The following is a 72,089-nucleotide window of genomic DNA, read 5'->3' as shown; positions in this document are numbered from 1 at the left end:
ATGCAGTCAATGCTCGTCCAAGCATCATTTAGGACTTTGTGATTTACACACGGGTCAGTCTCTGCTGTCGAGGGGCCTATATGATGGAAAGATGTTTTAACACGATTGTGCAAATTATCACCAATATCACAAAGCGAGCCGCACAGACATTCACACAGCCACAACTGCAATCTCAAGTTACCATAGCGACCTGGAAAGAAGAAACATCACTGCGTCCTCTGGAAAACCAGTTCCCGAGTAAAGGAACAAAATTAAGGTATGGAGATTTGATCATAGAAAGCGATATTCCAATGCATCTGGAAAGTATAGGACTGAATGAACTGTTCTCAGAGAAGAGAGAACAAAGAACGAGAGGTCAAGGTGGAAAGATGGATGGTGAAAGAAAAAAATAGGAAACAAGAACAAATTTAATTGGACGCAATAGTTGTTTGAATTCAAAACAGCACTGCCAGAAAGTACTGAAATAGATTCATCCAAGTTTAAGAGATCCAGCATCTCCTCTTCTGTAATATGGAAATTTTTCCAAATATCACCATGTTTTCGAAACATTCTGTATCTTACATGTCCTTCTACACGGAAAACACTGATGCAAAACACTCGTTTCTTATATCCCCATCTCATGTGGTTTCACACATAGGTTGCCTTGCTGATCTTTGAGGGGCCGTATTGTCTCCCTGGTTACCTTTTTGTCCTCAGAGTTGAAAAATGTAGTGCTGGAAAAACACAGCAGGCCAGGCAGCATCCGAGGAGCAGGAGAATCGACGTTTCGGGCATAATCTCTTCTTCAGAATAAAGGCTGGTGTGCCAAGCGGGCTGAGATAAAAGGTGGGGGAGGGAATTTGGGGGAGGGAGGCTGAGAGTACGATAGGTGGCCCGCTACCAATGCCACCCTATTATTCTCACAGATAACTGAGATCTCCTTACAAATTTGCGTCGCAATTTCACGTTGACTATAAGGTGGGATCTAGAATACAATCTCAGTAAAGTGTTCATCCTTGTTCTATTTCGCAGTCCCAACAAAATAATTTCCCTTGATGCATGCATAGGAATTTCCTTCTAAAGTTCAGCCATTACGCTATGCCTTATCAAAAACACTGCTCCTCCTCATCTCTTCCCCCCTTTTTAAGCTTCCTGTCGCATTTGCATCCTGGAAAATGAAGGTGCCAGTCCTATCCATCTCCCAGCTATGTCTCTGTATTTGCTATATTATCCCAGTCCCGTGTCCCCAAACATGTTCTGACTACATCTACCTTCAATGTTGGGCCTCTTGCATTGAAATATGTGATGTTTAATTTTTCAGAAGTAACAAAGAGCATTGATGAAGGCCCAGCAGTGGATATGCTTTACATGCACTGAAGTAAGGCATTTGAAATGTATCCTCATGGTCGACTGGTTAGCAAGGATAAATCTCATGGAATGCAGGGAGAACTAGCCAGTTGGATACGGAACTAGGCTGAAGATAGAAGATGGAGGGTGTTAGTGGAAGGTTGCTTTTCAAACTGGAGGCATGTGAACAGTGGTGTGCCACAAGGAGCGGTGATCTTTCCACTGCTTTTGGTCACTGATATAAATGATTTGGATGTGAGCATAGGAGGTATGCTGAATACATTTGCAGATGACACCAAAACTGGAGCTGTCGTGGTGCACGAAGGAGGTTACCTCAGAGCATCTTAGTCAGATGGGCCAATGGGTTGAGGAGTGTCAGATGGAGTTTAATTTAGATAAATGTGAGGTGCTGCATTTCGGAAAGGCGAATCAGAGCAGGACTTAAACACTTAATGGTCACGTTCTAGGGAGTATTGCTGACCGCAGAGACCGTGGAGTGCAGTTCATAGTTCATTGAAAGTGGAGTCACAGGTAGATAGGATAGTGAACAAGGCATTTGGTATGCTTTCCTTTATTGGTCAGAGCATTGGGAGGTCATGATGTGGCTGCACAGGACGTTAGTTATGCCACTTTTGGAATAATTTATGCTATTCTGGCCTTCGTCCTAGCGGAAGGATATTTGGAAACTTTAAACGATTCAGAAAAGATTTACAAGCGTGTTGCCAGGGTTGGAGGATTTGATCTAAAAGGAAAGGCTGAATAAGCTGATGCTGTTCTCCCTGGTGCATCGGCGGCTGAGAGGGTGACTGTGTAGAGGTTAAAGATTGATGTGATTCATGGTTAGAGTAAATAGACAAGATATTTTCCTTGGGATGGCGGAGTCTGGAGGGGATAGTTTTAGAGTGAGAGGCGAAAAAATCTACAAGAGATCTAAAGGGTAACGTTTTCATGCAGAGAATGGTGGGTGCACATATTCATCTGCCAGGGGCAGTGGTGGAGGCTAATACAATTGTAACTTTTAACAGGTAACTGGATGGGAATATTATTAGGAAATTTTAAGAGGAATATTGGACTAGTGATGGCAAATTAGATTCGATTAGGATATCTAGTCAGCATGGACGAATTGGATCAAAAATTCTGTTTCGATGCTGTCCAAGTCTATGATTAAGTTGGTTCGGATATGATGTGATAGACATTTCGAAAGGAGAAAAGCCCAATAATATATAACTGTCACGATGTGCCACACCATTCAGTTAACTTACCTGACCTCTGGTACTCACCTTCTCTCACTTTGATGTGTAATTGGAAGACACTGTCATCAGTCACACGTCACGTCCTCACACACCCCATCTCACTCCCCTCAGTCACTGTATCACACTCACCTCAGTCACTGCATTCGGGACCGCGTCCCCATTCATTGCATCACACACATCTCAATAACCATATCCCTTCCCCTCAGTTATGGAATCTCAGTCACCTCTGTCATTACACCCAACTTCCAAGCCGCATCATATTCCCATTGGTAGCTTAAGGCACTTTCCTCAGTCAATGCATTCATAATCCACTCCGACACAGCACCCAACCCGGCTTATTCACACCATCTCCCTCTCCTTATTCAGGGAAGAGAGCATACCTCAGGCACATCATTCCACTCCCCTCAATCACTGCATCCTCCATGCTCTAACTCAGTACACTCCAAACCCCTCAATTTCTGCATCAGAGTGGTGGTCTTCTTGTGGTACGAGGTGGTCCCTCGGCCTGAAAAGGTCTCAGCGTGGTTTCTTGCCCTCGAGGTAATTCCAGAGCGATCTCCCAGCCGCCTGAAACTCGAGAGACAGCCCAGTGTGGTCTGTAATCAGCGCCCAGTACGTGCAGAAAGTGCAGAGTGCTGTATTCTCGGTTGGAATTCTGTTGTTCAGAAACTGAAATTCTCCAAAACTGACATTTTTATTTCTCCATTTCTTAGATTAGATTAGATTCCCTACAGTACAGAACCAGGACCTTCAGCACAACAAGTCCACACTGACCCTCTGATTTAATACAATCCATTCCCATCAGACACTTCATTCCACAACTTTTGCTCACTGAGTGATATTATTCTGTGTTTCAACATGGAATTATCTTCAGTCACTGTATCGCATTTCTCCCAGTTGTTACCTTCATTCAACACATCCCACTTCCCAAAGTCACTACATCTCAATTATTTCATTACTTCAATATATTCCCCTCAGTCACTATGTCACATTCTCACTCTTTGTGTCCTGTTTGCCGGTTCACGAAACTCCACTCAGAAAAGTCACAACATCATTTTCCCATTTTTGACAGAACGCAACTCATCACAATCTCTGAATTTCACACGCCTCAATTACTATATCCAACTTCAGTTATTGACTGCATTCCACTCCCCTCAGTGACAGCATGACACTATCCTCAGGAATTGGATCCCACTCTTCGGAATCACTGCAATCCACTCCCCTCAGTGACTATATTTCACTTCCCTCCGTCACCACCTCTTACTTCCTCTGTGTCTGCATCTCACTCCAATAAGTCACTCCATCATGTTCCGCTCAGTCACTCGGTCATTCCCCTCAACTCCCCTCAGTCACCATACCATGCTCACAACAGTCTCCATATTTCACGTCCCTCAGTTTCTGCATCCCATTTCCCTCAGTCACTAAATCTCACCACGCTGAGTTACTGATACCCACGGTTCTCATTCATTGCTTCCCATTTACCTGAGTCACTGTATCCCAAACTGCACAATGGCTAAATCCCATGCCATCTCACTCATTTGAACCAACTAACCTCAGTCAACACATCCCACTCGCCTCAGGCTTCATATCATACTGCACTCAGTTATTACATTCCCACTCTGGTCATTCACTTCAATGCATTCCACATAGTCGCTAACTCTGACAACCCTGTTACCATGTTCTAATCCCCTCAGTTACAGTATCACACTCACCTCAGTGATTACTTCCCACAAGCCTCACTCCACACACCCTGGACGAGTCTTCCACCCCTTTGCCATGGTCTGTACTCTTATCAGTCTCGTTGTTGAGCTCTCCCACTACTGCAATCACTTTCACAGAACGTGTGAGTGAGAGTAAGAGCTGAAAGCGCCGTTCACTTATTTTACTGAACGGTTAATATTATACATCTGCTTTTATCGCCTTCTTCACTTTCAAATTTGAGGGTTACATCTCACAATCGCAAATCTGTTCAGAATGTATGATGCAGAGAATCACACTGTATGTGATTAGTAAACAGCTCTGTGCCTGTATAATAAGCAATGCTGTGAGGACAGCCAACCTTGCCTTATGTAGAAATGAAACAAATAATTAAAAGGAAAGAAATCTTGATTTCTATGATCACAGTTCAGCCACGATGTCATTGAATGCTCAAACGGGCTTGAGGGCCTGAATGTTGCAATGAAAGACTGGAGAGTCTGGTTCATTTCTCCCCCATGCTATCGGCAGGGTTAATAGCAGATTTCACAGACGAATTATGATTCATATGAATGCTGCATTGTGTGTACACTAGAGCAACATGAATCCGATTCGGTACAGTATCAATTACAATACTGATGAAAAGGTTCCAAACTGAATTTGGGGACTTGCTCCATTCACTAATCAGCAGATGGCTTTAGTGGCATATTCAAACTTTTGTTGTCACTCTAATTTGGTAAGAACTGTGGGTATAAAATCAGTCAGTTCAGCTTCTACTGAATCCAGATATTCCCCATTTTTAAAAAAAGGCTGGTTAATCCTTTATATTTCCAATAGGAATGAACTCACCATTGGGAACGACGAAGTCGATTTAACAGAGACCTACCATTCAACTTAGTTTTAAAATTTGCATTTATGTTCTGTGTATACTGCAAAAATGGCATCATACTTTGCAACACGCAAATCGCAGGAATATCCATCAAGTCACGGATGAATGTTACCAGGTGAGCTGTTGCTCCCATTTAATTTATATTTAAATCAACCACATTGAAGTTTGACTATTATGCAAATGACTTACTCAGCAAACCGAGAATCAGCAGCAGTGTCCTCATCTCAATATGTGATATTCTAGAAAGTGAAACAAAAAAAATTATGTTAGAGAAGGGGAGTTCAAGCGAGAATAGGAGGAAATGTATCTTGGTGGGGGCGGGGGGAAGGCGGGGAATTAACTGCCGAGAATTTAATTTTACAGATGTTGACGTCTGTCAGTGTGACACAGAGACACAATAGTTAGCACTGCTGCCTCACAGTGCGCGGGTCGATTCCACTGTTGGACAAATTCCTGTGTGGAGTTTATACATTTTCCCCTTGTCTGCGTGGTTTACTCTGAGTGCTCTGGTTTTCTCCTACAGTTCAAAGATGTGCAAAGTAGGTGAATTACTTATGCGAAATTGCACATACTATATATGGATAAGCAGGTTAGGTGGGTTAGTTATGGGTAATGTGGGCTGAGAGGAATATGGTCGGGGAGAGGGTGTTGGTGAGATGCTCTTTGAACGGTCCCTACGGACTCAATGGGCCTAATGGACTTCTTTTACACTATTGGGGTTCTCAATTTCTATGATCTCGCCCCATCACTTGGACCCTCACAGACAAATTTAACTTTGCCCCTTTCATTCAAGAATTCACCTATGGAGTGTAATCTGCACAATTTCCTCTTTGGGAACCCAGAGGACGGAAGTTAATCTGTCTCCTGCACTGCAATATTTGTAAATGTTGACGCTGGAAACACACGTTTCATAACATTGAAGGCTATGAGCATCAAATGAGAAACTCGGTTGAGTGTAGCCATTAGCTTCTTTTTCTGTTCTGTATGATTGCTTCTGTTCAGGAGTCAATCAAAATGATGTCAGACATTTGCTCATCTTGTTCATCACTCATGACCTCCACTGCTCTGGAGGGAATGACAGTTACCTTGGTGGTTCCATAAGGCAAAAAGGAAGTTATACAATGAAGATGTCATGTATTCATGACAGATTGGTCTATGAAAATATCGCAAGATTTTCCCATGAACTCTTCATGCTGGCTATTAAAACCATTCTCTATTTTTGTTTTCGAAGTCATGTGTAGTTTAAAGATCTCCATGACCACTTCTTTTGTATTATCCCAAGCATACGCAAATTTGCTTCATATGTTACCAGCCACAATGAGCTTATTGTTCAAGACGATGCCAGCCGCAGCTAATACTCCATTACTTTGACTACAATTTTATCTCTTTAGAGGGACAGATCAAAAATCTACCTGGCTCACTCACTCACCCAGACCCGAAGCAATCTCTCTCCATTATTGTAGCTGTGAAATATTGATTGCTGTATCCCACTATCTCTCGTTTGACTTGAAATTTATTATTCACTTTCAATAAGACATCGAAAGACAGAAGGAGCTACGTCTGCTTTTCTCACGGATAACCCAATGGATATTTAACGTTCATGTTCATCTCTCAATTTGGGATCCAGACGGATTAACATCAACTCTGTATTTCATTCTTCAAATGGGCCCAAGCGAATGGACTACAATTGAATTGTTTACACTTGTTTTAAAGTTGAAATGTCTACAGTGACGTATGTAGGACTGCCTACGATATGACACATGTATTGATTATGGTAAACTGTCATTTTAATTGAATAATCCACAGAACCAAATTTAGAAATATTTCCGTCTGCATTTTTTCATGTTTTTGTTGCAAACTGCATTGTTTTGATGGCATTGTTTAACATATCCTAGAATGATTATTCTGTCATGAAGAGTGCTGTGTAATTAACCTTGGCCGACATACTGACCTTTTATCCATGCGCCTGTAAACATCTAGATGACATGAAGTTGAGCATAGATCTTGGCAGGTTTTATGTGAACGCTACAAGGTTAAAGATGCGGTATAGTGAGGCAACATGCGACATTATCGACTTTTGGAAGGGAAGTGGAAGAAAATACTTTATGAAATGGACTGTGATGACAGTTTAAACTAAAATCAGAGATTGCTGTAGCTCTACAGGTCATGTATGCATCAGTGGAGGAATAGCCAGTTTCTGTTTGAGCTCTCGAAACCCTTCCTCATGAAACCAGAAATTTAAAATCTGTTTCTCTCTCCTCAGATCACGCCAGACCTGCTGAGTTCTTAACAACATCTTGTTTCTATTTCAGATTGCCAACACTGGCAGTTGGGCAGGTCTCACTTTCCAGAAAGGAAGCATCTGTTCGTTTTAGTTCATCAGGAGGAATAACAAGATGACAGCATTTTACGATGGGCACTTCGGCGGCGGGGGCGGGGGGAAAGGGGGTGGGGGGATGTGGTGGCGAAGAAAAAAGAAAATCCATGCAAATTGTAGTCACTGCTCGGGATTGCACTGTCAACAGGAACGTTGGAGGTGGCATACAGCGAATCGTTTTCAGAATACTTGGATGAACAGCTGTGCCTTAATATTTAAGGTTATGGGATGAGGACGTGAATTTGACATGACCAGAGCATTTTAACGGTTCAGAGTCAATAGGTTGAAAGTACCTCTTATATGTTAGAAGATTCTGTGATGTAGACAATTGGTGGATTACCATTAGATTCAGCAAACCACGGGTGGATTGAAGGATGGAAAAGAAGAGTCCTTCATGGCGAGGCCAGCCACTGTGGGAAAGGAAGCTCCTCTGCTTGGATCATTCTGCATCACAAATCAGCCGATCTCCCAGTTGAGCTACAAAAGGCCATTTGGTTTGAATATCACATGGAAGTCAATGGTACACCACAGACATTGAGATGTAATATCAACATCACAAAACCCTCCGCCACACAGAATCCAACACGAACAATTCCAATACTTCCACAGAATGTGACACGTATACTGACATCACTTGACATCGCTATGGTGCATCTAAATACTTCTTCGCAATATGTTTCCAAAGTAATGAGAGTTTTGGCTTCCCACTGCAAATTCTGTGGCAAGCTATATGCTCACACATTCTTGAGATCTCCTGCCCTGATCTTACATCTATGTTCTAGGCATTTCAGCGACCCCTCCATCATTTCCTATGGTGATGTCATATCCTGTTTTCTTTCTCAGGCGAATGTTAGATGGGGTCCACGTCAATGTGTGTGTTGATAGAGTTCTGTCGAATGCTTCGAGGTATTCTCGTGCATGTCTCTGGTGGCTTGTCCTTGGGGAAATTCAGATTGGCATTGACAGGAAAACTGCAGAAGGAATCATCCCAACATCCACAAATGAAGCTGCATTAGAACACTATTTCAATAATCCGTCACACACTGCAGCACAGAAGATATACACAGAATAGAGGAAGATCACTGAAACAGTGTATTTAAAAACAATACGTACCCAATGAACACTGTCCGCCAATTACTGAGCAACAAACCCAAAACAAGCAGACAAAACATGTCCAGAAACCCTAGCCACTCTCTCCTACATCAAAGACACCTCAGAAACGACTGACAGACGACTTAAACCACTTGGCATCATGATAGTCCACAAACCCACCAACACACTAAAACAGTTTCTCGTGAAATTGAAAGATCCTCTCTGACCAATAAACAAAACTAATATTATTTACAATGTACCCTCTAAACTGCAACAAACACTGCACTGGACAACAGGCAGAACACTCGTCACCTGGATACATGAACATCATCTCGCCACAAAATTATGTACCCTCTCACTAGTATCCTTACAGAGGCATGGAATTGAGGGTGATTTAGCAGTTTGGATTAGAAATTAGCTTTCTGAAAGAAGACAGCGAGTGGTGTTTGATGAAAAATATTCAGCTTAGTGTCCAATTACAAGCGGTGTGCCGCAAGGATCTGTTTTGGGACCAGTGCTGTTCGTCATTTTTAGAAATGACTTAGACTCAGGCATAGACGGATGGATTAGTAAGTTTGCAGACGACACTAAAGTCGGTGGAGTAGTGGACAGTTTTGTCGTATGTTACAGGTTGCAGGGGGACTCTGGATAAACTGCAGAATTGGGCTGAGAAGTGGAAAACGGATTTTAATGCAGGTAAATGTGAGGTGATGCACTTTGGGAAGAATTACAGGATGGCAGCGTACTGGGTCAATGGAAAGATTCTTGGTACCGTGGATGTGCAGAGGGATCTTGGAGTCCATCTACATAGATCCCTGAAAGTTGCCACCCAGGAGGATAGTGTCATGAAGAAGACATAAGGTGTGTTAGATTTCATTGGGAGAGGGATTGAGTTCCGGATCTGCAATATCATGTTGCAACTATACAAAACGCTGGGGTGGCCACACTTGGAATATTGTGTACAGGTCAGGTCCCCTGAAAATTTTGGCAAGGACGTGGAAACAGTGAAATAGGTGCAGAGTAGGTTTATCATGTTGTTGCCTGTACTGGAGTGAAGGTCTTTTGAGGAAAGGCAGAAAGACTTGAGTCTGTTCTCATTGGAAAGAAAAAGGCTAAGAGGGCATTTGATAGAGACATCCAAGCTGATCTGAGGATCAGATAGGGCAGACCATGAAAGTCTTTCTTCTCTGATAATGATGTCAGCTTGTACGATGTGGCATAACTACAATATGAGGGGTGATAGATTTAAGACAGATGTCAGAGGCAGGTCCTTAAACCACCAGTGAAACGTTCGGAGGTTCAATAGACAATAGAGAATTGGTGTAGGAGTAGGCCATTCAGCCCCTCGAGACTGCACCACCATTCATTATGATCATGGATGATCATCCTCAATCAGAATCCTGTTCCTGCCTTATCTCCATAACCCTTGATTCCACTATCCTTGAGAGCTCTATCCAATTCTTTCTTAAACGAATCCAGAGACTGGGACTCCACTGCCTTCTGAGGTAGAGCATTCCACGCACTCACCACACTCTGGGTGAAGAAGTTTCTCCTCATCTCTGTCCTAAATGGCCTACCCCTTATTTTTAAGCTGTGTCCTCTGGTTCGGGACTCACCCCTCAGTGGAAACATGTTTCTTGCCTCGAGAGTGTCCAATCCTTTAATAATCTTATATGTCTCAATCAGATTCCCCTCTCAGTCTTCTAATCTCAAGGGTATACAAGCCCAGTAGCTCCAATCTTTCAACATAAGATAGTCCCGCCATTCCAGGAATTGACCTCATGAACCTACGCTGCACTCCCTCAATAGCTTGAAAGTCTTTCCTCAAATTTAGAAACCAGAACTGCACACAACTGCTGTACCTGCATGCTTACCTTCATTGACTGGTGTACAAAAACACACAGATCTTGTACTGCCCCTTTACCTAACTTGGCTCCATTTAGGTCGTAATCTGCCTTCCTGGTCTTACCACCAAAGTGGATAACCATACATTTATCCACATTAAACTGCACCTGCCATGCATCCGTCCACTCACCGAGCCTGTCCAGGTCACTGTGTAATCTCTTAACATCTTCCTTACATTTCACCTTGCCACCCAGCTTTTTATCATGAGCAAATTTGCTAATGTTACTATTAATACCATCTTCTATATCATTAATATATATTGTAAAAAGCTGCGGCCACAGCACTGATCCTTGCGGTACCCCACTGGTAACTGCCTGCCATTCTAAAATGGAGCCGTTTAGCACAACTCTTTGTTTCCTATCAGCTAACCAACTTTCAATCCAAGTCAGAACTTTGCCACCAATACCATGCGCCCTTATTATGCTCGCTAACCTCCTATGTGGGACTATATCAAAGGCTTCTGAAAGTCCAGGTAAACTACATCCACTGGATCTCCCTGATCCATCTTCAGAGTTACAACCTCAAAGAATTCCAGAAGATTAGTCAAGCATGATTTCTCCTTTATTAATCCATGCTGACTCTGACCTATCTTGTTTCTGCTTTCCAGATGTGTCGCTGGCATTGTTACCTCGTTAGGTGACGAAACATCCGAAAATGAACCTTCCAGTTCAGCCATCAAACTTTAATCTGGAAACGTTCTTTGCGGTTTACTATGTCCATACCTCTCCTAGTTTTGTTGAATTGCATCTGTTCCACTCTCCTGACTTTCCCCAACTTTACCCAATGCCCGCAGCCACCCGTGTCACATTCTATGCTCCTATGAAAAAAAGCGCAGTCTGTTCAAGCTTTCTTCATCACTGAAAATTTGCAGTCAAATATTTTCCTGGTTTAATCTCCTCTGCACCCACTGCTGGGCAATTATGTTTTTCCTAGAATGTGCGGCTTCCTTAACTACATGCAACTGTCTGGGTGCAGCACAAACAATATGACAACAGCTGTTTAACTTGGAGAATTGTACTGTCTTCAGGGTCTGTCTTGGAGTCAGAGATTTTCCTACTTTCAGTCTCTTCATTAATTTCAGTACCTGCAATGCTTGCAGGTTATCTCTTAATGTTAGGGCCTGTATTCGTCTATGCTGACTGTACTGTTGGGATCTTTTTTCATCGAGAGGGTGGTGGGAACCTGGAACTCACTGTCTCAAAGGCTGGGAGAAGCAGAGATCCTCATAACTTTGAAGAAATAGTCAGGTGTCGACTTCAGACTAAAGGGCCCACAAGACATCGAAATCGGTTAAAATATTAAGTTGCATGGCATGGTACAGTCAGCCAAAGTATTTTAATTTTCTCTGTTGTTAACATCAAATGCTTTTTGGCTCTGCCTGTAATAATTTGTGATCCCTATTAGTTTTACGAATGTTGCTCCAACATTCAACCCTTCCTCAGTCGTTGCATCCTACACCTGCCAGCCACCACATTCCACTACCATCAGTCTTGAAACCCTTCTGCCCTCAGTCTCTAATTTCGATTTCTATCAATCACTACATCCCACTCGCGTCAGTCACAATATCTTTTTCCCATCAGAAGCTAAATTCCATCCCGTCAGTTAATGATTACCATTGTCCTCAGTGACTGCATCCCACTCGCTTTGTTCCAATTCCACTCACTCATTAATCCAACCCCACCTCAGTAATTCCATCCCACTACATTTGGTCACTGTGCCTTATTTGCCTCAGTCACCACATGCCAATCCATTCAGTCAGTGCACCCCACTATCCTCATTCAGTTCAACCCATTCACCTCAGTAACTGCATCCGATTCCCTAAAGTCAGACTATCCCATTCACCTCAGTCACTACTTCTCATTCCACTCAGTCAATGGAGCCTCTTCCACTCAGTTACTGTATCACACACAAGTCAGTGATTTCTTAATCCCACATGTCCCGCCCATGTCCTTCTCCACCCTGTTGTGATATCTACTCTTCCTCTGAACACATTCGGGCTGCCACACCACGGTAACCACTTTCGCAGACAGAGTGTGAATAACAGCGAAAACTGAACACGACTGGTACCGATTTCATTGTCGTGAAAAGGTCACAATATGTTTCTGACATTTAGTACTTTCTTCATTAATGGTTTGTGAAACACTAAATTCTGTTGTTCATGCAAAACCTGTTAATCAAACTGTGGGTGATTTATGAATAATTGTCCCTTCTGTTGCATATTTTGTGTCACACCCAGACTACCATGTGTTGTTCTGGAAACAGTATATTACAGGAGGGATATAACTGTCCTGCATAGTGTGTACAGGACATTGACCAGGATATTCAATGTGACAGAAGGGAGCCAGCTTCAGCATAAACATAAGTGAATGAGGGAAGCTTTCAATCTTGGTTTCTATGATCATCTCACTGAAGTTCAGATCAGGCATGATGGGCTGAGTGTCCTAACTCTTTTGATAGAACATTTATAAAGACTGGAGAATTTTTTACGTTTATCAGTGTGGTAAGCAGCGTTCAGAGAAAAATCTGCAGACCAGTTCAGAATCATCTAGTGACTTTCCTGAGAACAGTCAGAAAGTGTTTCCATTGAAACAATTAACACTGTGCACGTAGGTACATTTTCAACTGAAGTTGAACAGAAACGACAGTGAAACGAGGCCAATTAGGTGAATTAGGCGAGTTGCACCTTTTGATAATCATCATGAACATGCAGAGTGGAATGACCTTCCTCACTGCTGTTGTCACTCTGTAAATTACTGTAATTTGTCAGATGGGAGCCTCCCTCACTTTGACCTGCCTCCACTGATTCCAACAGTTTTAGCTTCCAGAATAAAAAAAAAGTAGCCTGTTTCAGTCCTTTGTCCAGTCCAAAGACAATTAGTTTATCATTTGGGAAAAGGAGACCTGTCTCTCACAGATCAGTCATTCACTTTTTTTTAACACAATCTCGCTTAGTAACGTTTCATTTTATGTATTCTTTAAATTGGAGTTAATCCTTCTGGACAGGTCATACCAGTGTAGTCAACCCCCATATAGTCTCAAATGAAAGTCACTAGCGAGTTTTCTTTTGGTACCTAGTGATTTTTAAAAGTCTCATAAATTTTGAATGTTATGAAAATGACTTCATAGGAAACTGAGAAACCGCAACAGAGGACCGACCTCGTGCACAATATTGGAGAAAGTGAAAAACAGAATTTAGTTTCGAGAAAACAAATTCTAGCGGTAATACAAGTGAAATGTAATGCGCAGAGAGGGCACTTGATTAAAGAGGATTTCAACTTACACTGGTTAAGCTCTGTCTCTCTCACTCACTGGAAACACAACGGACAGATTTACTTCCATCCTTACATTCAAAAACATTCCATGAAAATGTAACGTACATGCACGTTCATAGTGGGAACATTATCTCTCTCCTGCACTGCGACCATTAAAAAAAGTCTTATGTCGGGACTCAAGTCAAACGTTTAAAACACGTCAATTGCGTGGGCATTTCAAGTATTGAAATCTTCTAGTCTATAGGCCCAGTGCAGGAAGTTGGGACGAGTGTTGAGATTACTGTGTGTTTGGTTGTGTTATAACTATGCAGGATTAAATCAGACATCGTTAAGATATATTTGCTCTTCTTTTTTCAACGTCTATCATCTTCTCTGTGTCTACATTCCAGACAACTCCTCCAATGGAGAAAAATGCATTACTCGGTAGCTCCAGAAAGCAAACAAAAATGAATTAAAAACAAAAATGTCAGGTTTGCTGGACAGACGAGTCTGAGAAAAATCTCAGGACTTTAAAACATATGTTTCTGAAAAGGATCAGATTTCATTTCTCGAAATAATTTGTAGATTGAGGATATTCATGATCGTTGCATTTGTATTGTCACAAACATCCAACATTTCATTTGGTATTTAAAGTAACGCAAGCTACTTATTGTTCTAGAATTTGTAGAGCACAAATAATAGGCCATTCTTTCCCCATACAGACTTCCTCTCCACAGACACAGATTGAGATTTCCCTCACTCACTCATTCCAACCTAAATTGCCAGCATGATCTTTACAATTCGTCATCACTGTGGCCACAAAATGCAGCATGGGATCAAACAATTTCTCTCTTTCCGTCCCCACAAGATGGACATGGACCTCCCAACTTCAAATGGTGCGTTGAGAGGCAGAGGGCAATTCAACTCTTTCTGTCAATGACAACTCAATTGACTTTACGTCTATGTTTCTCGTTCACTGTGAAACAGATAGAGTCATATTCGGCTCTTTCTTTGACAGAGACCCAAACCAAACACTATGCATTAATTACAAACGCCATTTTCGACGGGTAAGCCTTTGAGTCCAACAATTATTTTTCCACATGAACAATCCCCAAACACCCAACCATTAAAACATATGCATTCCTGGTACAGGCATTCTCTTCTTCAGCTCCACTTCCAGTCCTGATGTTTTGAAACGCTGTCAACATTCGAAACAAAATGGCCATGAAAGGAGCATTGCATCGGTAGAATAATCACCAAGTCAATCATTGATGGGCTTGCTTCGATCATTAGTTCACACTGGGCTGCTTACCAGAGTCTCCAAAAGTGATGCTGCTGTTGAGATACGGCGGGTTATATGTTCACGTTATTCACCTTCAGGTAGGCAGAATGTCTTGATATTACGAATGGCACATTCAGCACTACCAGCTGTGTTACACATGCAATGACATTGGTTATTTATGCTATTTATATACGCCAAAGATTTACATTAATGTACGTTCCTGAGTTTGCACTGGAAGAATTTACATACCCGAAACAAAGAAGCATCTCATTCGTTTGTTTTTTTAGTCTCGTAACAGTGTTCCATAATGAAGGATGCATGGTAACTGAGATTAGCTGCAGAATAAGCGACAGAAAGAGCCTGAGAAGAGATATGGGCAGGTTTGATTTGCAGGATAGAAATTTGTAACATAGAATATAATGTGACAAGATTTGATATTATCTCAATTTAAATGCAAATTGGACAGAATGGGAATATGGAAATGAAAACAATGTTATTATAAAGCAAAATACACATTCAGCAGATCTTGCATCATCTGTGGAAAGAGAAACAGAGCTAGCATTTCGGGTCCAGAGAGTCTTCTTCACAATTTAAAACCTGAAACGTTAAATCTCCATGGCTGCTGTCAGTCCTATTGCAATTTATCCAGACACTTCAGTTTTTGTTTCAGGTTCTGAAAGTCCACAATCCTTTGTGTCCTTCGCTTCTATTTCTTTTGTATGACAGTCTAAAGATTGTGATACAATGGAAATGCCCAGCTTTGTTGTCTTAAGATTGGTAAAGTCACCAAAGTCAGGCAGGACCACAGGCATGTTCTTCCACTACAGAAAGAAGGCTGTTAGTCAACAAGGGTCGAAAACAGTGCAGCATCGTTATAAAGTGAGAGACAGGACATTTGGAAAAGATTTGAGAGAAATGAATAGTACCAGTCTGGAAATACACAGTCTTGGAGGGATGTTGACACGGGAAATGTCGCAATCTTTAGACAACATTTGGAAAACCAGTTGAAGTAACATAGTATCCAATGTTATGCGTCTGTTCCGGGAGAGTAGGTGTTTTGCACATCATGTATTGTTGACAGGAGAGACTCCACAGTTTGAAGGTTCACTTGCAACTGCAGGAGGCGATGAAAGAGACAATTAGTGGCAGTTTCACTGGGGGGTCAACACATCTCAGCTGGAGGTAAAGGTTGAGAAGACAGTGCCGTCATGGCGATCAATGCCGTTGTGGGAAGAGAAGCCACTCGGTTGGGACACCACTGCAAATCGACAATCATACCAAGTGAACGACCAACCACAATGTTTAATACACAGGTAACACAGAAACCATGCACTTACTGAGTCAGAGAAAACCAGCAGCACAAAAAAGGACCTTTAACTGATAAACTTACGACCAGACAAAAACAAAAGCCGAATAATTCGAAACCCATTTTACAATCTTTAACCCAAAACCTTGTTTACATTCGTAATGCAAAGGCATATCTAAATATTTGTTTCCAATTATATGAGGGATTCAGAATCCCACCTCAATTCTTTAAGACATTTTGCCTCACACATCCTTCACACCTTCTGCCCATTACCTCAAATCTATGTTCCCATCCATGACTTTGATGCCTCCATCAACGTGAAAAATTGTTTTTCCTCTTCACTTCAATGTCTGTGTCCCACCTCCTTAGTCAATACATCACAATCCCCTCAGTCACCATGTCTCCGCCACTTCAATGTCTGTGTCCCACCCCCTTAGTCAATACATCACAATCCCCTCAGTCACCATGTCTCAGCCACTTCAATGTCTGTGTCCCACCCCCTTAGTCAATACATCACAATCGCCTCACTCACCATGTGCCACTCCACACATGTGCCACATCTCACTACGGTCATTCCTTTTATCCTTGCCACTCAGTCACTGCATCCGAACTGCTCTTAGCCAATATATCCCATTCTCCTCAGTCAATCTATCCCATTCTGGGCAGTCACAAGAATGCACTCGCCTCATTCACTACATTCAATTCACATTTATTTACTGTACATCATTTATCTCTCACTAACCTTCCTCCCATTACATCCCCCCCCCCCCCCGCCCCGCCTTCTCCGCTTTGATGTTCCAAATACTCTACCCATTCTCACATTTGGGACTTCCTTGAATGGGGAACATCTGTCAGATACACAGAATAAGCGACACTCAGAACATAACGTGGCCATTCAGTTCTTTCACGTTGATGTAAGGGTTACCTTAGCTGTCTCTCCGTCAACATACTTTCTGACGAGCATTCTTCACTTATGAGGATAAGGATGTGATCAACTCTCGAAATGCTGTTGGTAATGGCTGACTGAGAGAACTCCATTGTAGACGCTTCAGAACACAATTTCTATATTTGTAATATAGTCACTGTTAAGGAGGTGAACACTCTTCACCTTATGCACAGATAAATTGAAGCAGTTTCTAATCTTGGCTTCTATGGTGACAGATCAGAAATTATCTCACTGAATGGTGAAATAGGATTGACGGGTTGCATGACCTACCAATGTTTGTAAATTCTTTGAGAGACTGGAGTGGTCTGATTATTTTGTTTCCTTGGTGGGCAGAGGTGAGAGGACATTAAACAGATGAGTTCGAAATCATGTGGTGATTTAACGTGCAGACAGGGGAAAGCTGTCTCCATGGATGCAATGAGGAAAAATCATACGGTTTCAGCTCATCGATTACAGAAATAATTTTGAAAGTTGACAAACGTCTAATTTAGAGAACGGTTCCTTTTTTATAATCAGCATAGACGATCAAATGGCCTTCCTTCCTGCTGTTTGCACACTGACTCTCTGGAACCTGTCCATGGAAACATTAGACCCTTTTCACTCCACTGATACAAGCTTGCCAACCTGTTATAAAAGATCCTGTTCAAAACTATTTCTGGTCCAAATTCAATTAGCGAGCAATTGAAGCGAACATGAGAGTTCAGTTGTCACAGGCCTGCCATTCCGATTTGTTTCTTTCAGATTTTCGCACTCACATTGCATGCAACCTGTCACAAAAGGCATGTAGCTTTGTGACCCAGTCATGACAGTGACATCAACTGCCATAATGTTTTAATTGGCAGTGCGGTTTGAGAATTTGCTGCCGTACTAAAATAAATATATTGCAATGGAGTATGGCCGAAATACCTGATAAGGAAGTCAGCAGTTGAGTTCTCCTCTCTCCGTCGAATTTTCCAGGGAATGAAACACATTTAAGTTTGGAAAATTGAACTCTTCAGATTATTGGAGAGAAGTTTGACGTGGGGGATATACTTTGATAAATAAGGATTTCATCCTCCAGTAGTTGTGCTCGATCTTTCTCCCTCGCCATGGCACGGTTAACAGTTTAGCTGAACCTCTCTCACTCAGGGTTATTCCCAAAATGTCTTCATGTTTTACTTAATGTGCACACAGTAAAGAGGACGCTACCTCTGTCCTGCTCTACGAATTTTTGAAAAAGAAAGTAAATTGAGGCAGTAAACTTCATGACTTTAAGCCAAGAATTTAGAGGAGCAGTTGAATTGTGGCATTTAAGATTATGGGAATAGTGCAGAAAGTCGGATAGTGTTATGCATTACTTTAATTTTGTTAGTATGCGCTTGATGGACTGTCAGGACGCCCTCTATACCATAGGATGTGCTACTGTATCTGCTCACAGGCCAATAAAAAATTGGTTGCCACCTATTTTCCCGTCCTTTGCCATGATCCTACATCTCTTCAGTACCTACATTTGAGTTTACTACTCCACGAGGAAACACCCCCACAGTACCTCCAACTCGTTCACGCCGACCAGATATCTTAAACAAATCTCATCTCAAATGCGAGCAATTGGCCGCTAGCCCTTTGAACTTTTCCTATTCGCACACCCATCCAGATCCCTTTTACATGTTGTAATTGCCACCACCATTTCATCTGCCATACATGCCCCAACCTTTGCATGAAAGCTTTGTACTTAGTTCCCTTTTATATTTTCCCCCTGTCACCCTAACCCTATGTCCTCTTGTTCTGGACAACCCCATCCAAGGGCAAAGACCTTGTCTATTTATCATATGTCGGCCCCTCGTTAAAGTAAACCTCGATAAAGTCACCCCTCAGCCTCTGTCACTCCAGGGAAAACCGCCTCAGTCTATTCAGCCTCTCCCTGTAGCTCAAATCCTCCAACCCTGCCAACATCCTTGTAAAGATTTTCTGAAATCTTTCAAGTTTCACAACATCCTTCCGATAGAAAGGAGACAAGAATTGCACGCAATATTCCAAAAGTGGCCTAAACCATGTATTGGACAGTAACAACATGATCTCCAATCTCCTATACTCATTGCTGTGACCAATAAAGGAAAGCATACCCAGCACCTTCTTCACAATCTTCTATACCTGTGATTCTATTTTCAAGGAGCTATGAAACTGCACTCCAAGGTCTCTTTGTTCAGCAACACTTCCCAGGCCCTCACCATTAAGTGTACAAGTCCTGATCTGGTTTGTTTTTCAAAAATGCAGCACCTCATAAGTATCTAAATTAAATTCCATCTGCAATTACTTGGCCCATTCGCGCATGTAGGAAGTCTTCGTGTTTCCTGTTTGCTTGTAATAAAGTTCATTTTACTTTTCTCGTGAGTTTCTTGGCACTCAATTTCTATAACATAAATTTTTCCGAATTCTCAGGTCCCCACAATATCTGGAATTCTGCTGAAGCTGCTTCGTTTGACTTAATGCAATTGTTAATTTCTTATGTTAACCATCAACGATTTAACTTCCCTTTCTTTGGTGTTTGTAACACAGAGATATATATGTATGTGTCAGACTTTGCAGTAATTCTATCAACAACAAACATTGTTTTTCGAACACTCAATGTGATATTGCATTTCGTGCCCATTCTCTGCAGTTTCCTTCCCCATACTATCGATCCTAAATCGTGCCTAATCTCATCGTAATTGCATCCATAACTCTTGCCCTGTGGTGTATACCTATCCCTTTTCATCGCGAAAGCAAACACAACTGATTGTGGTCACTATCACCGAATTACTCACTCACCTCCTAATTTAACAACTGGTCTGGTTGATAAAACAGTACGAAATCCAATGTGGCCTTAGCCCTTGTTAGCCTGTCCACGTACTGAGTCAGGAAACCCTCCTGCACACATTGGACCAAAACTGACCCATCCAACGTTCTTGAACTACACTATTTCCAGTCAGTATTTGGAAAGTTAAAGTCCTCCAAAACAACTAACTGATCTCTCTCCCTCCTATCGATAATCATCTTTGCTATTCTTTCCTCTTCATCTCTGGAACTATTCGGAGGCCTATGGAAAACTTCCAACAGAGTGACCTCTCCTTTCCTGTTTCTGACCTCATCCCATACTAACTCAGTAGACAAGTCCTCCAACGTCCTTTTTTGCAACCATAATACTTTCCTTGACTGATAATGCCACACATCGCCCCAACCCACTTTACCATCTTCTCTGTTCTTACTGGACCATATAATTCCTGAAACATGCAACAACCATTTCTGTCCCTGCTCTACCCATATCTCCGAAATGACCACAACATCGAAATCCCAGGTTCGATCGCATGCTGCACGTTCACCCACCTTTTTCCAGATGCTGTCCGCGTTGAAGTAAACAAACTTCAAACCGACTTTTTGCTTGCCAGTACCGTCTTGCGACCTTGAAACCTTGTTTCAGACCTGTCTTCTCTCAACCTTCTGTGTACTCGAACGGCAATTTAGGTTTCCATCCATCTGCTAAATTATTTCAAACCCACCTGAAGAGTGTTAGCAAATTTCGCCAAGCACCCTCCAGAATATTTGTGCCCCCTCTGGCTCAGTTCTCGAAGGCCCACCTACCCCAAAACGAGCCCCAAGTATTCAGGAATCCAAAATCCTCCCTCCTACACTATCCATTAGCCATATATCCAACTCCTCCCTCGAGGCCAAAGTGGGTACTGAAGATGCTGGAGATTGGAGTCAAGATGAGAGTTGTGCTGGAAAAGCACAGCAGAGCAGGTAGCAAGAGAAATCGACGTTTAAGGCAAAAACTCTTCATCAGTAGTGAGGCCTACCTCCTCTCTCTCCCTATTCATCACCTCACTACCACAGACATTGGAAACAAACCAGAAATAACAACTCCGCCTGCCCTAGGTCTAAGCTTCCATCCTTGCTCCCTGAATTTCTGCCTTAAATCCCCATCTCTCGTCATACCTATGTCGTTGGTGCCTATGTGGAATGCGACTTGGCACTGCTCCCCCTCCCCCTCAAGGATTCCGAAAACATGAGCAGAGACATCACGAACCCAGACACCTTGGAGGCAACACACCACAAATCCTCCTATCTGTCCCCCGGATTATACAGTTCCCAATTACTTATGCTCTGCTCCTCTTCCCCCTTCCCTTCTGAGCAACAGGGATAGAGTTTGTGCCGTATACAGGTCCCATTGCTTACCCCGGGCATTGAGAAGATGAATCCGGAAGGGGTGTTGTCTTATTTGGAATAATAACATTCCCTACTTCCAGCTCATATTGGACAATAGAATTAGTCCTCCCCATTTTGTTCCTGCGGATGTCCTCAGAGTCTTGCAACTAAACTTTCATTTCGTTCTTTCCTCCTGGGACAGATATCTCGCTATCCTACCTCATTCTTCAGGGAATTCCTCGTTATTTTACATATTTTGATGCATATCAAAATCCAAGCCATCTGGAATGCTTCTCTATACAGGGCAGCAACTAAGACCTGTTTCTTCAGTTCGCTGTCCCTTTTGTTGTAAGGTTTCAACATACTCACATTACATCCGATAGAGTTTCTTTTTGTCAGTCCTCTTTACCAGATTGTTTGTCTGATTCAACTTCTTCTCAATTTGTTAGGGACCACTCAATCTGGTTTTGAGAGGCTCTCCTTTCACTTGTAACAACACCCATGGGAAAACGTACGCATCTTCGAGCTTCTTTTGTCTGCCTCGTGCTTCCGTCTGTGCTTTTCCCTCTTCAGGTAATTCACTTATTCGATTTAATTTCTTCCTTCACTTTAGATATACAATCCAAATGTGAAATCTCTGACGTCAGTCCTGTCAATTTTTTTCTTTATTAGTTTGAAATGCCTTCTCACTTCATACACAAATATTGACTCAAAGGCAGTAAACTAAGTAGATTCGTTTGGAACATCTCTAATGGTAATCAAGATGAAGGGGATGCATTTATCCCCATCATTCGGGAAAGAATGACAGTACACTTTTAACATTATCCTCAGGTTCTGAAGCCACGTTCCCAAGTCTCCATGATGGTACACGCTTGGTTGAACATGCTGCATGTCTAATCTATCCATGATTTTCATGCATAGTTTAGAAGTAAAATTCGACCATTGGAGTAACTGAATCTCCCTGTGTAGCCCATACCATCGAAACAAAATGGCCTTTGACGTAACAGTAGGTAATGGAATTGCCTACGGAAAACGGGGAGACACAGCAATTACGGTTGGTAAGTACTGGGTCCCGTTTTTAGTTTTAGAGAGGGTACAAACGCAATTAAGCGTATAACCCGTGTGAAATGTTCTGCAAAAGTGGCAATTAGCAACAAAGGTGCTGGTTTTGTAATTGCCTGTGGCTTCCCCACCATTTGGCACGTATGAACTTATGGCATATTTTACCAACCTTCTTGTTCAGTGCAGGACAACGGACGTAGCCTGCATCGTCCTCACACTGAGATTAACTCCTACAGGTGATTCGGACATTACTCGCAATGTTTCCTGAACATATGATAATTGCAACACAATCTGGTGCACTTCCGCCCATTTTGTCTCTGCATGAACCTACTGTTATGTCCATTTTACCCCTCGAATTCTGTCCTTAAGATAGTAATACTCGGGAATACATTCTGATTCCTTTTCTGAGTATGCACCATGATATAGATCTGTTTCCGTCTCATTTTTCGGTTGTAAGTCCATTTGCTTTTCAGGACAAAGCAACTCTGCCTGATCCTCGACCTATTCTGGTTTTTGTTGTACCATGACATCAAGCAGGGTGTCACCTAACTGAAGATCAACTTCTTAATCTGTTTCTTTAGCTTTTCGTTCTTGCTGTAACTTAACATAATGGGATCTATTTACGACACGGCCTGGAATAATTACAATAATTTTGCTTTGAACTACTCAGTTCCCTGGATTTCCTTCGATTTTCTGCATGACAAGGAACATTACCCCCACCTTGAATCCTGTCGGGTCGTTCCCAAAATAAGCCGTATTTCTGGAACTAACAGCCTGCCAATCACTCCCAAAACGTTACTTCCCAAGTCTTGATTTGGCACTCCAATATGATCTGTTAGAGGGACATGTTACATTTCTATCCCTGTATTCCATAGTGGCTGAGTGGTGAGCACTGCTGCCTCGCAGCACCAGCCTCGGGTGACTGTCTGTGTAGAGTTTGCACATTCTCCCTGTGTTGACGTGGATTTCCTCCGGGTGCTACAGTTTCCTCCCTCAGTCCAAAGATGCGCGGGTCAGGTGAATTGGCCATGCTAAACTGCCCATAGTGTTCGGTGCATTAGTGGGGAGTAGGTGAATGGTTCTGGGTGGATTTCTCTTTGTAGGGTCGGTGTGGACTTGTTGAGCCAAAGGGCCTGTTTCCGCTCTATAGGGAATGGAATCCAATCCAATTGCATAACAAGTCAGAAAGAGTGCTGATACATTCAGTTTACTATTGGAGACTGACCAGATTCCGTATCTCTCAACATTGTCACTTCTTTCCTTTCCCCACTACACCGCACCGCACCCCCCGCCAACCGTCCGTTCTTCATGAGTAAACTTTACCCAACGGAGTTGAAGTCTTTATAGAGACCAGGCACTATCTCAATACCCAGCCCCTGCCTAGGCTCTGCACTCTCTTGTCGCTTCTCGACTTTACTTCGGGTTTCCTTGACGACTTCCACTAAGCCCACTGGTTTAGCCTATTTTACACCATCTATTTCTCTCGTGGCTTTCTTTAACGACCAGCACTAGTACTTAACATTTTCCACTTTAGCACAGTGGAAACTCCTGGTGACTTTCACCTCCTTTTCAATTCCTTGGGATTCTTCTTCTCGTGTGATAAGTATTTCCATGGTAATTCGCTCTTTGTTTTGTAGTAAATGATCTCCCCTTCTTCTGATTAATATCCCTCCCGGGATGAAATTCCTGTTGGAAATTAAATTTTACCGTCTGCAAAAAATGAATGTTCGTCTGCCATCCGAGACACTCTTCTCACTTTTTGAACCATCTCTTCATCCACATAAGTTCTTATCACCTCTGGAAGTGAGCTCTTAAACTTCTCCCACCGAACAATCTCTCTTACAGCCTTATGTGTCTTGTCTATTTTTCAGTTGCACATCTATCGTAATTCCATGTTTAACTCTTGAGATCTCAAGGTACGTCCGACCTGGTTCCTTCTTTATATTTGTACACTGTTGTCTATATGGTTCTGGTACCAATTCATAAACACTCAAAATAACATGTTTGGCAAATGCATACTCTCTGGACCCCCGTGACAGACTTGCGCATATCTCACCAGCCCTGCCTAGAGCATTATTCAGTATGAGGTGAAAGTGAGTAATGTACATGCTGGAGATTAGAGTCAACATTAGAGTAGTGCTGGAAAAGCACAGCAGGTCAGGCAGCATCAAAGGAGCAGGAACATCGATTTTTCGGGCAAAATCCCTTCATCAAGAATTCTGATGAAGGGCTTTTGTCTGAAATGCCGATTTTCCTGTAAATCAGCATTACACATGCGTTCTCTGGGCACCACATCTGCCTAGCCAATTTTATAAATATGATATCCCTACCATGTTATTGTCTAAGATGGGTTTGTTCATCGTCACTCTCCACTGCCCTAAGTTTGCCGAATAGTTTCATCGTTCTAAACTGACTTTCGTGTTCACTTAGCTATTTCCGGAGTTCAAATTCTTTTTTCTCCATCTCTTTCACTTTTTGCCAAGCTGGGAAACTTCTCTCTTTTCCTTGATCTTCTAACATGGCTGTTCTTTCATTTTGAAAATTTCTTCTCTCTTTCTCTCTCTGGGTCTTTGCTTTGCTGAGATTTTTTCTGTGGAGAGCGTGGTGCGAGAAACGCACAGCACGTCAGGTAGCATCCGAGGAGTAGGAGAATTGACATTTTCGTCATAAGCCATTCATTTCCTGGAACGTCGATTCTCTGGCTCCTTCGAAGTTCCCTGACTGTGCTTTTCCAGCACCACATTCTCGTCTGTAATCTCCAGGATCTGCGTTACTCACGATTGCCTCAGAATCTTTTCTCACTATCTTTCTCCTCTATCTCAAGCTGTTTCATCTGCCATTGAATTTTAGCCATTTCCAAAGTTGTAAATATTGAACTATTCTGGTAATGCCCACATCGCTTTTTTTTCCCCGAGACACAGGCGAGTCCAGCTCTATCTGTCTGCTAACTGTAGCAGGTTTTCCTTGCTCACGGCTTATAAAACTCCCTAAGTCACTTCTTCAAACCCCAGAATATACTTAGTAACTGAAAGTGTCATTTCTCTCACTTATAAGCTTACCAAAGGGAAGCATCTGAAATTAAACAAATTTTTCTCGCCTAAATTTTATTTTACATTCCAGCACAGTAATCGAACAGTGTGATTACCTTTTCTGGGAGCTTTCCCATCTCAAAGCTGTTCATTAATCTGTCGAAATCGGCCCATATCCGCCTAAATATATCTAACCCTCTCCAAATCCCAGAATGGATCGCTCCAAACCTGCCCAAATTCTGGATGATGAGCTCAAACTGTCCCCACACAGAGGATGAACCCCAGTATTAATTTAAACCAAGCAACCAGAGAGGATTACCTCACCTCGTTAAATGTTAAAATGCGTGCATGAGTGAAAGAGAACACATAATTTCCACTATTTAAAGAGAAATAATAATTTATTTTCCTAACTCTGATAGTGAACGTGAACCAACAAGTATAATCAATTCCAAACTGACTTTTCTTAACTCAACAATTTCTGACCACAATTCGATAAAAATGCTGTTCGAATAACACAAATATTAAAGGTAACATTAACTTAATTTCTCAGAGTTCATGCAGATGGTCTTCTCATCTCTCTTCAATCTTCCTTCCTTGTCTTCCCAACTTTGCTGTCTTCGTCCTTTTTGCTTTGAAATTTTTTAAAAAACTGGTAAATGTAGCCTTTGATAGATAGTGCCATCTGGTTACTTTTAGAACTTTTCATATTAGATGGACAGTGAGCTCTCTCGGTGTATGGCAGTTTTTGTGACAGGTTTTCAAAATACCTGTGTTTTTATACTTCCAACACGGTTCCCTCTCATTGGTTGGATCTCATCCATATAATAAATTCAAATTCAATTGGATTTAAGTATTGTGGGAATAATTTAAATTGATTGGTTGAGTTTGAAGTGTTACCAAAACAGCAACCAAAGTTCAGGAGTTCATTTAGCAGCCAATTGTTCAAAATATCTATTTTTGAACAGCCCGTCTCTAGTACTTCGTCTCTTTGGACTTATGAATGATATATATGTAGATAGATAGATAGGTAGATCAATAGATAGATCGATAGATCGATAGATAGATAGATAGATAGATAGATAGATAGATAGATAGATAGATAGATAGATAGATAGATAGATAGATAGATAGATAGATAGATAGATAGATAGATAGATAGATCGATAGATCGATAGATAGATAGATAGATAGATAGATAGATAGATAGATAGATAGATAGATAGATAGATAGATAGATAGATAGATAGATAGATAGATAGATAGATAGATAGGAGTAGTAAAGTTTTTTAGCACGATATTTCTGCACAAATCTTCTTTACAATTATGGTTATCAGAACTTTCAAAGCAGAATCATGAAATATTTCGAATGGATGCGACATAGTTGAAAATGAAAGACTATTCCTGCCAGCACGCGCTTAATTTTTAAAATCTTGCATCCATCGGAGACAGGCAATTGCTAAAATGTAATTCCATGACTTCAGCACGCCATGGCAGAATTGGGTATTACCTGCACCGGAAAACTGTAATTTGCTCTCGAGTTATATTGTTGGCTTATCGAAATCGCGTGAACAGCAGAGAATCCCAGACAATCAGCTTGTCGCCACTTCTGAGCAGTACAAAGAGCATGAGAAAATTGCTGGCCGAAGCAGTGACTCTTACCACCTATGAGGAATTTCAAAATACACAGAAACGATGCACATGAGTGGAAAGATACATAAAATGATGCAAATATCCAGGAGATTTATGGTCGGGTAACAGATTTGGTGTATCACCAACCCAGCTACCCCGTGGCTCAACACTTCAACTCCCCCTCGCACTCCACCAAGGACATGCAGGACCTTGGACTCCTCTATCGCCAGACCATAGCAACACGAAGGCTGGAGGAAGAACGCCTCATCTTCCACCTAGAAAACCTGCAACCACAACGTGTGAACTCAGATTACTCCAGTTTCCTCATTTCCCCTCCCCCCACCTTGTCTCAGTCCCAACCCTCGAACTCAGCACTGCCTTCCTAACCTGCAATCTTCTTCCTGACCTCTCTGCGCCCACCCCCACTCCGGCCTATCACCCTCACCTTAACCTCCTTCCACCTATCTTATTTCCAACGCTCCTCCCCCAAGACCCTCCTTCCTACCTTTTATCTTAGCCTGCTTGGCTCACTTTCCTCATTCCTGAAGAAGGGATCATGCCTGAAAAGTCGATCCCCCTGCTCCTTGGGTGCTGCCTGACCTACTGCGCTTTTCCAGCATCACATTTTCAGGTACAGATATAGTGTGACAGACCTGAATGTGACAGATTGGTGTGTGGTGTTTAATGATTCGCTTTATCTTGTGTCAATATAATGTATTGCATGGCATGTTCACTGTGCTTAATGGAAGACATTTTGAACAGAATTGGCAACTCAAGACTGAAAATCCGCAAAAGTGCTATTGATCATCAAAACCAGCAGAATTGTACTCTTGTATAATCTCCAGTCTCAAAATCTTGCCTCAGCATATCTCCAATGAAGCCAGGGTATCAATCCTGGTTCAATGGAGAGTTTTATGACACATGCTAGAAGCAGCAGCAAACATAGTTGTCAATGTGGTATCAAACTGGGGAACGTACTGAGCATGATTACTTGCGTGTTGTGCAGTATAGGCAGGAGGTGTTCGACAGAGCCACCCTCAAATTTCCCTGCAAATAATTTGCCAGATTCCATTGAATCAAGGATAAGCATCTAAAAAAAGAAAAATCTGTCTTTTCTCGAGATTTGAATTAAACAAACCAATGTATAAGGTCTAAAGTCTGAAGTGATAACACAACCTGTCTTGAATGGTGATGGACAATTTTTGATGGAGTTGTTGGACGAGTTGTTCAGAGGACTTTTGCATGCCTGAGATCGCAGAGACACGTTTATTTCCAGCAAATGCTTAGCAGGACAATTAAAAGGATTGACTTCACTGTCATTCCACTGGAAATTATGCCACACGTCTCTGTTCCTTCGTTCCTCTGGTTTGGAGATGGCTTTGGACGTTGCAACTTTTCTTATGTTAGGTGGTAAGAGGACAACCTCAATCCTGTCAGCGTAGTGAAAGCAATCTTAATCATTACTGGGGGTAATAGATTCATAGTGTGTCAGTCCTCCCAGTGTTGCAGTGGAAGGCAATTCTTCTCATGCAATGCAATATGTCAGACAGCTAATCTGAAACAGTGGCATCGTCCTGAATTATTGGATTCGTGAATGCATTTTCAGATGATATTGTAAAATGTCGGAATTGATAAGAATTGGATGAGGCTAGGCATTTGCTATTAATTCCATCATTTGTGCCATTCTTGCTCACTAGTTAAATGTGCAGAAAGTTTCGACACGGGCATTGCTTTGAAAGGATCTCCCTCTCCTTTACTTTCTCTCCTATAAGATCAGTTGAGTTTGGTATTTCTTCAGTGACACTTGAGCTTTTTCAAATTTACAACGGGATTCAAAACTCCTGGAACGTTGAACCAATCCAGTCTATGTTAACGTTGTCTGGAGGAAGATGTTTAGTCCGGTGCTGATGTATGACAGTCATTGTAATCACTGAGGCTTGCTTTCGGTTCGGACCAAAAAAAGAACGATGATTAGTTTGGATATTCTTTGAAGAAAAGCAAATTCCAATTGATCACAATAATTCCAGACAAGCAATATGGTTATTCTCTTCGAACTGAGTGTAGAGTATTTCAGAGAATCCGTTCCCTTAATTTTATTTTTCAAATGCAAGCAGGTATATCTGCAGAACCTAAGGCAGTCTGGCGGCACCTGTTGATAAACAGAGTTGACATTTTCTGTCTCATTAATCTGAGGAGTCTTCAGAGAAGTCACCAGTCTTGCTGAAATTTGTCAAGCAGGATTTTTTTTGTTATCACAGATTTCCGTAATTCGGATTTTCTTTTTCGTCTATTTTATTAGAAGATTACTTTGTTCAAATTCCAGATCTGGGGTGCTTGGTCAGCAGTTTTTGAATTATTGGAAGCTGAGTTCTCGGTTTTGTGATGGTATTTCATTCTCTGTGAGAAATCTTCACACTTTCCCTGCAAATGATTGGTAAGAGTCCGTTGAATCAAAAGTAAGCATCTGGAAAAAAAAACAAATCGGTCTCTTCTCCTGATTTGAAATCGACAAAATAATATTATCAGTAAATGAATGACATATTTGTAAATTTCAGAACATTTTAAGATATCTCAAACTGTGTCGTTTGTGGTGAAGACGAGTTTTCCTTCCACCTTAAGGAAACGAATCTGCTTAACATGTAAATAATAATCTCAAGCCTCCTCTATCTCTATAACAGTGAACAGTCACACATTTGCATTTTTAAATGACCTAACCCGCTTCATTGGAATAGGGACACTGAATTGTCGAGAGTTGTAAGCAAACCACGTTGGCTCATAAGTGCCGAATTGCCTCGCTTTGGGAGCACCTCCACATCACGGGAGGACAAGAAACCATTTATCCCTGTTCACCCAGGTTGATGTGAAACAGCAGCCAGATTGTCCCTTGCGCACAATCACGTTGCCCAGATTTCTGGATCACCGCGCAAGCGCTTGTACCTCACATTACCAGAAGTAAAACACCAATTCACCACTACCCTCCCCCCAACACAGTATCTATTTCCTTCACAGTTGGTAATGGTCATAAATGATGGGTCTGCAAAGCCAGTAAACAAAATGTATCAACTCGGTCTTTTGGGCAGCGGTAAGGTTCCGAGTATTAAACTGATTGAGGGGAAGTGTGTGTAGCTGCTGTTGCCTCTTCTCACCAGCTTTGTGTCTCTCTCAGCACTCAATTCCTCACTCGCACAATCGCGTTCTCCATCTTCATTCTGGATGCATGAATAGACGTAAAGACAGTCCACACTTCAGTTGATTGATGGAGTGGAAACAATGGGCTTTTTCTCGTATAATGTCTTTATTATTTCATCGAATAATTGCTGTCAGTGGATGGTTCACAGCACTTTTGACCTGTTTTCTGGACTTGGACTGAGTCACCCGATAAATAAATGTATCTGAAGCAATTTAAGTTGCACCGCTTCCACCCAACTTCTCCAAGTATACACAAAGACACAACATACTCACTGAGATTAACGCTTGTGAATCTGTAAAATGTGTAATATATGTTTGGAAGGAGTAACTGATATAAAGAACACTGGGCTAATGGTAAGTTTATTGGTAGTGTAAAACAGCAGAGAGATTCCAGTGTCCATGTACCGAGATCCCTGAAAGTTGCCACCGAGGTTGATAAGGTTGCGAAGAAGGCATATGATCTGTTAGCTTTCATTGGCAGAGGGATTGACTTTCAGAGCCACATTGTCATGCTACATCTGTTCAAAAATCTGATGCGACCGCAATTGGAGTATTGCATGCAGTTCTGATCAATGCATTAGCGGAATGGATGTGGAAGCTCTGGAAAGGGCTCAGAGGAGATTTACTCGGATGTTGCCTGGTACGGAATGAAGGTCTTATGAGGAAAGGCGGAGGGCCTTGAGGCTACTTTAGAGAAGAAGGTTAAGAAGTGAATTCATTGAGACCTATAGGATAATCAGAAGTTGAGCTAGGGTGGACAGTGATAGCAGTTTTCCTCGAATAGTGATGGCTAGCACCAGGGTACATAAGCTGCAAATTGAGAGGCGATGGGTATAGGAGCGATGTCGCAGATAGTTTCTTTACTCAGAATGTAGTCAGGGCGTGGAACACACTGCCTGCTGCAACAGGAGACTCGCAACCTTTAAGGGCTTTTAAATGGTCATTGGACAAATATATGGATGAAAATGAAATTGTGTAATACAGATAGACTTCAGATTGCTTCCACAGGTCAGTACACAGAGCCTCTACTGTGCTGTAATGTTCTATGATCTATGTTCTATAATATCGGTCAGCAACAGGGTATGAAACTGTCACACCTGGTGAAGAGGAAAACTACTGATTTCCTTCTGCTCTCCAACTCTGGGTCTCTGTGACACTGGCTCTTGCTCTACCCCTTCAGTTCCTTGTGAACCTGACTAGTCAATAAAATGCACATTATAGTAAGAGCATTAAGGAATATAATTGGAGCAAATGGGAGAATTGGTGTTAAAATCATATCTTGCCAGTCAAAAATCAAAATTCCAGGATTAATACAAAAACGTGCATTTCTCTAACAAAACAATGATACTTTATCAATATTCCTTCCAGATTCTTACACAAAGTAGAAGCGAATATTTCTTTTTAAAAAAAACACGTTTTGGAGAAAAGCAGAACTGCAGTTGCCAGAACTTCAGTCTGACAATTCTCATCTTCTGGTAACAAATGGCCATAAATCGATCAATGTTAAAAGTAACGGCCAACCAGACGGAACAGTCTGTTGCTTCACGAGCTAGAAAATGTATAATGCTGCACACGGAAGTGATGTCTAGGTAAAAAATAATTAAAATAATATTTCTGAACTGTTTCAATGTGACCTCAGTGATGATGACCATTCGATCCGCTGTGGCCATGGCCACCAGGTAATATGTTGTGCAAGTGGAAAGGTCACACTTTCCCTCGGGCCAGCATCGCAATGGCTCACAGATTAACTTCAACAGATGAATGAGAATGGAGTAAGAAAATTGTTGGTGAGAATAATTTTCGAGTGAGTAAGAACGGCAGGGTTGAAATTGGAATGGAAGAGTTAAAACAATTCGTGATCAGGTCCGACAAAATCTCATCAAGTTCACGACATACCCACATCCATGATTAATAACTTCTTACATACTAATCCGGAGTTATGAAGAGAAAGCAACAGAAAGCTCCCAACTGCTTCAGAGTGTGAACTGTTCTAATGAGGGTGACAAAATTAGACTTTGTAAGTTTTGAGAATATTCGTAGCTCACGTTGAGGTTCTGGATGTAGTTTTGCTCGCAGAGCTGGGAGGTTCATATTTAGACGTTTCATCACTCTACTAGGTAACATCTTCGGTGGGCCTCAGTCGAAGCAGTATACATGACTCCTGCTTTATATTTATATCTTTCGGTTGGTGATGTGTTATTTCCTGTGATGATGTCATTTCCTGTGGTGATAATAGTTTCTGTTCTTTTTCTCAGGGGGTGACGCATTCAATTAGACTCCATCTACCACCCCCTGAGAAAAAGAACAGGAAATGACATCACCACCGGGAATGACATCACCACAGGAAATAACATTACCAACCCAAAGAAACCCAAACATATAAATAGAAAGCAGGAATCATGTACATTGCTTTGCTTGAGGCCCACTGAAGATGTTACCTAGGAGGGTGAACCTCCCATCTCAGCAAACCTACATTCAAAATTTGAATTTCTCGTTCAACCACTTGGCTGGAATTTTCCAATCTCACGAGATTCCGCTGCTGAGGAATGATCAGTACTGCACAAGAGATGCCTTTACTGGACTGCTGCAACTTCATCAGGTAGCATTGGAATAGGATCATAAGACACAGAATTTAAAGCAAAACATTACAGTGTCCTGCAACTGAAATGATACATTGAACAAACCGAGATTGCTGCTCAGTATTTCATCTGTTACAAAGGTTGGCAGGTTTGTTCATTAATTTGTAAACCCCGGAACTTGTTTGAAGTCGCATTCTCGAGATAGCTTGAGGTTTTGTTTCAAGAAAGGTGACATCTCAGCTCAGACAGGATCCGTTCAGTTGAGGAGGAATGCGACGGACGTCTGAAGATGCTCAAGGACTCCCTCATAAGAACAGGATACAATGTTCACTCATTGAAAGCCAGTTCACACATGCCACATAGAGATATTGTGATGACCTCATTCGGAGATAGACATGGGATGCAACGATTCGGATTGTCCAGTACTTCTCAGGAGCAGAGTAATTATGCAATATTCTTCGCAGCCTGGTACATAATATCGATGATGGTCAGCACCTCGTCAAGACCTTCCCTATGCCTCCGCTTCTCGCCTTTAGTACCAAAACCATTGTTTGCAGCAAATTGCCCTGCTTTCAAGGCAACATTGACCACAATACCGGACAAGTCTGTCATGGCAAGCACTGCAAGACGAGTCAGACTATCGACATGAATACCAGCGTCACACGTGAGGAAACCGCCCCCCATGTACGAGGTATGCACTCACGTGACTCGGCCAACATTGCTTATTTCGTACGCTACGAGCATGGATGGCCCAAAGCATGGTACATTTGCGAGACCAAACAGATGTGTGACAACTGCTGAAGAGGCACTGTGCAACAACGCCATACAGGGGTGTTCCCTCCCAGTCAGGGAATGCTTCAGCTGACAGGGACATTCAGTTTCAGATATTTGGGTGACCATCTTCCAAGGTGGACTTTGGGATATGCACCAATGCAGTGTGGATTAGTGGTGCTGGAAGAGCAAAGCAGTTCAGGCAGCATCCAACGAGCAGCGAAATCAACGTTTCGGGCAAAAGCCCTTCATCAGGAATAAAGCTTTAAACTTCCTGCAGCATGGAGAGATAAGCTAGAGGAGGGTGGGGGTGGGGAGAGAGTAGCATAGAGTACAATGGGTGAGTGGGGGAGGAGATGAAGGTGATAGGTTAAGGAGGAGAGGGTGGAGTGGATAGGTGGAAAAGAGGATAGGCAGGTCGGGCAAGTCAAGGAGTCAGTAACTGAGCTGGAAGTTTGAAACTAGGATGAGGTGGGGGAAGGGGAAATGAGGAAGCTGTTGAAGTCCACATTGATGCCCTGGGGTTGAAGTGTTCCGAGGCGGAAGATGAGGCGTTCTTCCTCCAGGCGTCTAGTGGTGAGGGAGCGGCGGTGAAGGAGGCCCAGGACCTCCATGTCCTCGGCAGAGTGGGAGGGGGAGTTGAAATGTTGGGCCACGGGGCGGTTTGGTTGATTGGTGCGGGTGTCTCGGAGATGTTCCCTAAAGCGCTCTGCTAGGAGGCGCCCAGTCTCCCCAATATAGAGGAGACCACATCGGGAGCAACGGATACAATAAATGATATTGGTGGATGTGCAGGTGAAACTTTGATGGATGTGGAAGGCTCCTTTCGGGCCTTGGATAGAGGTGAGGGAGGAGGTGTGGGCACAGGTTTTACAGTTCCTGCGGTGGCAGGGGAAAGTGCCAGAATTGGAGGGTGGGTCGTAGGGGGGTGTGGACCTGACCAGGTAGTCACGGAGGGAACGGTCTTTGCGGAAGGCGGAAAGGGGTGGGGAGGGAAATATATCCCTGGTGGTGGGGTCTTTTTGGAGGTGGCGGAAATGTCGGTGGATGATTTGGTTGATGCGAAGGTTTGTAGGGTGGCAGAGCAGAGTCTGACAGCAAATTTTGATACCTATGAAGATAGCCTCAAACGTGACCTTGGGTTCATGTCACACTACACCCTGCACTCTCTCTCTCTCATACACACAAACAAGCACACATACACACACACTCCTACATACTCACACACTCACGCAGACTAGCTGTCAGACACACGCTCTCTCTCATGCACACACACATATACGCGTCACATTTAAACCCACGTGCAGACACCGTCTTACAGTTTTGTACTCCATCACACACACACACACACACAATTTGCCCGGCATACACGAACACAAACACAAACTCTCTCAAGTCACTCACAAGCACACACACTGACATGCACACACTCACAGTCTACATCGCTCATAGACAGATACACACATAAAAGTAGATGGGGTGAATTTGCATTTTCTGAATTACACATGGAGATATTATTTTATTTTGCTCAAAACGCACACGTTCTGTGGGCAGTAAATGCAGAGAGTCAATTCATGTCATATTCTATAAACTCCTACTGCGGAAATACAACCAGTCCAACTCAAGTTTGGGATAAAGACAGATTCTAACCTTGCAGCTTTAAAGCATTGTCTGAGCTGAGATTTCAGCTTTTTAAAATAGAAAATCTTAAGTTATCTCGGGAACGTGACTGAATAAAATTTCTGGGATTTTCATATTAATGAACTGACACCTGCAAGCCATTCTAAAAGATGGAAGACTTAACGAAAATCACGCATGCTCAGTATATCATTTCTGTTTCCTGACACTGTAATATTTTGTTGTAAATTCTGTGTCTTACGATCTTCTCCAAAAGTTACCTGAAGAAGGAACAGCTCTCCAAAAGCTCGTGCTACCAAATAAGCCAGTTGGACTATAATCTGATGTGTGATTTTTAACTTCGTCGACCACAATCCAAAACTGGCATCTCCAGTCAGCATTGGCCAGTCAGAGAAAGAGTAGTTCAATAGTCCCGTTGCGGAAAACCGTCAGAGACCTCAGGCAATGCTTCAAAATCCAGATTCGGCACCCAGTTTTCTTAATAGTAAGATCTTGCTACCAGAAATTTTCAACTTGATTTCTAAATCCTGAAAAATGTCAGAACCACAGTGTGCTATTCGGTCTGAAGAATTTGTTACAATAGTGGTTTATCACCCTCCTTAAACTGCATTGTGGCATTAATTTGAAGTCCACCTATCATTGTGAGGAGGAACATGCCAAGAACAAAAAAGGGAACACAGTGCAGCAAAAAACCTGTGCCATAAAGTAAAACTTGTAATTTTTAAATAATGCTTGAAGCGCCATTTATATGCACGCAGGAAATTCTGTCCTCATATATAGGTTTAATTATTGTCTAGAAATTGAAAACTGGAATTGCTGTACTTTTCATGAGATAAAAAGTAAGTTCAGAAAAAAAGGATTCGATGCATATGCACGCAGATCTGTGAGTGGAATGCAAGTCCTGTAACCCCAAATGACGTCCATGGTTTCATTACCACAAGTCAAGTCTGTGATAGCATACTGCGCACTTCTTTGGATGAGTGAAGCACCAATCAATGTCAGGAAACATTACACACGATAGGATTAGACAGGCCATCAGAGAGACAGTACATCTACCAGACTATGCATTCTCTCACTCTGCCACTGGTGTAATGACAGCATTGATTAACATCAATGCAATGCACTGAAGTAACCGGTTAAAACGTGTTGAGCATGACTCTTGACCCTGCATTCTAGAACACCTGGATGAGGAAGGATACCGGAAGTGTGGGAAAACCACGTTTCCAAACAAGATCTAAGCAGTTCCCACTTAAAACATCTTTTACCGTTCCTTCACTGTCAAGCGAACAACTTTATGAAACATCCCTCATAACAGCACTCTTTCTGTTGCTGCGTGAGTAAGGCTCCTCTGGTTTAAGAAGGCATCGACCTTTGTCAGTTTCACATCAGCATTGGCCACACATTTCCAACTCAATGTTGCCATTTTGATGCACTTTCTGACAACGATATCCGTGGAAACAGTCACTGATTTCAACCTGAAGCGTTTGAACTCTGCATGAAGCTGAAAAGTCTGGATGGTCCTAATCTGAATTGACAACAGAAAATTCCAATAACATTCTATCGGTCAGGCAGCAATACTGGTACGCGTGAAGGTTATTTCATTATGATTCACTCATCGGGTGTAAATATTGAGGGATTAGCATTAATTTACAGTGCTGACCTTCAGAAGGTGATGATGTCAGCGTGATGACTTTTAATCGCAGTGTTAGGTCTACGAGAAAATAAAGGACTGGATCAATAAAATTTTTATAGTCTGGTTTTGATATTAGAACGTTAATATTTTAACATTTTGAGGACAGAAATTGCAAAACCTGATCAGAATTAAATGTTGACATTATCTGCTGTTCGTGGTTGTCATTCCAGATGTAAGACACACAAGGAATGTCATGACTAAGTCCTTCTGCAAAAAACTCCATCGTACAATGTTAACGCTACAGTCACCAATTGCAGAATCTTAATTGTTTGATGCACAAGAAAATCATTGTTTCAGGCATCTGCAGGAGAAACGTGTAGGACAAACTAAAATTAAAACAGAAATTGTTGGATAAACTCACCGTGTATAGGTACGTATGTAGAGAATTGAAGCCTGAACTCTGGTTCTCCTCCGAGACTGTGCCTGGTCTGCTTAATACTGCATATATTTCATATTTTGCATTTGATTGTGGACACAATTGAGACTGATTGATTTGCTGCAGACAACATCCACCAATCATCACGGGTACGGCGATCAAGTCGTGCGTCTAACCCTGTCAAATGTTTTATTGCGCGGGTGAGGCTCCCTGCATCGTGGATTCGTGGAGCACGTTGTTTGGAAATACAGCAAGGCAGCTTAGATCCGGCATGGACCAGCGAGTTGATGTCCATGACAGAGATGGTCGGCTTTCGAACGAAGACACATCTCAAGCGATCATGTGACAAGTTCTTGCGGACAGTGAAAGTAAAATGCCACGACGACTCCGGACACCGCACCGCTAACCACGCCAACGCTTCGCATGGTCAGTGTGGGGATTGAACCCACGACCTTGGCGTTATTAGTCTAAATAGCTCCCTAATTCTCGCACTTTTTTTTATCATTAACAAAGGTTCAGTTAGACTCCAAACGTCAGCTCTTTTTTCTCCGTGCAGATGGTGCCAGACCTGCTGAGAATTTCCAGCATTTTCTCTGTCAGTTTCAGATTCCAGAATCCGCAGTAATTTGCTTTTATTAATGGCTCTGTGATGTTGCTGGTGATATGATAACTCCAGTGTCGATGCATAAGAGGTGAGCAAACGTGAGGGTGAATTCCCTCTGGAAGTCGTGTGACAATTATTAACAGAGATCCAGGAAAATAACATGAACGAAGCTTTGATTTGAATTGAAGCCTGAACTCTGGTTCTCCTCCGAGTCTGTGCCTGGTCTGCTTAAACTGCATATATTTCATGTTTTGCATTTGATTGTGAAAACAATTGAGACTGATTGATTTGCTGCAGACAACATCCACCAGTCATCACGGGTACAGCGATCAAGTCGTGCGTCTAACCCTGTGAAATGTTTTATTCCGTAGGGGAGGCTTCCTGCATCGTGGATTCTTGGAGCACGTTGTTTGGAAATACAGCAACGCAGCTGAGATCCGGCATGGACCAGCGAGTTGATGTTCATGACAGCGATGGTCGGCTTTCGAACGAATGCACATCTCAAGCGATCATGTGACAAGTTCTTGCAGACAGTGAAAGTGAAATGCCACGACCATCCCTGACACCTCGCCGCTAACCACGCCATCGATTCGCATGGTCAGTGTGGGGATTGAATCCATGACCTTGGCGTTATTAGCACCACGCTCTCACCAGCTGAGCTAACCGACCAATGCTACTTGCTGTGCGAAAGCAAATGCCTATATTGCCAGAGCTCAAAACCACGGCGTCTGTTCATTTTCTGCTTCATATCGATCACACGGTAGTCTGAAGTGTTTCCTTTCGTTGCAAAGGTTTTCAACAAAAAAAGCATTTACTTTCCCGAACGCGCATACTCGAGTTAACCATTTGCTCTGATATCCAAAATTAAGCACAATGTCCGGATGCGTGCAATTTCAAACGCAATGCCACCAGCTCAGCTGCAGCTTGTCATGTTGACAAACATCGTCTGGAGAAACGGACTTTCAACGGTCGCACATTGTTCTTCTGGATACTCACAGACCTTTGCAGTCAGGGTTATGTGCTGCTGATAAACTGCTACGAACCTTATGACAAATGCATTTGAATTGTAATCTAACAGTGGGATTATTTCTGCTCCCGAACGACGCAGTTGCTTTGGTGTCAGCAACAGCTCAGAAGTCAATTGTACGTTTTTCTCAAGGACTCATGTTGCTTGTGCAATCTTCGTTTGACAGCATATTTTGCAAGTTATCACGCCTTCCTGCAGCGTTTATCAGCGACAGATCAGCTGCTAAGATGATTGCTTCAGACAGCATGCTGCATCCTACATTTGAAAATGGAAAAGGTGCAAACCTTTACAGGCTGAACACGCACTCACTATTTTGACTGGCGCGTCAGAGGCTGGGAGCTGATCTTACGGAGGTTTTCCAATCATGAGGGGCATGAATTTGGTCAATAGACGACTTCCTTTCGCTCAGATGGGGCATTGCAAAACGAGAGGGTATAAATCTGGGGGTGTGGGAGGGTGAGAATTCGAATGGCAGTGAGGGGCAACGGTGCACGCAGAAGGTGGTGCGTTTTGGAATAACTTGCCAGACGATCTGGTGATGGATGGTATAATTCCAAGACTTTTAAGGAATCTGGACGTGTATTTGAAAAGGAAGGGTTTCGAGAGAAACGGCTCAAGTGCATGCAATTGCGGCTGGATCAATTGAGGACATCTGTTCGGAATGGACGAGTTCGACCGAAGACTGTGTTGTCAGTGCTGTCCATATATAATGGCTCGATGATAGTGCAGGTGAAATGATAAAATAGATAAACAAAATAAATGAAGTAAAATTGTCTGAAGTTGTTCAATTCAAACTACTTCAGGAAATTTTATTTCAATTATTTTATTTATCTTTATCAGTTGTGTTTTTTTTCACTGTTCTGTACCTCTTATTTCTTGATTGTCTCTCTTTCTCTCGCTCCCCACTCTCTCAATACCTTTTTCCTCTCCTCTTCCCGCTTTGCTACCCTTCTCCCCTGTTTTCCATTTTGTCTCTGCTTCACCCATCCCCCACGTATTTTGTCACATAGCACTGTCTTCAGCTTGTCTCATTCACGGCTCCTAATCTCCCTTTAATCTCTCCATGCACTGTCATTATCACCTTTTCATCTGAAGCATTGACTCACCTTCTGTCAGCCTGGTATAAATAGCTCCCTAATTCTCCCCCTTTTTTTAATCTTAAACAAAGGTTCAGTTAGACTCCAAACGTCAGCTCTTTTCTCTCCGTGCAGATGGTGCCAGACCTGCTTAGATTTTCCAGCATTTTCCCTTTTAGTTTCAGATTCCAGAATCCGCAGTAATTTGCTTTTATTAATGACGCTATGATGTTGCTGGTGACATGATAACTCCAGTGTCGATGCATAAGAGGTGAGCAAGCGTGAGGGTGAATTCCCTCTGGACGTCGTGTGAAAAGTATTAACAGAGATCCAGGAAAATAACATGAACGAACCTTTGATTTGAATTGAAGCCTGAACTCTGGTTCTCCTCCGAGTCTGTGCCTGGTCTGCTTAAACTGCATATATTTCATGTTTTGCATTTGATTGTGGACACAATTGAGACTGATTGATTTGCTACAGACAACATCCACCAATCATCACGTGTACGACGATCAAGTCGTGCGTCTAACCCTGTCAAATGTTTTATTGCGCAGGTGAGGCTTCCTGCATCGTGGATTCGTGGAGCACGTTGTTTGGAAATACAGCTACGCAGCAGAGATCCGGCATGGACCAGCGAGTTGATGTTCATGACAGCGATGGTCGGCTTTCGAACGAATACACATCTCAAGCGATCGTGTGACAAGTTCGTGCAGACAGTGAAAGTAAAACGCTACGACGATCCCTGACACCGCACCGCTCACCACGCCATCGCTTCGCATGGTCAGTGTGGGGATTGAACCCACGACCTAAGCGTAATGAGCACCACGCTCTAACCAGCTGAGCTAACCGACCAACGGTAGTCGGGGGTCGAAAGCAAATGCCTATATTGTCAGAGCTCAAAACCACGGCGGCTGTTCATTTTCTGCTTCATATCGATCGCACGATAGTGTGAAGTGTTTCCTTTCGTTGCAAAGCTTTTCAACGAAAAAAGCATTTACTTTTCCAAACGCGCATACTCGAGTTAACCATTTGCTCTGATATCCAAAATTAAGCACAATGTCCGGACGCATGCAATTTCAATCGCAATGCCACCAGCTCACCTGCAGCTTGTCATGTTGACAAACATCGTCTGGAGAAACGTACTTTCAACGGTCGCACACTGTTCTTCTGGATGCTCACAGACCTTTCGGGTCAGGGTTATGTGCTGCTGATAAACTGCTTCGAACCTTATGACAAATGCATTTGAATTGTAATTTAACAGTGGGATTCTTTCTGCTCCCGAACGACGCAGTTGCTTTGGTGTCAGCAACAGCTCAGAAGTCAATTGTACGTTTTGCTCAAGGACTCATGTTGCTTGTGCAATCTTCGTTTGACAGCATATTTTGCAAATTATCACGCCTTCCTTCAGCGTTTATTAGCGACAGATCAGCTGCTAAGATGATTGCTTCAGACAGCATGCTACATCCCACATTTGAAAATGGAAAAGGTGCAACCGTTTACAGGCTGAACACTCACTCACGATGTTGACTGGCGCGTCAGAGGCTGGGGCTGATCTTACGGAAGTTTTCCAATCATGAGGGGCATGAATCGGGTAAATAGACAAGTTCCTTTCGCTCAGATGCGGCAGTGCAAAACGAGAGGGTATAAATCTGGGGGTGTGGGAGGGTGAGAATTCGAAAGGCAGTGAGGGACAACGGTGCACGCAGAAGGTGGTGCGTTTTGGAATAACTTGCTAGACGATTTGGTGATGGATGGTATCATTCCAATACTTTTAAGGAATCCGGACGTGTATTTGAATAGGAAGGGTTTCGAGATAAATGCATCAAGTACATGCAATCGCGGCTGGATCAGTTGAGGACATCTGTGCGGAATGGACGAGTTCGACCGAAGACTGTGTTTTCAGTGCTGTCCATATCTAATGGCTCTATGATAGTGCAGGTGAAATGATAAAAAAGATAAATAAAATAAATTTAGTAAAATTGTCTGAAGTTGTTGATTTCAAATTACTTCAGGAAATTTTATTTCAATTATTTTATTTATCTTTTTCAGTTGTGTTTTTTTCACTGTTCTGTACCTCTTATTTCTTGATTGTCTCTCTTTCTCTCGCTCCCCACTCTCTCAATACCTTTTTCCTCTCCTCTTCCCGCTTTGCTACCCTTCTGCCCTGTTTTCCATTTTGTCTCTGCTTCACCCATCCCCCACATATTTTGTGACATAGCACTGTCTTCAGCTTGCCTCATTCACCGCTCCTAATCTCCATTTAATCTCTCCATGCACTGTCATTATCACCTTTGCATCTGAGGCCTTGACTCACCTTCTGTCAGCCTGGTATAAATAGCTCCCTTATTATCCCCCTTTTTTATCTTTCACAAAGCGTCAGTTCGATTCGAAACGTCAGCTCTATCCGTGCAGATGGTGCCAGACCTGCTGAGATTTTCCAGCATTTTCTATTTTAGTTTCAGATTCCAGAATCCGCAGTAATTTGCTTTTATTAATGGCTCTATGATGTTGCTGGTGATATGATAACTCCAGTGTCGATGCAGAAGACGTGACCAAGCGTGAGGGTGAATTCCCTCTGGAAGTTTTGTGACAAATATTAACAGAGATCCAGGAATATAACATGAACGAATCTTTGATTTGAATTGAAGCCTGAACACTGGTTCTCCTCCGAGACTGTGCCAGGTCTGCTTAATACTGCATATATTTCATGTTTTGCAATTGATTGTGAAAACAATTGAGACTGATTGATTTGCTGCAGACAACATCCACCAATCATCACGGGTACGGCGATCATGTCGTGCGTCTAACCTTATCAAATGTTTTATTGCGCAGGTGAGGCTTCCTGCATCATGGAGCACGTTGTTTGGAAATACAGCAACGCAGCTGAGATCCGGCATGGACCAGCGAGTTGATGTTCAATACTTTTAAGGAATCTGGACGTGTATTTGAATAGGAATGGTTTAGAGAGAAATGGGTCAAGTGCATGCAATCGTGGCTGGATCAGTTGAGGACATCCTGCGGAATGGACGAGTTCGACCGAAGACTGTGTTTTCAGTGCTGTCCATATCTAATGGCTCTATGATAGTGCAGGTGAAATGATAAAAAAGATAAATAAAATAAATGAAGAACAATTGTCTGAAGTTGTTGAAATAAAACAACATCAGGTAATTTTGTTTCAATTATTTTATTTATCATTTTTATTTGTGTTTTTTCACTGCTCTGTACCTCGTTTTTCTTGATTGTCTATCTTTGTCTCGCTCCCCACTCTCTCACTTTCAAAGTTTTAATTTCCCAGCAGTTTCAGCACACTGTCATGTTCCAATTGGAACGCACCGATGATAAAGGCACTGACGGTGGCAATCTCGATAGCTAACGCCTAATTGTGCGACAGTAATTCATGAGCTGTTCCGAAGTGTCACAAATTTTGTCTCAGAGATTAATTTCTGTCGTGGAACAAGCAGAATTTTCCAAATGTCTCAAAAACATACAGTAGTCTTGGGACTGGAAAATGATGCAAGCGCTGGGCTCACTTATGTAACTGGAGATTGAATTTATGTACAGTCTCAAGATATGCGGAGACAACACCTGCTCCAAGGACACCATACCTGAGACATCAGATAAAATTAAAATGCACTTAATGCTGCAAGTGAAATAAAATAATTTGACAATATGCATCCTAAACTGCCATCAAAAACAATTGGCTGAATTTCTCCTTAAATTTTCTTTTTTAAATTCAATGGCCCACATAAAAGGGTTTGAGAGTACGCCAAATGGTTTGACAGAGAAATTGCTCAGCTTTCAATACCGTGCAGCAGAAAGCATTTTCTCTAATGATGATTTCCCAACGTTTTGCAATGTTCACGGATCAATGAATGGGGAATATCCGATTGTGGATGCATAGATGGCGCATGATTTTAAGGAATACAACACATAACTTCTTTGTTCAGAATATAACATTGTAAAAATTCATTTATTTTTCTCTCTGCTTTGTGAAAATCTTTTCGTCCTTGATAAGTCCTATAGATGTTACATTGGCATCTTTTCACTGTATATAGCAAAGGGGAAGTGAACCAAATGTGGATGCACGAGAACGAACCTCCAAAGGCAGACGATTGCATGGTATGAAGAACCTTGTAATGGCATTCGTCACAATCAGTCAGTTTTCGTTTTGTTCGTACTTTGTCTGTTCTTTCGACAAAGTGTTTCCAAGCAATCACTGTGTGGAATTTTTATTTTCGTGCTTTTACTGACACGTGTGTGTGTGTATAAATGCTTGCGAGAATGCGTGTGTGTTTGTTTGTGTTGTGTACCTGTGTGTGTGTCCGTTCCAGTGTGCCTGTGTATGAGTCATTGCGTCCGGATTTCTTAATCTGGCCATCTAAATGTGCGAATGGTTTTGTGCGTGTCTGTATGCACGGGTGTGTCTCTATGGCAGTGTGTCTTTTTGCGTGTGTGTCTGTGTTTAGTATGCATTCAAATATAAGCGTGTGAGTGAGTGTGCCTGTGTCAGCGTGTCTCTCTGTGTCGTGTCACTGTGTACACATGTGTCACCATTTTATCAAATTGTACATAATTCAGCATCATTGCATATTCTATAATGTTTGTCAGATGTCTTTGAACCGTTGTTGCAGAAAGTGATCTTTGAAAAAAGAAACATTACTTACTGCTGACTAAAGAACCCAGGTTGGTTTGTTCTTTACGCTGAACCTGACACAGTTAAATAATTGACCATAACACGATGCTCCTCTGAACACGAGTCTCTGAACCTGAACGTTTCAATCTGCATTCTCTCCACAGAACAGGCTAGGGTTCTGTTTTTGTAACGGCTTCCGTTCAACTTTGTGGCTATGTCACAGAACTGGTGACATTAAAGATTTTCTGTGACCTGTGGATGAGTGAAAGAGTAATCATTCCAAAAATCAGCCAGGCAGTTTTGAAGCCTTAGTAATGATCACCAGAATGGAGAATTGTGTGTCAAACAACTTCACGCCTTCTGTGTCTCTAATTCATTTTGAGGCTCGGTTTGATTTTTGACAGATGAGCGAATGATGGATGACATGGATAGACAGAAATGTACGGCTGAGATCACAAATAGATCAGCCATGGTCTAAATCATTGGAAGAACTTCATCGAATCGTCAAGTTACCTACTCCTGTTCCTCAATCATACATTCCTCTGTTTTCTTCAGCACTCGCAATCTGCTTCCCAGGTGCAATGGGAGAGCATTTCAGATTTCAAACTTGTGCATCGAAATAGGAGATAAGTTTTCAGAGTCCCGAATGACCGTCATGTACCGTGGCCTGTAGACAAAGAAACTGTGTGATGGAAACACGGTTTGGCTGGCGAACATCTGACTGGCCACGCTTTATACAGCTTATTCCCTCTGCAAGTTTTGCTTCATTTGTCGGTTCTACCGTAAACCAAGATTCATTGTGTATGGAGCATCTATCATTGGCCAGGCTTAGTTGAACAAACACACTCATCACCCTGTATGCAACATTTAACAACGTAACCTCCAGGAGATCAACTGCTGAATGAGTGATAGCTGATCAAGAAAATACGGAAAAGAAGCAGTAGGATGCCATTAATTCCATGCTGCACAATTCACCTTGATCCACTGCAAGCCACAAATCCTCATTCATGCCCATTCTTTGGATCTGAACAGGTTGTCGCAGAGGAAATGGTCCCTACAGAAAGTGGACACAGGTGGGAAGGGAGCTATACTGCTGGTGGTGGGGTCCGTTTGTCAGTGCTGTATACGAAGGTTAGCTTCAGGCCAACGGTCCACTTCAGAGCAGCGAGAAGCAGGAGCCAGGAGGAGGTGATGTTGGTGCGAGGTTATTGTCGGGAAGGTTGGTAATTTTATTTAAACTTCTTACCTTCTGGCCAGCAAGGGAGGAGCGAGCAAAGACTTCTGGGAAGGGTAAGTAGAACATTTTGTATTTGCATGGTTGCGTTACTGAGACATTACTAGGTCATGTCTCCCACACATCCTCCTCCTCTAACCAAAAAAAAGGTGTGTGCGCCAGATTGAAAAGGTAAGGTAACTAGTTTCTTTCCTAATCCATTTTTTTCAATAGTCACTTCGGGAGTTAGAATAGTGGGAATGGAGTTTAGGGCAGTGGAATGCTCCTCCTGCAGAATGTGGGAAGTAAGGGTCACCACAATTGTCCCTGCTGACTACATCTGTGGGAAGTGCACCCAACACCAGCTCCTCGAAAACCTCGATGGGGAACTGAAGCCTGGAGTTGGATGAACTTCGGATAATTCGGGAGGCAGAGGGGGTTATTGACAGGACTTACAGAGAGGTAGTCCCTCCCCACATAAGAGAAAAAGACAGATGGGTGACAGTTAGGGGACAGAAAGGGAACATGCAGGCAATGGATCCCCTGTGGCCATTCCCCTGAACAATAAGATTACTGTTTTGGATACATTTTTGTGGGAGATGACTGACCAGGAGAAAGCAGTGGGGCACCTGCTGTTCCGAAGAGAAGTTGGAAGAGGAGCAGAGCATAAGTGATTGGGGAACTCGACAGTTAGGGGAACAGATAGGAAGTTCTGTGGGGACGAGAGAGTCTCACGGTTGGTGTGTTGTCCCCTGGGTGCCAGGGTCCATGATGTCTCTGGGGGGAGGGGGAGCAGCCCCAAGTCGTGGTCCACATTGGCACCAACGGCATAGGTCTGAAGAGACACGGGGACTTGAGGCAGAAATTCAGGGACCTACGATGGAAGCTTAGAGCTAGGAAAAACGGAGTTGTTTCGTCTGGTTTACTGTCCATGCTCCATGCTAGTGAGGTGAGGAGTAGGGAGAGAACGGAGTTAAACACGTGGTGACAGGTATGGAGCAGGAGAGAGGGTTTCGGGTTTTTGGATAATTTGAGCTCTTTCTGGGAAATGTGGGACCTCTACAAGTTGGATGGTCTTCATCTAAACCAGAGGGGTACCGATATCCTGGATAGGAAAGAGGGAAATAGATGGTGACATCTTGCAAAATGTCCAGATTACAGAGGAGGAAGTGCTGGATGTCTTGAAAAGGTTAAGGGTGGATAAACCCCAGGACCTGATCAGGTGTAACCGAGAACTCTGTGGGAAGCTAGAGAAGTGATTGCTGGGCATCTTGCTGAGATATTTGTATCATCGATAGTCACAGGTGAGGTACCAGAAGACAGGAGGTTGGCAAACGTGGTGCCAATCTTTAAGAAGGGCGGTAAAGACAATCCAGGGAACTATAGACCGGTGAGCCTGATCTCAGTGGTGGGCAAGTTGTTGGAGGGAATCCTGAGGAACAGGTTGTACATGTATTTGCAAAGGCAAAGAATGGTTCGGCATCGTCAACATGGCTTTGTGCGTGAAACATCATGTCTCATAAACTTGATTGAGTTTTTTAGAGAAGTAACAAAGATTATTGATGATGGGCAGAGCAGTACATGTGATCTATATGGAGTTCAGTGAGGCGTTCGACAGGGTTCCCCACTGGAGACATCGTTAGCAAGGTTCGATCTCATGGAGTACAGGGAGAACTAGCCATTTTGATACAGAACTGGCTCAAAGGTAGAAGACAGGTGGTGTTGATGGAGGGTTGTTTTTCAGGCCAGAGGCCTGTGACCCGTGGAGTGCCACAAGGATCGGAGCTGGACCCACTACTTTATGCCATTTACATAAATGATTTGTATGCGAGCATAAGAGTTACAGTTACTAAGTTGCAGATGACACAAAATGGGAAGTGTGGTGGACAACAAAGAGGGCTATGCCAGAAAACGTCGATTCTCCCGCTCCTTGGATGCTGCCTGACCTGCTTCGCTTTTCCAGCAACACATTTTTCAGCTCTGATCTCCAGCATCTGCAGTCCTCACTTTCTCCGAGCGAAGAGGGTTAACTCAGATTACAACAGGAACTGCACCAGATGGGCCAATCGGCTGAAAAGTTTAATCGGCCGACGGAGTTTAATTCAGACAAATGCGTGGTGCTGCAATTTGGAGAAGCAACCTTTAGCAGCACTTGCACATTTAATGGTAAGGTCCTTGGGAATGTTTCTGAGCAAAAAGACCTTGGACTGCAGGTTCATAGCTCCTTGAAAGTGGAGACGCAGCTAGATAACATAGTGAAGAAGGCGTTTGGTATGCTTTCCGTTATTAGTCAGAGTATTGAGAACAGGAGTTGGGAGATCATGTTGCGGCTATACAGGACATTGGTTCGGCCATTATTGGAATGTTGCGTGCAATTCTGGCCTCCTTCCTATCGGAAAGATGTTGTGAAACTTGAAAGGGTACAGAAAAGAATTACAAGGATGTTGCCAGGGTTGGAGGATCTGAGCTACAGAGAGAGGCTGAACAGGCTGGGGCTGTTTTCCCTGGAGCGTCGCAAGCTGAGGGGTGAGCTTATAGAGGTTTACAAAATTATTAGGGGCATGGGTAGGATAAATAGACAAAGTCTTTTCCCTGGAGTCGGGGAGTACAGAACTAGAGGGCATAGGTTTAGGGTCAGGGGGAAAGATATTAAAGAGAATTAAGATGCAAAGTTTTCACGCAGAGGGTGGTACGTGTGTGGAATAAGCAGCCAGAGGATGTGGTGGAGGCTGGTACGATTGCAACATTTAAGAGACAATTGGATGAATATATGAGGAGGAAGTGTTTGGAGGGATATGGGCCGTGTGCTGGCAGGTGGGACTAGTTTGGGTTCTGGTAGGCATGGACGGGTTGGACCGAAGGGTCTGTTTCCATGCTGTACATCTCTATGTCTCTATGACTCTAAAGCTATTAAGGTGGATTTGCACTAATACAGCAGGGGGGTGGGAAAAAAAATTGTAGGACAGGTACAGAAGAGGATGAGAGTAGGGATTTCCCAAATCAAGTATTTGACACTGGAAAGCGAGAACCTGATTTGAACTTCAACGCGAGGAGCATCAAATAAAGTGGGTGAACTGGCAGAGTGGGTTGGTACATGGGACTTCGATGGTGTGGACCTTATGGAGACATGGATAGAGCAGGAACAAGAATGGCTGTTGCAGGTTCCGGAATTATGATGTTTCAGTAAGAACAGAGAAGATGATAAAAGAGGGAGAGGGGTGGCATTATTAATCAGAAACAATATTACAGTTGTAGAAAGGATGTTTGGGAACTCGTTAAATTATGTACTATGGGCTGAGGTTAGAAACTATTGGCCTCTGAATAGTCTCAGAGATGTAGAGGGAAGGATAGCAAAGATGATTCTCGATAGGAGTGAGAGAGGCACGGTAGTTATCATGGGGGACTTCAACTTTACAAATATTAACTGGGATCACTACAGTACAAGTACTATAAATGGGTCAGTTTTTGTCCTGTGTGTGCAGGAGGGCTTCCTGACACAGTATGCAGGCAGGCGTCAAAGGGGAAAAGCCACTTTAGATTTAGTACTGAGTAATGAGCCTGGCCAGGTGTTAGATTTGGAAATAGGTGAGCACTGTGGAGACATCGAGCACAATTTTGTTAGATTTACTTTAGTGATGGAAAGGAATAGGTGTTGTCTGCCGAGCAAGAGTTGCGGCTGGGGGAAGGGAAATTACGATGCAATTCGGAAAGATTTAGGAAGCGTAGAATGGGGAAGGAAACTGCAGGGGATGAGTACATTAAAAATGTGGAGCTTATTCAAGGAAAAGCTCTTGTGTGTTCTAGATAAGAATGCTTCTGTCAGGCTGGGAGGAAGATATAGAACGCGTGAGCAGTGGTTTCCTAAGGAAGTAGAATCCCTGGTCAAGAAGAAGAAGAAGGCTTATGTTAGGACAAATTGTGGAAAATCAGTTAGGGCGCTTCAGGTTTAGAAGGAAGTCAAGAATGATCTAAAAAGAGAGGTCAGAAGAGCCAGGAGGAGACATGAGAAGTTGTTGGCTGATAGGATCATTTTAACCTTAAGACTTTCCATAGGTATCTATGGAATAAAAGAATGACGAGAGTTAAATTAGGGCCAATCAAGGATAATAGTGGGAAGATGTGTGGAGTCAGAGGAGATAGGGGAAGCACTAAATACATATTTTACGACAGTGCTCACTATAGAAAATGAAAATGTTGGTGAGGAAGATACGGAGATACTTGCATCTAGACAAGAAGAGATTGAGGTTCACAAGGAAGAGTTATTAGAAATACTGCAGAGTGTGAAAATAGACAAGTCCCCTGGACCGCATGGTATCTATCTTTGGATTCTCTGGGAAGCAAGGGAAGCGATTGCCGATACTTTGGCATTGATCTTCAAATCATCATTGTCTACAGGAATAGTGCCTGAGCACTGGAGGATTGCAAATGTGGTTCCGTTGTTCAAAAAGGGTCGTAGAGACAAGCCTGGTAATTACAGACCAGTGAGTCTCACTTCAGTTGTTGGTAAAGTGTTGGAAAAGGTTATAAGAGTTAGGATTTATAACCATCGAGAAAAGAATAATCTGATCAGGGACAGTTAGCACGGTTTTGTGAAGGGTAGATCGTGCCTAACGAATCTTATTGAGCTTTTTTGACAAAGTGACCATACAGGTAGATGACAGTACACCGGTTGATGTGGTGTATGTTTATTTCATAGAACTCTTGGATTACGGATATATTCGAAAAGTTTTCTTTCGAAAAAATAGAGTACGGCAGCAATCAAATTTGCTCCTCCTCCTCCTCCGTTTTAGCAGAAAATTTCTACCAGTTGTATTGTTTGCTCAATTTGTTAGTTATTTTCCAACGCTGCATTGAATCTACATAATAACTCTATTCCAATGCAGGGGACCATTCATAGAATGCCCCGAAATTTCCAATGAGACAAGGATATCAGCTGCGGCAATGCATGGGATGCTATCTGGATAATTATTAGAACCATCCCTTGCTCTATCTTGGCTCTCTTCTTACATCTTCTGTTCTGAAGAAACATTGCCAATTTCTCCTCTCAACCTGCAAAATGGACAGTTTATTTATCCAAATAAGTGATTAGCAGTGTAGCTCGCATCAATTTCTTTAGACCAGAATTTCTAATGTCTGAAAATGGTTGCTTGCAAAGCTAAGCAAAAGGTTCGGCGGCAGACTCGCACTCCTCCTAAAAAGGAGACACTTCCGGCAGAGTATTCGATGTACATGGAAGTGGAATTGTTTTTTTTCTGATAGGATGGTAATGCCAGAAGACATGGACTCCTGCATCGCTTTCGTTGGCTTTCCTAATAGCTGGTGGACAACACTAGTAGGCCAAATTATTTATCTGTTCTCTCTGGACTCAACAAAGAGAGAAAAGAAGATTTATTCAGCAGCTGTAGTGACGTCGAATTTCAAACTTGGGATGATGTAGAGCAGGCAGTGAACGGGATTGGGGCAGCGAACGATTTGGTGACAAAAATGCGTTCAGTTGAGAGCAATATCACCTATCGCTTTTAGTGGTTTTATTCATATTCAGATAATGGAGTTGCACGTGTTTAATAAAGAATGGGGTTTGCAGGATGAAATGATGGCAACTGTTTCGATGTTTTCCGAGTTTTAATAACGAGGACATTAATATAGTGAAACATCTTATTGACTTAACAGTCAGATGGAGTAACTTACCAGGAAGACCAACAATAGCGAGGATAGGATAGTAACCAGCTTGAATCACCCGAAATACAAACTATATTTGCATTGTTAATAGTGGCCAACCTTGGGAAAGCTGGTAAAGACCCAAAGACAAACTTTGAACCATTGCTTTAAATTTCCAATATGTTGCTGTCTGATACTGGTCTTGCTCTCCCTTTCTGTGCAGCTGATGATTCCTTATCATGTCGCACGTGATGCTCGCGCTGATACTTTAAGATTGCGAAAGATGTCTCTTATTAAGAGAAGATGGACATTAACTCCTGTCACTGCACGAACAGTTTCAATGAACCATTTTCAATCCAAAACCTTTCTATGGTGACAATGCTTTCCTTTCTCACAGCTGTGCTGCCCTTGGTTATATTCATAGGAGTCATAAAGGTAGAGGTTCGGATATGACTGGAACATTTGTTGAGTTGGTTTTCTAAAGCAGTTGTTGAATGGAAAGGGAGTGGCCTGTTTCTGCAGTTCAAAATTCAGTTTCTTTTGGGTTTTTCCAGCTGTTCTGTTTGATCGAGTTTCAGAAGCAAACCCAGAGATACTGCTGGCTACAGAAAGAAGCAGTTCTAATCTGTCCATTCTCTCTCTTCCTGTGACGTCTCTCCTGTAAGAATCTATGTTTGGTTTTACCTTTTTCTTGATCAATGGTATATTTATGTGAATTTTGCAACTGCTTGCAACATTATCATTAAGTTCTAATTGATTCGATGGGGATTCCAGATAGGCTCAGTCATTCTAAATACAGTACTTTTTTCGCTTGTTTTTTCAAATATTAGTCTCGAAATACATACTGTTTTTATTAAAACTTAGTGGTTACGCCAGCTGCATCACGCCTGGAATATCCACTGTACATATGTTTCAAACAATTAGAAAGGTTATGGTCTGGGATACATTCTTGGCACGTTTAAGGTGGGTCTGGACTGCTCTATAACCCAATCCCGTGAATTGTTTTCATGAGTTGCGTTAGGATTTATTCAGCTTGATCCTGGAAGTCATTATGGAAGGTGCAGAGGGACTGTCGATAATCAGTCAATCCTACATAAGTGTGAAGATCTACACGGGCTCTGGAGAGTTGGAAATATGTGCGTGTGTGTAGAAAACGAGAAATAGTAAACACCATAATCACGTCTAATAATTTTTATATCTGTCGAATATTTTGGAAACATGTGAAGTCCAATATGTCAGGAAATAAGTTGTTGCTTTGAAAATAGTTATTTTGTAGGCACAATCAGGTTAGATACGTGAAAAAATATTTTGCCAAAGTCACTCAGTTTATTGGCGTACTTCAGAAAAAAATATGTTCAAGTGTATTTACTGTCTTGCCTAGAAAGTCATGAATACAATTGAATACACAGAAGTGATAATCTCGACATATCATTGACTACAAGATTGAAAATTAGAGGAAATGTGGGAAGTTGGTTGCTGTGATGGCATTCTGGAGACATCACTTTATTTCTCGGTCATATAGACTTGGGGTGGCGCTGCGGCTCATTGATTAACACTGTGGCACTGAGGCGTCATGATCTGGCTTCAAGACTCGCTGCGAACGACTGGTGTGGAGTATTTTCCGTCTCCCCATGTCTGCGTGGTTTTTTTTTCGTGTGCTCCATTTTGCTGCCGCAGTCCAAAAACCTGCAGAATGCGTGGCTTGGTCATGTTAAATTGCCATAGTATCATACAATATATAGGCTCGCCAAAGGAAGTATAGGGTTACAGGGATAGTTTGCGGGTGAATCGGTGTCGGATGCTTTTCAAAGAGAGGGTTTGGTATTCAGGGAAACACTGTAAGTTGGGTTAATGGCCAGTTTCCACACTGTAGCGAATCTATGCTTCATGCAGCTTACAGCACAGGATATGTCATGTGCGTGGATGGAGGCCAGACAATTCCAATGAAAGGTGTCAGTCTTAAACAGGGAGAAGGAACACACTGACTTGGTGCGCTTTCTTTATTTTTTAGAAATGTAAGGACATACCTTTGTCAAATGTAGTCAGCGTAGAGGTTTTAAGAAAGATAAAGATGACATAATGAAATAAATGATTTTCAACCTTCATAAATAGTTACTCGTCCTCGCATATGATATTGATTCGTCATTTTTCAGTCAGTGTTCTCACCAGATTTTTTGCTCCAGTCTCTCACTGAGATCATCGTGTGCTATCATTTCCAGCTTCTGCTCTTTCGGTCAATTTGCAAGAATCTATGTTCTCCCAGGAACAAATCCATTGTCATAAGTTTTGCTATTCAGTTGTTAAGAAATTTCATGTTTGACACATCTTTGTCACGTGAAATATTTTCCACAGCGAGTACTCAATGCCTTTCATCCGTGATCTAAGAATATCATGGAAGGAGCTGATATCGATACAGTCAATACAAAGTTCGATTAACATTTGAGATGAAGAAATGTGCAGTTATCTGGGAGGAAACCAAGAGAATAGTCGTAGGTATTGATCAGTTGGAGAGTTTGTGCACACATGGGAGACTAAATAAAACAACTCTGAGTTACAGTAATTCCTAGTTTGTATGATACTTATTAGACAGTTGAGCCACCTGAAGAGACAAGCTTGCTGGATACAGGGTGCACCGGCTTCACTTCATTGTAATGTGTTTACGGTAGACAAGTCCCCATGACCTGATGACAAACATCACAGACTTGAGAAGAATGCAAGTGAGGACATTGTTAGCGTCTTGCCCAAAGTATGTGAATCATATTTTCCAACAGAAGACGTGCCAGAGGCCTGGAGATGAACAATATTTATTTACTTTAGTAACATGTTCAGCAGGAATGATTCGTGAAATTACAGGCTACTAATTCACTGACAGTAGTAAGGAAGTTGTGGCAGACGTTTCTTCGTAACAGGAGTAACTTGCATTTAGAATCGGAAAATGAACTCAATCGCATTAGTCACACAACACCAGGTTATTCTTCAACAGATTTATTTGGAAGCAGTAGCTTTCGGAGAGCTTTCATTATTTTACATGAAAGACATAACAACAATCCAGGTTTGTTCTCGATATATAACCTCTATTCCATGATGCTGTAATCTATTGCGATGAATTGTGTGTCTAATAATTCCATCCCAAAACGAACAGATTTAGAAGCAGGGCTCTGAGAGCCAGTGCTTCCAAATACACCTGTTGGTTTATATGGTATTATGGTTGTATGACATTTTACTTTGCCCACGACAGTCCAGCACTGGAGTGTCCACATCATTATTTGACATATAAAGATAGCCTTTGTTCAGAGAAGGTCGTATCTCACAAACAGAAATTATTTTTTCTTGAAAAAAATGTCAAAGATGATTAATGAGCACTGAGCAAGATATGTTGCTTCTATGGACTTTTGGAAGACTTTTCACAAAGCCCCTCAAGTCAGCCTGCTACAAAATGTGAAGTCACTTGAGATCGACTGTGAGATACTAACGTGGATTCAGAGAAGTCTGAGATATGGAAGACTGAAACTAAAACGGAAAGATAACTTTCAGGCTAAAACTCTTAGCAAGTATGTCCCTTAAGGATCAGTGTTGGGATACCTGTAAATTATGTGGACAAGAATGTAAGTTTGCTATTCACTGAACGCAATAAATGCTTATATTTCAAATTTATACACGCAGCTAATGTGGGAAGGACTATCTTTGAGAATGCAGCTCCTTCATCAGGTCGCTTTTGGAGAGGGTTATTAGACACAGAATTTGTCAAGATTGTGGGTGCTAAGGAATGTCACGAACATTGCCAAGGACTAGGCAGGGCGCTATGGGTTTGAGACCAGCGTGGAAAAACGAGAGTTGGAGGTGACCTAAGTGAGATCTCGAAAGCAGGAGATACATACCAGCAAACTGCATCAAACGTTGCAACAACTGGCAAAGGGATGTAGCGTAGACATCTGCAGTTTCCTGAGAGTGGCACCAGAAATAGGTAAGGGCGTCAAGAATGTAGATGTCATGCCTATCTTCATTCGTGGGGCATAGGCGATAAAAAAAAGGCACGTTACGTTGCAGGTTTATAGAAATTCAGTTCGGCCACATTTAGTATGTCATGTGCAGTTCTCGTCGTCACATGACCAGAGGGATGTGAAAGATTTCGAGGGGCTGCATAGCTTGGTTATCAGGACATTGCCCGGTTGGCGATTTATTAGCTCTGAACATAAATTTGAAAAAAAAACGTAATTGCAATCAGTTAAATTTGGAGGATGATTGGCAATTCGATCAAATCATAAGTCCAGAAAATTTTTCGAGGATTAATGGATAGTTATAGGTATTTTTTCATCCCAAGTTGAAATCGAAATTACTTGGAACACAAGTCTAAAGGTGAGAGCGTTTCAGAAGAATGGCGATGAGAGAGAGTGCTTAGTGTCTGGAATGCACATGCAGAGCAGTGTTGAAGGCGGAAACAATGGCTCGGTTAAAGAGGGATCTTGCCAGATTTGTAAACAGGCATGGAATGGAGGGATATTGAGCATATCGATGCAAAGTTCCTTAGTCTAGAAAGGTATTAAGTGGCGGTTCAGTTATGGGAATTCTTGTTCCTTTGCTGTCCAGTTCTTTCTTCTTTAACTCTGACACTATCATGTCGATAAAGCTCAACGCATGCAGAGGGTAAAATACTTCGTTTTCTTTTGAGGCATCTCATGGCATTTTGGACTCGGCTTTCAGCTGAGTAACTTCACAGCATTACATCTGTTGATGACAATCTCACACAGCCATATCGAGTTGTGTCTGCTTTGTCTTGCGACAAGTAGAGCTGACAGAATTTCTCATTGTTCACATCTCATATTTCGACCTATTATACGTTTTTGAATCTCCTTTCTGACCTTTTTCATCCACTTTGTCTTGTGCTTTGGGCTCAACCGTCATACGTTCTCCTGTTGTAATCGTCTCGCTTTGACCTTCTTCACCACGCATACACATTCATACGCAACAGTGCTTGTTTATTTTTTATAATTATACTGTTTCAGTTTCTTTCAGTAATTAAGATGAACAGTATTCGTCTCTAAAATTTACTTCGGTTTTCTCTGCCTAACTTTTGCTAAGTTTCTCCAGTGTTTTCTTTTGCCATACTTAACATTTCTAGTGTTACAACACAGGGTAAACCCTTCTGCTAATTGAAACCAGACACACATGAAAGTTCACCGCATGCCATAATGTGTTAAATTTCTAGTGGCAAAGTGGTATCCCACATGTCACAATTTAAAGAAGAAAACAATAACTGATTTTTATTCTAAAAACCAGAGCATTAGGCAACGAATTGTTCCAACTCATGTCTATTAAAACTATTTTACCTCATAATCTACAGCACTGGTATGATAAATTCGCCTTTAAATTTATGGCAAATCAATTTTCGAAAACAGTTTTCGCTTTGCCTGTTCGAATTTCCTCTGTTGTTTCTTGTAGGTGTCTTTGTTCTTCTGCTGCAAAACTTTCTGATGCCCATGTCCCGTACCAAGGTAGCATTCTGCTGCAGTCTGTTGCTGATTGGCTGCTGTTTGCCATTCTAAAAGTACGACCTGTTGATTTCCTTCAAAATTTTCGTGGCAAATTTGAGAATCATCTTCAAACCCCAAAAACTCTTTCGAAATTTTAAGAGCTATGTCTTTCACTTCTAATTTAACAAACCACAATTCGTTGAAAGTAAACAAATTGTCTCAACTACTTTTCATTTAAGTATCTAGGGCACTAACCTGCAAGGCTTTAAAACTATCTGGCTTTTCTCGTGCACTAAATATACTCATAGCTGTCCGATTCTGTCCAGACTGTATCGTTCTCAGCCGACCAAAGTCATTAATTCGAGATCAATTTGTTCAATTCCTGGCGATCAACCACAAAACATCGGACCGGCTCACTGGTTTGATGTCATCCAAATCATTAAAATTCAAGTTCTATTGGAGTTTGGTATCTGCGGCATAATTTAAACAGTTTGTCCACATTTGAATTTGTTTTATACTATGACAATGCTGCTCCCTGTATTTGTTTCACAACCAAATGTTACTTTTTAACATCCACCAGCACCTTCTTTGCCAGCCAGGTGTTTCTGCTCGCTTAAAAGTAGAGCACATGTCTGGACGTTCGTAACATCTCCCCACTTAAGATAAAACTGAAGATCACGATGAATGGATGGGCCCTTTTTCTTTTGTATTTCTTAAACTTATGCTCATCGCATACTTATAACATTAATCTAAGTTCATGTTGATATATATACACACCCACATACATGCATGCACATATATATAAATCTGCAAATAGACATTGGATAGAAACCAATCTCATCTAACGTCTGTCAGTTAAATCTGGGAAAGGACGTCTGCAATTACATTCTTATGTATTGCCACACTTAGAATTTGTAAATTAAATGTCTGTAACATAAGACTCCATGAAACATTTAAAGTGTTCTTTAAAGTGTACCAAGAATATGAGTGTATTGTGATCCATGAACAGAACCGTCTCTGACACATTGTTCGTAACATGCACATTAAGATTTTGTAAGGTCTGTACCAACTCAATAGTTCTTTTTACATCGTGTAGTATTTTCTCTGGTGGATGTTGCGTTTCTTTGAAAAGTAAACAACTGGAAGTTCAACTTCATGACCATCTTCCTGTAGTAATACAGATCCAATTCCTATGTCAAGAGCATCGATCGCAACGTTGAGGGGTTCGAAACGTTTGGTGTAGCTCGAACTGGTGCAATAGTTCATAATGCTTTTAAATATACAATTGGCACCTGGCATTGTTCTGTCCACCAAAAGTTTCTGGTTATCTTCATGAAATCTGTTAATGCTACATATACACTGCTGACGTTTGGAAAAACTACTGATGGAGTCTGCTTAGTCGCAAAAATCAAAGCAACTCTTTCCTCGAGACTGGTCGAAGGAATTCCTTGATGGCATTGGCCATGGGGTCAACCTTCCATGACCAATGTTATGTCGCAAAAACGTCACCTCTCCTTTAGCGAATTCAATTTTGTTTAATTCTATTCTCAGTTTTGCTACTCTTAATCGTTCAAAGAGCTCTGCAAATTGTACCATGTGACCTTTCATGGACTTAAAAGATCACTACATCGGCCAAATACACTAAACACTTTATTAACTCAGCCACAGCGCTGTTCATGAGTCTTTAAAATGTGGCAGGTGCGTTCTTCATTCCAAAAGGCATCATTTTCATTTGATATAGCTCATTTGGGTTTTACAAACAGAAATCTATTTCGCCGTCACTGATAAAAGTACCTGTCAAGAACCAAGGAGGAAATCTAATTTGGTGAGGTTACGAGCTTGTACACCTTTCTCTGTACAGATCTCCAATCTTGTTATTGGATATATGTCCAATTCTCTTATAGCATTGACTGTCCGATAATCCACGAAAAATCGTTGAGACTCATCCGTTTTGGGAACTAAGATTTCGGTGAACCCCACTCACTCTGGTTTGGTACAATAATATCCTCGTTAGGTATGGCATCTATCGTATTCAGGATCTGTCTGACTTTCATGTTATTAACCCGAAAAGCGTGTTCCTGTTTTGGAACAACATTCCCTGTGCAATAGCATTAGTCCTCCCCATTTGATTGCGACAAATGTCGTCATACTGCAGTAACAAACCTCTCAACTAAGTTCGTTGCCGTTGTAATAACCTATCTCACTCATAAAGGACTTACTCAATTTTAACTTATTTTGACGCACATCAAAATTTAAATATCAGGATTTGAGTCCTTACTCGATGGGGCAGCAAAAAACGCCTACTTCTCCAGTTCTTTCTCTCTCGTATAGTCCGGATTCAACATGTTCTCCTGACATACACAATACAGGTCTTTTTTTGAATCTAGCATGTTTACTAAATCATTCACATGAGTCATCTTTTTCTGAATTTGATAGGGGCCACTAAACATTGCTTTGAAGGGATTTCCTATCACTGGTTGCCGCACTAATACATCATCCCCGAGGCCCTGCGGGAAAACGTCCGAGTCTCAGAGTTTTCATCTGCCACCTGATTCATTGTTAGTTTTGTTCTCTTTCGGTGCTGTTCAGTGAAGTGACCGACCCGAATTAATCTATCCTTCACCGCGATACATAATATGAGTGTGACATCTCTGACTTTGGCCCTGTGAATTTCTCTTTAATTAATTTCAAAGGACCTCTCATTCCATCAACGAATATCAACTCGAATGTTGTAAACTGAGTAGACTCGTTTGGGGAAATTCGAATGATAATCAATACGAATGGAATACATTTATCCTAATTTTTTGGGTAATCCTGACATAATGCTCGAAACATGGTCTTCACGGTCACCTTTCTAACGCTCCCTGTGATTCAGGGTGATACATACTTGATTTAAAGTGATGCGTACTAAAGTTTCCTCTGGTAAAAATCACATAACAACAGGTTATAGTCCAACAGGTTTAATTGGAAGCACACTAGCTTTTGGAGGGACGGTCGTTGATCAGGTGATGAATGAGCTTCGCTCCGAAAGCTAGTGTGCTTCCAATTAAACTTGTTGGACGAGAAACTGGTGTTGCATGATTTTTAACTTTGTACACCCCAGTCCAACACCGGCATCTCCAAAATAAAAGTTTTCTCTAACCTCCTTAAACAGCATCAAAGCACAATTAGACCCTTGGTCCGACTGAATCTCTCTGGGCATCCCAAATCCTTTTAAGAAAGTTTTTAACTGCTCTATCAATCTTTTTTTCCTTGATACTCCGTAATGGAATTGCCCCCATTATGATTAACACTTCAGCTCTTGGGATGCGACCTACAGAGTCAATATAACCCGAGTAAAAGGTTCTTCAGATGCGGGAATTTGAACAACAGTGATTGTTTTAATACCACCTCTGGCTTACCTACCATTTGTCATGTATGGCACGTATTGCAATGAGTGGTCACATACTTGTGCATTCTAGCCCAATGAAAATGCTTTCGTCTCTGAGCCTGAGTCTTGTGTAGTTACTAGGTGACCACCTACAGGTGGATCATGTGCTACCCGCGACACCTGCTACTCGAATGCTACTGGCAACACAATCTGGTGCACTTCGGCCTACTTCTCTTCTACGCTAAGCTGCCGTGGTCTCCATTTCCGTCTTTGGATTTTATCTTCTAGATAATTATACTCATGAATATCCTCTGCCTCCTTTTCGGAATATGCATGTAATATATATCTTTATTGTCTTGTTTTGTTTTTGCAGTCACTCAACCTTTCAGGGCCTAAACGCTTCTCTCTGAACATCTGCCATTACCGATTCGTCCCTCATCATTCTGTGAAACAGCGTGTCCGCGATCTGCAACTCAATTCCTTCTTCTCTCTCTTTCGTTTTTGTTCGTGCTTTGACTTCTGATAGTGAGATCTGGTTAATACACAGTCTGGGAAAATGCAAGTATATTAAGGTTGTAACTCCTCAGTTTCTTTGTCATCCTTGGGCTTCTCCACAACAAAGGGGAGTCACTCCCACCTTGAATCTCTGTAGATCATTACCAAGAACAAACTGCACTGCTGGTATTGATAATCTGGCAATCACTCCCACTGGAAATTCCCCAGTCTTCAGTTGGCAGTCCGACCTGATCTTGCATAGGGAACGCTAACTTTATGTCCATGTTTCCCACAAATTGCCATATTTTCGGGTAAAAAATCAGAAAGAGTGTGAATTAGCTCATCCCTTACGATCAGCCACTGGTAGGTCCTGTATTTCTCAAAATTATAACTTCTTATTCTTCTCCCAAATTTGTTCTAAGTAAACTATACCCACAGAAGTCAGTTATTTACAGCGATCAGTTCAGAACTTCATACCCAGCCTCTGCCAGGTTGTGTACTGTCCTGCATCTCCTCGGTTTTTATTGCGGTTTTCTTCACTACCTTCATTAATGACACTGGCTTAGCTTCTTTTGCCACATCCTTTTCCTGGTGGTGGCCCTCAATGAGGGTTCGAAATAAACACATTCTCACATTATTTTGGTTTACTGCCATTGTGATACATTGCAGCAGAAAGATATTTTCAAGTTTGCAGCATGCTATGAGATCCAGCCATGCCCCTCGCAAAGATAAGCTTTACGAAAGACGAAGGAAAGGTCAAAATGCAGGCAGTTGTGAAAAATGCAGACCTGATTTGAGAACCATAAATCTTCACAAAACGCTGTGATATTGAAGAAACTGTAATGTTTGCACGTCTCGTCTGAGAGGGGTCATCATCTCTGAGCAATACGCACTTTAAATGATGCAACGAGATGGAATGGTCACGACAGCAGTGTGCTTTAAATGGGACACCCATTTACATACATCTGTGTTACCAAAGTCATCTGGCACTGTTTACACCGTTGGTTATCCATTTGGCTGAAGTTTCGAGCAACGTCTTACATTTGAGGTGAACTCCACGGAATCACCATCACCCTGTAGAGATGATGTGCAGTTTCCCCGAGGCTGACTGTGGAGGCCAGTGCATTTGACCAGAAGGGAGTTGGAGGAGGCGGGAGAGTTAGGGCCAGAGAATTTTTCATTCTGATCCAGGCTTTCACGGGTTTCGGTTTGAAGAGCAGGAAAGTGAACTTTGCCTTTCTGGGGCTCGGGATGGTGAGTAACCTGGCAGGACAGGACAGTAACTGACAGAGGGCGATCGAGATCTGTATTCATGGCTCCCATTGCTGAAAGGACAAATTCAATGAATGAAGCCTTGTTTACGAGGTCCTAGAAGTATGCAACAGAGGAACAGACTCTTCGTCCGTGCTCGCATGATTTAACAAATGGAAGCAATTCAATTTGCTTGTACAGAGCCCATATAACTTTATTTCATAGCCAGATGTTGTATTGATTAGGAATGGAGGAAAGTTTCGTGCCAAGCTGCGGTCCATAAATATTTGATATTCTACACAAGAACAGACAGTGAATTCGAGCAGGCGTATTTTACACTGGGTGCGTCTTCTACGATCGAAACTCAGGAGGAAAGTCAACGTTTTCATTGATATTTCCAACTATGCCTGCGTATTTAACCCAAGCACAGAATTGCAGTATCTGTGAACAAATCCACAAAGATGACATTGATGTAAGCACAATTCTCTGGTCAACCACACAGAGGAAACATTACGCTAGTTTCCCAGGATAAGGGGAAGCAGTGGACCGCAGTTGCTGTTTGCAAGTTTTCAACATTCAGTGAACATGTTTACAATCTTTTCTTGCAGCTGTATCTATTTTAGTGGATTAGGCCGAAAAGAATGTTGCTTCAAGAGAACAGCATTTCCTATTTCAACATGAAGTGCGATCAGTTCCCTGCTTAATCCAATATATCTCTCCAGGGAATTGATACAACTCTTTCACCTCATGTCGATTTTCCTCTGGAAGATTAATCAATACTTTAGGCCAATTTTCAAGAACGTTTAGTACTGTCACGTTTAGAACTATCTGTTTTGGGTACAGTGGTCTCGGTTGTGATAAATGCCGCATTATCTTTTTGCTCTCGTTCCTGATTGAACTACTGTTTGCACGTATTCACACGACATATTGTGAGAGCTGGAATTCTTAGATGTCATGACGGGCGCGCTGGGCAATGGAAAGCCGTTGTATGTGATGCATCTGAATCTCCAGGTGACAATGATCAAGGAAATGCACATAGGCTGGTGCAACAAGTAAAGGTGCACGGCATTATTGGTAAGGAGGTAGCATGTGTAAATTACGAGCCAGTGAGTAGAAAACAAAATTGTGGATAAATTGTTTTTTTCAATTATGGCAATCAATGTCCACTGATTTGCCTCAAAGATCAGCGTTGGAATCGTAATTGTTTCCAACTGACATCGATGATTTGGAATTTTAGGTCAGGTGTAACGTGTCAAAGTTCGCACATGACACTATGATGAGTGGTATAGCAAAAACAGCAGAATAATACAGAGAGATTAAGAGAGTGGGCAAGGATGTGGCAGGTTCAGTACAATTCTGGTAAATGTAAAGTCACTCATTTTGACAGGGATAACAACAACACAGTTTTTAATTTAAATGGAGAAAAGTTGCAGCATGCTGCGATTCAAAGGGACCTGTGTGTACTTGTGCATCAATCTCAGGAGGTTGATTTGCAATTGCAACAGGTAACTAAGAAAGGAAATGGTAAATTGACCTGAATTGCAAGACGGATGGATTTTCAAGACTCGTAGGTTATGTAGCAGTTGCATCGCGTGCAGATGAGCCCACACCTGGAAACTTATGTCTAATGTTCTTCTTCTTACGTGGGAAATAATGTAATGGCAATCTACGGGACGCAAAGAGGTTCCATAAATTGATTCTACAGTAATGAGCTTTGCCTTTTGAGGACCAGACTGAGTAGCTGAGCCGATACTTATTGGAATTTAGAAAAAAATGGGAGCGGTCTTCTCGCCACAAGTAAAATTATGAAAGGAATAGTTAAGATCGAAGCAGGGAGGTTATTTCCACGTGTAGGTCAAATCGAAACTGTGTGACATATATTCTACGTTTAGGGAAGCAGATTTATGACTCAGTTGAATAATTGATTCATTGCCCAAATGTTTGTGAATCTGCAAATTTCCCTATCACCTGAAGCAATTAAGTCTACCATATTGTATGTTTTAAAGGCAAAGCTAGATTGATATTCGAACAGTGCAGAAATTCATGTTTTTTGCAAATGGGCGGGGAAGTTGAGTTGAGCAGCAAAACGATCACCCACAATGTTATTGAATGATGAAGCAGGCTCGAGGAGTAAGGTCACCTACGTATGCTCCTTATATTTCTTATGTTTGAATATTGAACATAGAACTTCGACCATTTCAGTGCAGTACAGGCCCTTCGACCCTCGATGCTGCGGCTACCTGAGAAACTAATCTGAAGTCCATTTAAAATACAATGTTCCATTTATATCTATGTCTATCCAATGACCATTTAAATAATCTTAAACTGGGCCAATCTCCTCCTGTTGCAGGCACACCATTCAACGCACCGAGTGCACTCTGAGGAAAGAAACTACCTCTCATATCTGTCTGATATCTATCCAGCCTCAACTTAAAGTTATACCCACTCGTTATATCAATCGCCATTCGGGGAAAAAAGCTCTCATTTTTCACTAATTGACACGTCTGATTATCTTATACGTTCCAATTAAGTGATCTCTCAATCTTCTTTAACTGAACGTAAACAGCCTCATGTCCCTCAGCGTTTCATTTACCACCTTTCCTGCACATCAGGCAACATCTGGTAAATCTCCTCGGATACTTAACAAGATTTCCACATCCATCTTATAAGGTGGTGACAAGAACTGTGCGCAATACTGCAAGTGCAGCTGCACCAGATGTCAGTACACTTGCAGCATGACCTCTTCGCTCCGTTAATCCTGTACTCTGCACTCTTGTTTCTTCTTCGAAAGTGAGCCAGTTCACACTTTTCTGCATTTAACTGCATTTGCCAACTCTCAGCTCAGCTCTGCAGCGTATCTGTGTCGCCCTGCAAACTACAACATCCTTTGGTATTGGCCAAAACGCGACCATCCTCGTGTCATCCACAAATTTACTAATTGATCCTTATACGGCCTCATTCAGGTCATGTATAAGCATGACAAACTGCAGTGGTCCCATAACAGATCGTTTCCGTGCACCACTAGGAACTGAACTCCAGGATGAACATTTCCCATCAACTACAATTGGCTATCTTCGTTCAGTTATCCAATTTCTGATCAAAACTACCAAATAACTAACTCTCGAAACTTCTCATTTTATGCAATAACATTCGATGGGAAACCTTATCAAACGCCTTACTGAAATCCATATATAACACGTCAATTGATTTACCCTCATGCACTACTTTGGCCACTTTCCCAAAGAAGGCAATAAGGTTTGTGTGGCACGACCTACCCTTCACAAAACCGTGCTGACTATCTTATATCACCTTGTTTTCTTTCTGGATAATTATAAATCCTATCTACTAAACCTTTCTAACACTTTAGCCACAACCGAAATAAGCCTCATTGATCTGGAATGACCATGGTTGTCTCTACCCCCTTCTTGAGGAAGGGAACAATATTTGGTATCATCCAATCTTCTGGCACCATTCCTGTTGATAATAGTGATATAAAGATCAAAGCCAAAGCTCTACAACCACCTCCCTGGTTTTCCAGAGAATTTATTTTCACACAATCCAGAATTGCTAACACCTCTTCCTTTAGAATCTAAATCCCATCTAGTCAGTTAGCCTGTATCTCAGTATCTCAGTATTCTACTCGACAACATTTTTCCAGTGTGAATACTGACAACAAATATTCATTTAGGACTTCGCCCATCTCCTCTGACTTTACGCTCAACTTCCTACTACTTTCGTCCATTGGCCCTAACCTTACTATTGTCATTTTTTCATACCTGGTATACTTAGGGAAAGCCTAACGGTTTTCTTTGATCCAAAGCTCCAACTTCTCATGTCCCCTTTTTGGTCTTCTTCGCACTCTCTTTCGGGATTCCATTGCTGACATTACCTCTCAAGTGCCTAACTGACCCTTCACGTCTTATTCTAACGTTAGCCTTCTCATTCCTCTTTCCTGAACCACGGTTCCCTCGCTGCACAACGTCCTTCCTTAAGTAATGTTCTTACATAATAAAACAATTGTCCTTTGATCGGGTGGCCTTATCAAACAAGACACCTCACTCAATTTCACATCAATTTGATACGCAACACTACTGATTAGGGAAAGACTCAATTCCCCCCTGGAATAACTCTAATTCTTTATCTAGACGAGCAAAACGCAGGAACAAGAGAACCCTTTCAACTGCTCGAACCTCTCCCAACAGTCAACAGGATGTTTTGCTGCTGAGCTGCACATGTCTGCACTCAGGCTTCATCTCTCCCTCAACGAGATAAAATAATCTCATATTTCAATCTGACAATTTATGGAGAATCTACTGCGGTTCGTGCAAATCTTATCCAAATGCAATAACCCTTGTTTCTGTTCGTTGGCATATTTATCTGTGTGTGTTTATGTTCATGTGTGTCGGTGTTAGTATGAGTGAGTGAGTATATGCGGGTGAGTCTCTGTGTGTATGTACCATGCGCGTGTGTCCTTGTTTGTGTGAGTGCGTGTGAGTGTCAGGGTGTGTGTGTGCAGCTGTGCATGTGTGTGAGTCACACTGTTTTCAAGAGTGAGAGTGTGTGAGTGTTTAAGAATGTGTTGCGTGTGTGTATGTGTATATCTGTGAGTGTTTGTGTGCGAGTGTGAAATTAAGAGAGAGAGTTTGAGTGAATGCATCTATGAGAGAGAATGTGTGCGTGTGTGTGGGGGGGTGTGGGGTGGGGGCGGAGGAGTGGTTGGAGGTAATCTCTCCCAGAATGCATTAGAATCAAATTCGCAGGCTATGCCCCAGTAGGAAACTGGTATGGAACGGCACGGTGGCAGTGGTTAGCACTGCTGCCTCCCAGCGCCAGGGACCTGGGTTCAATTCCTGCCTCAGGCGACTGACTGTGTGGAGTTTGCACATTCTCCCCGTGTCTGCGTGGGTTTCCTCCGGGTGCTCCGGTTTCCTCCCACAGTCCAAAGATGTGCAGGTCAGGTGAATTGGCCATGCTAAATTGCCCACAGTGTTAGGTAAGGGGTAGATGTAGGGGTATGGGTGGGTTGCACTTCGGCGGGGCGGTGTAGACGTGTTGGGCCGAAGGGCCTGTTTCCACACTGTAAGTAATCTAATCTAATCTAATCTAATTGTCGGGCAATCTTTGTGACTGATCACGAAGTTAAGAGCATAAAATTCCTTGAAACTTTCAGTTATTTGAGTGAAGTAGTGGAAAGCAGGAGGCCTGATTTGACCAACTGAAACTGTGCTTTTTTAAACTGAATTGTAAGATCACTTTCCCTGTCTCTCACTGACATGCTCGAAATGGTGATTTCGGAGGACGTGAGTTCCTCAGGTGCTGGCCATCAGAGTTGAATATTTTGTTGAATGCCGAGTCCGTGATACTCACCCCACACAGATCATAAATGCCCGGAATCTTGACGGCTTTTGTGACCACCTCCATGTTTTCTCTGATAAAATCCACGCACTGTCAGAAGATGTTGAAAAGAGGGAAAATGTTCAGCTGATAACATGCAGATGTCTTTCGATGTTAGAATTGTACCGGCCTCCTCCACTTCCTTTGCCAGCTGACGACATGCATGCACCGCCCTATGCATTAAAAAGTTACCCTACTCTTCTCATTTAATTCGCTTGCCTCTAATCTTAAAATTACGCTCTCTAGTTTTGGTCCACCCAACCAACAGAGGACACCTCAGTGATTCACCTCATCTGTGCTCCTTCTGATTTACTACATCTCGATATGGTACCCACTCATCCACTTACACTCAAGGGAAATTAATCCTAGCCTCTCGTCAAAACATAAACACTGCAGTCTCAGTAACATGCTTGTAAATCTTTGCTTCCATTCTTCCACATTTAATGTTATCTTCCTGCAGCAGAGTGACCAGAACTGATCACAGTTTTCGGAAAGTGACTTCACCAAATTCTTATGCAGATCTAACATAATCTCTCGTCTCCTGCACGCTATGTTCTGACCAATGAAGGAACGTGCATCAAAACCAATGTTCAATTCCCTGTCTACCAGTGATATCACTGAAACTATCTGCGTACCTACACCCCCTTGGTCCCTCTGTTCACTAGCACCCCTCAGGCTCCACCATAAGTCCGCACTGGTTTGTGCTCCCAGCTTCTCACGTCCCATTGTATTTAACTATTGCTCATAAAGCAATCTCTCCCTACTTGGAGACCGTTCTGTGGTACCTACTGTGAAGGTTCTCCAACGAAATGATGTATTACCTAAAAATAAGGGAGACCAAACCTGCTCACGATACTCCCGACGTGGCTTTCCCATGACGTTCCTTTTCAATCTCATTGGAACTCACCATCAAATTGGATTCAGGTGCGAGCGAGTTGCAGACTTCCTGCTGCAGTGTTCCCATATCCATACCATCCCTCCATTGCGACTGGAGCTTAGTGGAGATTTCCACGCACTGGAAACAGGACATTGTTGACAATTTCTCTGGATTGCAGAGAAATTGGAAAGGTTATGATTGAATAGGGAATGTTTCCGACAAGCAATCAACACACAAATTCTCGTGTTTTAGTTGAGGGCTGGGTAGTAGGGATGGGTAGTAAGGACAGATTAGCTAGCACCAAAATTGCTTCTGACACTCTGTGTTTGGAGGAGTGCGTGCAATTTCAAAACACGTGGAGCCGAGAACATGTTGTTGTTCGAGGATCTCAGCAGATCTGAAAGCATCTGTGGAGTCAGAGAAGTCAAGGTAAAGGTTTCTACTCCACTGTGCCTTTTTCAGAGCATGTTCCCTCCTGGAGAGAAAAATCAAATAATTTTACAAATATTTCTGAACAATCTTCCATCAATGCATCTTGCATCAAATGGCGTTGGCCGTGACTCGCTAATCAGTTTCACCTGATAGGGGTGATCGCCAGAGAATTGAGATTGCGAAGGGCGATTCGGAGCACAGAGGACTTTCATAAATATTTCAGAATAACTTATAACTTTTGAGTCTCTCATTCTCTGTCTTTCTCTCTCGTTAAATGAAATGGACGTTCCAGAAGTCGAGGAATCGCAGTTTGTTTATTCTCAACTGCAGGCAGTTGAGTTGGAAGATCAAGACGGAATGCTCAGTCCAGGAATAGGCAGAGATGTAATATCATTCCACTCCCATTCACATCTCGCTAATCACAATGAGAGTGCTTTTCAATGTGGGACGTTCAGACCAGAATGGGCAAGAATGTTTGGGGCCATTTGAACTGATGTGTTTTTTGCCTATCTTGCACAGGAACGCATTTGGCCACAAGGAGGGAGTTGTGACTGCCCAGAACTGAACTGTTTCGGTACTGAAAAATACGTCCGGAGAGACTGTTTACTTCACTTTGCTGAGACAATGTTGGAAACAAAAACGCACCATAAGCGGCTATATGGGCTCTCCCAGAACTGAAATCGGGATAAATGGGTGGCACAGTTCGCACACATCTGTATCAATGGTGCTGGAAGAGCACAGCAGTTCAGCATCCAAGGAACTATACCCTTATGTCGACAGAATTGCTAGCATCTTTGTCACTTCTGATAGCATTGTCGACAGAATGGGCACGTTTTCAGATCAGTGACGTATGTGACATGTGTTAACTCTGCTTTCTGTTCCTGCAGATGAAAAGAGCCTGGCTGGCTTTATGACGCAGTCTGGTTGTTGTTGATTTCCAACAGAGGAAATAGAGCCAACTTGGTCCGTCACATCTGAACTGCCCCTCCGAAGACCATTCCACCATTTCCCTGTAACCTTGTATTTCCGGCCAGTCCACATAATCTGTGAATTTTTCGACTGTCGGAGGAAACCCACGCAGACACGGGGGAGAATGCAGAAAACTCACGCAATCCATCGCCGATGGTGGAATTGAGACAGGTCCCTGGCGTTGTGAGGTAGCAGTGCTAACCACTCTGCCCCCCTGCGTTGACGACCTTCAGCATCTGCAGTATATCTCCTCTTGTACCACACAGGGCTCGGAATTGGAGTGGACCTCACGCCCTCTCCCATTCTATCAGGCCTCTGATTATTCACTCTCCCGAGGTAAGGGCGAGCCTATCGATAGCCCCGGTTAAATCGATGAGTTCTAATTAAAGCTTGCTTTGATTGCTTTCTGTTTCCCCATGTAACCGAATGCTTTTCATCGTTTTCCGTGCTGAACAAGAATCTCGTATTGTACAAATGCAGACAGCTTAACATCATGTAATACCGTTAAAATAATGCGACTTCCCCATCGGAGTCACTGAGCAGGGAACGTTTCAGGTGAAGTTCTGAGCAGCAAAAGAACAGTGAATTCGCATCAGCATCAAAACAAAGGTAAGTGACAAATGTTGATTGTCACAGTGTTTCCTGGACTCCTTCAGATGCCCTTTCTACCCTGCCAACGTACTAAAGAGGAGAGTTTTACAAAGTGGTTAGCATCTTACCAGGAGAAAAGCAGAAAAGAAAGAGGAAGAGCAAGACAGCCATCGCTGTTTCCTGACTTTCGAACTCAAATGCAGTCCTGTTGTTCTACATCAGGAAATCACCCTGAGCTCAGGTTTTATGGTGGAATGACAGAATAGAGAGCACAGCAAAACATGTAAGGTAGCCAATAGGAGCCCCTTCTTGTGACCAAGACATCCATCCCTTTCTCCAGCAGATTGATCTATGTTTGTCCGGTGTGAGAACATATTGCCACGTTTCCCTTCCTGCCTGGAAATTAAACATCAACGCGATGACGGAGCCACAATAGAGTAAGTGAATTGTACCCTTCTAAATGGTGATGATTTCTCAGTTTGTCTGATTGTTCTTGGTTTTCGCTTCCCTGGAAGGGTCCTGCTTTACGATTCGGGCCAGTGTTTTGGGTGGGGGTCGGGGATGAATCCCACTGAATGATTCCATCCCGAATGCATGCTTTGCTACAGAAGCTGAGTTCTCTCACACCTTGAAGAAAGGAATCCTCGTTGGGGCCGAGGAGGGAGCATGGAAGTAAATAGGTGCACACTCTGATAGAAAATGTTTGTCTTTATTTCCCATTGGACAGTAACATTCGAGGGGGCAGCGCTGCGACCCTCTGATTCACAAACCTTAAAGTACAAACCGCATAGCTGAAATGAGAACAAATAAACAGAAAGAGGTGATACAGAGAGCATGCTGGTGTACCCAGAAAAACAACTATTGGATTGCAGTGCTACGTTTGCGTGACACTAACAGGGGAATCATCTTCCAGGCAAGACTATAGACAGATGTGCAGATATAAATACTCGAAGAGAGGTAGATAGAATCAGAAATACCGTTTAGATATTGTGTGAATTTCATGCAGGGAAGCACTCAGTGCCAAAAAAACAGATCAGTCAACAGTGCTATACAGAAGTTCACTTGTGGACATGAAGACAGGGAGGTGACTAACGTCTAGAACTGACTGTTCCTGCCATGGGTGACTGGCACTGACTTTTGTTTGGAAAGCTGGCACATTGAAGGAAACACCATGTACCAAAATATGGGGAAGTATTCGATCAGATGAAGAGCGAAAATAATTCTGCTCTGAAGGAGAAACCCTCTGCACAATTTAGTACTTCTCTCTCAAATTTTCCAAAATTTCCCCATCCATTTAACAGACTCCAAACACAGAAGTAAGAAGTGCTTCATAGGTGAGAGCCCTAATTCGTGCTGGGTGCTCTATTTGATGAGTGAAGTAGATTTGCTGAGTTCACCGGACAGTTTTACGTACTCACATCACACTAACACAATGAAATTGAAATGTTTTCTTTTTGCAAACAGCGAAGATGTTCTGAAGAAAAATCGAAATGTTCTGAAGAAAAATCTCTTCCTCTTTCAAACATCCTCCCTCCCAACCCCCGGCAAGGTTAATGCCTCGTTTGCTAAGTTTGTTTTT

General features: G+C 42.3%; 1 non-coding gene across 1 annotated transcript; it reads right to left on the bottom strand.

Moving 5' to 3' along the window:
• Positions 1–40,934: 40,934 nt before the first annotated feature.
• On the bottom strand, positions 40,935–41,008 carry trnam-cau (transfer RNA methionine (anticodon CAU)). The gene has a single exon. It is a non-coding gene; the product is annotated as a tRNA-Met (tRNA).
• Positions 41,009–72,089: the final 31,081 nt, after the last annotated feature.

The sequence above is a fragment of the Chiloscyllium punctatum genome, chromosome 17, assembly GCF_047496795.1.
Source record: "Chiloscyllium punctatum isolate Juve2018m chromosome 17, sChiPun1.3, whole genome shotgun sequence".
In the NCBI taxonomy this organism is placed as follows: domain Eukaryota; kingdom Metazoa; phylum Chordata; class Chondrichthyes; order Orectolobiformes; family Hemiscylliidae; genus Chiloscyllium; species Chiloscyllium punctatum.
The sequence above is the reverse complement of the archived record's forward strand: the minus strand, read 5'-3'. Positions and strand labels throughout refer to the sequence as shown.